At 32.8% G+C, this 62520-nt stretch overlaps 5 protein-coding genes and 1 pseudogene across 6 annotated transcripts in view; 4 read left to right on the top strand and 2 right to left on the bottom strand.

The window, feature by feature from the left end:
• The first annotated feature begins 340 nt into the window (after window positions 1–340).
• Window positions 341–3899, top strand: LOC100783034 (pentatricopeptide repeat-containing protein At3g02330, mitochondrial). The gene has a single exon (XM_003530414.5). It carries the CDS (start codon window positions 615–617, stop codon window positions 3171–3173), a length of 2559 nt encoding a protein of 852 aa, XP_003530462.1. The 5' UTR covers window positions 341–614; the 3' UTR covers window positions 3174–3899.
• A 12347-nt stretch (window positions 3900–16246) lies between these two features.
• Window positions 16247–18071, bottom strand: LOC102664676 (WPP domain-interacting tail-anchored protein 1-like; annotated as a pseudogene).
• An 8351-nt stretch (window positions 18072–26422) lies between these two features.
• Window positions 26423–30103, top strand: LOC100795222 (amino acid transporter AVT6A). The gene is made up of 6 exons (XM_003531846.4): window positions 26423–26765; window positions 26895–27373; window positions 27515–27667; window positions 28247–28450; window positions 28608–29073; window positions 29608–30103. The coding sequence occupies exons 2-6, from the start codon at window positions 26935–26937 to the stop codon at window positions 29744–29746; spliced, it is 1401 nt and encodes a 466-aa protein (XP_003531894.1). The 5' UTR covers window positions 26423–26765; window positions 26895–26934; the 3' UTR covers window positions 29747–30103.
• Window positions 30104–40963: 10860 nt separating this feature from the next.
• LOC100781960 (pentatricopeptide repeat-containing protein At3g29290) lies at window positions 40964–44972 on the top strand. 2 transcript variants are annotated; one of them, XM_041018438.1, is made up of 2 exons: window positions 40964–43129; window positions 43933–44972. In XM_041018438.1, the coding sequence occupies exons 1-2, from the start codon at window positions 41174–41176 to the stop codon at window positions 44098–44100; spliced, it is 2124 nt and encodes a 707-aa protein (XP_040874372.1). In that variant the 5' UTR covers window positions 40964–41173; the 3' UTR covers window positions 44101–44972. The 2 variants fall into 2 exon arrangements, with proteins under 2 accessions (XP_040874372.1, XP_040874373.1); XM_041018439.1 differs by having other exon boundaries at window positions 40966–43129; window positions 43936–44972.
• Window positions 44973–45894: 922 nt separating this feature from the next.
• On the bottom strand, window positions 45895–50024 carry LOC100794695 (pentatricopeptide repeat-containing protein At2g31400, chloroplastic). The gene is made up of 4 exons (XM_003531845.5): window positions 47833–50024; window positions 46729–46945; window positions 46350–46534; window positions 45895–46266 (listed from the first exon to the last, which is right to left on the bottom strand). The coding sequence occupies exons 1-4, from the start codon at window positions 49797–49799 to the stop codon at window positions 45999–46001; spliced, it is 2637 nt and encodes an 878-aa protein (XP_003531893.1). The 5' UTR covers window positions 49800–50024; the 3' UTR covers window positions 45895–45998.
• Window positions 50025–60803: 10779 nt separating this feature from the next.
• Window positions 60804–62520, top strand: part of LOC113002318 (uncharacterized) — a 10000-nt gene continuing 8283 nt past the window's right edge. Inside the window, exons 1-2 of the mRNA XM_026129416.1 lie at window positions 60804–60818; window positions 61044–61298. Of these exons, the coding sequence (XP_025985201.1) occupies window positions 60804–60818; window positions 61044–61298 (270 nt within the window). The remainder of the gene's footprint in view (window positions 60819–61043; window positions 61299–62520) is intronic.

The raw sequence follows: 62520 nt of genomic DNA, 5'->3' as shown, positions 1-62520 counted from the left end.
TAGTTTAACTTTTCTATTTCCTTTGAAAGAGCACAACCTGCACAACTATCTTTAGTTTTGTTTGCTTTTAAAAAGTATTTCTATTTTATTTTTGAAATAATTGCAAAAATATTTTTTTACTGCTTTATGTTTTATTTTTTATTTTTATGTTTTTTTGGATAAATTTTTAAAATGAAAATAATGTAATAAGTTTTATAATTATTAAAAAATAGAAAATGCTTTTTAAATGAAAAAAAAAACGTTAATTTTCACCGTTTCCGTGCTCTTTGTATTTCAATATTCAAAGGAAAAAAAAAGTATGACGAAGTTGCATTATTTTGCTTAAGCTTGTTTGTTTTGTTATTTTTTCCTTTATTTATTTATTTTGGAACTATCTTCCCTTAGAACACTGGGAAAGCGAAAGAGAATCATAATTCATAACTGAGAGGAACAATTGTTTTGTTTAGAAGTATGAAAATCCCGCCAATTCATGCACAGTACTACAATAGTGCGTAGATGTTACGTCGTACTGTGTCTTGTGGCCTTTGTCTTGCAGGGCTAAACACTTCTCCGTCAAACTAACTCATCAAAACCCTGCCACTGCATGCATATTTTTTACTCTTTCCTCAACCCAAATGAACCCCACCAAGAAATTTACATTTTCCCACATTCTCCAAAAATGTTCCAACCTTAAAGCTCTGAATCCTGGCAAACAAGCCCATGCCCAGATGATTGTAACTAGTTTTGTGCCCACCATCTATGTTGCCAACTGCTTAGTTCAATTCTATTGCAAAAGTTCCAATATGAACTATGCATTCAAGGTGTTTGACAGAATGCCTCATAGGGACGTAATCTCTTGGAATACTATGATATTTGGGTATGCTGAGATTGGAAACATGGGGTTTGCACAATCTTTGTTTGACACAATGCCTGAGAGAGATGTGGTTTCATGGAATTCTTTGCTCTCTTGTTATTTACATAACGGTGTTAATCGAAAGTCAATTGAAATTTTTGTCAGGATGAGATCACTAAAAATCCCGCATGACTATGCTACATTTTCTGTTGTTCTGAAAGCTTGTTCGGGTATTGAAGACTATGGTTTAGGGCTTCAGGTGCATTGCCTTGCAATTCAGATGGGTTTTGAGAATGATGTGGTGACAGGTAGTGCTCTAGTAGATATGTACTCAAAATGTAAGAAACTAGATGGTGCTTTTAGGATTTTCCGTGAAATGCCTGAGAGAAATTTGGTATGCTGGAGTGCTGTAATTGCAGGCTATGTTCAGAATGACCGGTTTATTGAGGGATTAAAATTGTTTAAGGATATGCTGAAAGTAGGTATGGGGGTGAGTCAATCTACCTATGCTAGTGTATTCAGGTCTTGTGCAGGATTATCTGCATTTAAATTGGGCACACAGTTGCATGGTCATGCTCTAAAGTCTGATTTTGCATATGACAGTATAATTGGAACTGCCACATTGGACATGTATGCAAAATGTGACAGAATGTCTGATGCCTGGAAGGTATTTAACACATTGCCTAACCCCCCTCGGCAATCATATAATGCCATTATTGTTGGATATGCTCGGCAAGATCAAGGTCTTAAAGCTTTAGAGATTTTTCAGTCTTTACAGAGGACTTATCTTAGCTTTGACGAAATTAGTTTGTCTGGTGCTTTGACTGCTTGTTCAGTGATCAAAGGCCATTTGGAGGGGATCCAGTTACATGGATTGGCAGTCAAATGTGGTTTAGGGTTTAATATTTGTGTTGCGAATACAATTTTAGACATGTATGGCAAATGTGGAGCTCTGGTGGAAGCTTGTACAATATTTGATGACATGGAAAGAAGGGATGCTGTGTCTTGGAATGCAATCATTGCAGCTCATGAGCAAAATGAAGAAATAGTGAAAACTCTTTCACTCTTTGTTTCAATGTTGCGATCAACAATGGAACCTGATGATTTTACTTATGGCAGTGTTGTAAAGGCATGTGCTGGTCAGCAAGCCTTAAACTACGGTATGGAGATCCATGGAAGAATTGTTAAGTCTGGGATGGGGCTAGACTGGTTTGTTGGTAGTGCCCTTGTTGATATGTATGGCAAGTGTGGGATGCTAATGGAGGCAGAAAAGATCCATGACAGACTGGAAGAGAAAACAACTGTTTCCTGGAATTCGATAATTTCAGGATTCTCATCACAAAAGCAAAGTGAAAATGCTCAGAGGTATTTTTCTCAGATGCTGGAAATGGGTGTAATACCTGACAACTTCACATATGCTACAGTTCTCGATGTTTGTGCAAATATGGCTACCATAGAACTTGGAAAGCAGATTCATGCTCAAATTTTAAAGCTAAATTTGCATTCAGATGTGTATATTGCCAGCACACTTGTAGATATGTATTCAAAGTGTGGAAATATGCAGGATTCCAGGCTTATGTTTGAGAAGACACCAAAGCGGGATTATGTGACTTGGAGTGCCATGATTTGTGCATATGCATACCATGGTCATGGTGAACAAGCCATTAAATTATTTGAGGAGATGCAGCTTTTAAATGTGAAACCAAATCATACAATTTTTATTTCAGTCCTCAGAGCTTGTGCACATATGGGTTATGTGGACAAAGGGCTCCATTACTTCCAGATAATGCAAAGTCACTATGGTTTAGATCCCCATATGGAGCATTATTCGTGTATGGTAGATCTATTAGGGAGGTCAGACCAAGTAAATGAAGCTTTGAAGCTTATTGAAAGCATGCATTTTGAAGCTGATGATGTAATTTGGAGAACTTTGCTCAGTAATTGCAAGATGCAAGGGAATGTAGAAGTTGCAGAAAAGGCATTCAATTCGTTATTGCAGTTGGACCCTCAAGATTCTTCTGCTTACGTTCTTTTAGCAAACGTATATGCTAACGTAGGGATGTGGGGTGAGGTTGCAAAAATAAGAAGTATAATGAAGAACTGTAAGTTAAAGAAGGAGCCAGGTTGTAGCTGGATTGAGGTCAGAGATGAGGTACACACATTTCTTGTTGGTGACAAGGCACATCCAAGATCTGAAGAGATATATGAGCAAACTCATTTACTTGTGGATGAGATGAAGTGGGCTGGATATGTTCCAGATATTGATTCCATGCTTGATGAGGAGGTGGAAGAACAAGATCCGTATGAGGGGCTCAAAACTACCGTTTGTAGTGTGAGGTAATAATGTAGGAAAAATTTTAAACGCTGCTTGCAATGGCTTAATGGAGATTCCCCTACACTCAATGGTGCTTGAGTCATACTGTTTCACATGCTGAGATTGATCCATATTTCCCTGCGTTGAATAGTGGCTTGGGTTAATTAGACCCTCAACATGGCTCTGGCGGGCAATAGGGTCACAGAGAGTTTTGGCTTTTTGGGGGGTTTATTGAGCATTCTGATCACCTCCAATATATATTCATCATCCATGCAGATTCGTTGAGATAAATACACAATTGAATGTGATGTGGAGGAGAGCATCCAAGCATGTGATAATCTATATCCAAGGAAAAAAACATGTAATTAGATTCTCCAGATGTTCTTCACTCTATTCATAATAAACCAGATACAAATTTGCATACCTTGGGATCGTTATGAACTGATTCATGCAAACCATCAAATGAGACTGGTGGGTAGATCTAACTCATACTCGTTTTAAGTGGCGAGAACTTTTTACACTGATACTCTGGCTATATATGTAGCTTGACAGACGATACAGTATGTTCTCTAGCACAAAAATTTAATGAGTTTCAACTGGAGTAAAATCACAATTTTGATGTCAGTGTTCTCTTTTTTTCCTATATATAACGAAAAATTGTTATCAAGACTTGAACATGGGGCATGCATGTACTCAATTCCCCATCCTTCAACCAGAACGTTATCAGTGCTTATATTAGAAATTGGCAATGAATAACATTTATTTCGATTCTGTTCTTATTATCAGTCTAAGCTGAGCAACCCTATTCCTTTGTATTAATCATAAATTTAATATGATTAGTCTCTTTATTTTAAGCAGTTCAAATACTTGCACCGTTATTCTTTTGTGTTTGCATCTGCATATCATCCAAAGCAAAAAAGGTTGAACAATTTCATTCCTTGGAAGTTACTTTCAAGTGTTGTTAAGCCTGCTCCAAGTGTTGTACTGCCTCTCTTTCTCTTAACATGTTAAAATATGCTTTCGTTATCAAAGTGAAACTTCGCTGGGCTAGGATTGAAGGTTGGAATTTGGCTCCATCAAGGTGAAACTTTTTCCGACTAATCCACTGAATAGTAACACAGCGGGTCAGATTATGTTAAAAGTGAAAAAGTGTGAAAAAACTTAAAAAATATTATTTCTCACCTAAATACAGCGTTAAATGCCTTAAAATAAGTAATTTATTTGCTAAACACCATCTTAAAAAATCTTTCCATATTGCGGTAATTTTATGAAACAAAAAAAATATCTCCACGAATCATTCGCTGAGATATTTTAAAAAATGCATATTGGAAATTGGCATGTAGCAAGTCCACACGACAACGTGGATCATAAGTTCATAACCAATAATACCAATGTTACTTTACATAGATCATACATTAAACTTATCAACTATGCACCTTTACATGTGAGGCACCTGTAGAAGCAAAGCTTCATGGTGAATCAAAGGTGGTTCAAAGGTGTTTTGATGATAACAATGATAATGACAAAGGTGATGACAAAAAGCTAAAAGATCAATCAAAGAACAACTCAAGTGAATAAAGAACAATTCAAGAATTCAAGATAAGAATCAAGAATAATTCAAGAACTCAAGAAGAAAGTCTAGAGACAAGAATCAAGATCAAGATTCAAGACTCAAGATTCAAGAATAGAGAGAAGACTCAATCAAGATAAGTATTAAAAAAAATATTTCAAAACTTTGAATAGCACATGAATTTTTGACAAAACCTTTTACCAAAGAGTTTTTACTCTCTGGTAATCGATTACCAGATTGTTGTAATCAATTACCAGTAGCAAAATGAGCTGAAAAAGTTTTCAAACTGAATTTACAACGTTCCAATTATTTTCAAAAAGTTGTAATCGATTACAATATTTTGGTAATCGATTACCAATGTCCTTGAACGTTGAAATTCAAATTCAAATGTGAAGAGTCAATTCCTTTCACTTAAAAGCCTTGTGTAATCGATTACACTAATTTGGTAATCGATTACCAGTGACTGTTTCTAATAATCAAAAGATATAACTCTTCAAAAGGTTTTTGACTTTTTCAAATTGGTTTTAAGTTTTTCTAAAAGTTATAACTCTTCTAAATGGTCTTCTTGACCAGACATGAAGAGTCTATAAAAACAAGGCTTTGTTTTGCATTTCAAGGATCTTGAATACTTTTCCAATCATTTCATTACAATCCTTTACAAGCCTTGAATCTCTTTGAACTTCTTCTTCTTCTTTGTACCAAAAGCTTTCTGAAGTTTTCTGGTTTTCCAAACCTTGAAAACTTGTGTTATTCATCTTTTCATTCTCTTCTCCCTTTGCCAAAAAGAATTCGCCAAGGACTAACCGACTAAATTCTTTTTGTGTCTCTCTTCTCCCTTTTCCAAAAGAACAAAGGACTAACCGCCTGAATTCTTTTGTGTCTCCCTTCTCCCTTGTCAAAGAATTCAAAACGACACAGTCTGAGAATTCTTTTGATTATTCTCATTCCCTAATACAAAAGTGTTCAAAGGACTAACCGCCTGAGAATTCTTTTGTATCCCCATTCACAAAGTATCAAAGGTTTAACAGCCTGAGATCTTTGTCTCAACACATTGAAGGGTACATCTTTTGTGGTACAAGTAGAGGGTACATCTACTTGGGTTTGACTGAGAACAAGAGAGGGTACATCTCTTGTGGATCAGTTCTAGTGAAGGGTACATCCACTAGGTTCAAAGAGAACAAGGGAGGGTACATCCCTTGTGGATCTTTGCTTGTAAAAGGATTTTTACAAGGTTGAAAGAAATCTCAAGGACCGCAGGTCGCTTGGGGATTGGATGTAGGCACGGGTTTTTGCCGAACCAGTATAAAAACTCTTGTGTGTTTGTTTCATTCTTCCTTACTCTTTTACTTTCCGCTGTGCATTTAATTTCCGCTTTTACTTTCTGTTAAGTTTCTCTTCTACTCCTCATTCTCTTAACAATTTAGTAAAAGCCTTAGAAGAGTAATTTTTTTAATTAGTAAAGGTTTAGGAATAATTAATTCAACCCTCCCTTCTTAATTATTCTGAGGTCACTCGATCCAACAAGTGGTATCAGAGCAGGTTTCTTGTAGAAAGTCTAACAACTTCAAGATTAATGGCCTCTTTAGATTCTTTGTTTTTCAAAATTATTTTCAAGAACAGGTTATTCCAAGATCATGATGAAGACCAAGTAAACTTTTGTCTCATGACAAAATCTCATGATAACAACAAAGAAGTATCTGTAAGGAAGAAGTGGTACATCGACAGTGGATGTTCCAAGCATATGACAGGAGATGTATCCAAATTTATAATCATTTCCCCAAGTAAAGTGGACATGTTACATACGGCGACAACAATATTAGTAAAATCTCAAAAGATGTAACATCTAAGCCATCTCTATGAATTAAGGTATGATTAGTATTTTCAGTTAAGTTATTTTTGTGGATAATAAAAAATAATTGTTGAAATTGTTTGATTGTGTTTACAATGCTTAATTAACTTTATTTAGTTTTAAATTTTGAAAATATATGATTAATTGAATTTTGTTTAATGCTTGAATTGCTTATGTTTTGTTTGTTTTGACATGATAGGATAATTGAATTAAGTAAATAATTACAATGATATGTGTTGATAATTGTTATTTGATACTTAAATTTCAGTGTTTAATTATCTGGTAATCAATTATCACTATGTGTAATCGATTACAATAGAATAGACTTAGTTCTATAAATTAAAGATAAGTTCAAAATTATTTGATTATGTTAAAATTTATTATGATTAATTAACTATATTTAGTTTAAATAATTTCAATATACATGATTGATTTTTTGTCTTTGGTAATTGTGTCCAAGTAGTTGGAAGTTTCAAAATTAAAATTTGGAAGTTATTGGAAGTTTCAAAATTAAAATTTGGAAGTTATTGGAAGTTGAAAATTGAAAATGAAAGTGGAAGTTATTGGAAGTTGGAAGTTGAAAAAGGAAGTTACTGGAAGTTGAAATTTGAAATTTAAAATTTAAAATTTGAAATTTGAAATTGAAATTTAAATTTGAATTTTTTTTAAAAGTATTGTGCATAGTTAGTTGATTATTAATTAAATTTAATTAATTTGAAATGTTTGATGATTAATTATGCTTAAAAGTTATGTTTATTATTTTGATAATATATATTTTTAAAATGATTATGCATGATTTTTGATGTGATATGTGATTAGTCATTTATGAATGGTTATGTATGGTTTTATATCTCTTGTATGATTCTTGCATAATTTTTAATATGACCTGTGAATTACTTGCTTAAGGTTCATTCATAAAGTTTTTCAAAATCCATTATGTTATATTTATTTATTCTTATAAGAATTTTCATATATAAAGTATCTTTTTTATTCTGAAAAATGTGTTATCAAGCATGAGCATGATAAAGATATTGAGCATGCAGGTTTCAGAGAAAATAATGATTACATGATTGACTGAGTTCTTTGAACTTTCTAAGTTTTTAAATTATCCTTAACAAATCTGAATGTTTGATAATGCCCGTGATCTATATCCTTCAATCCTGGTATAATTCTTGTTTGATATGTTTGAATTACTTGATTGATTGTTCAAAATATTTTTTATGATTTTCAAAATTATTATATTGAATTTCAAATAAAATTATTTTGATATGATAGAACCTTCTATGTTAATAAAAACTCATCTTGGTAAGTGTTGGTAGTCAATTAGCACTTAGTCTTAAAAAAAAGTGACTGTATTTTTAATAATTTGTAGATATTAAAAATCAACTTGCTAACATCTTCACAAAACCACTAACCAAAGACTCTTTCTACACCATTAGAAGAGAATTAGGATTTCTAGATGCAAGTAACTTAGACAAATGATTTGTGTTTTGATGACTTATGACTTATTTGTTATTTATGCACATATGCTTCTATTATAATGTGAGGATAATTTATTATCGTGTTTGATTTCTATAAGCTTCTCTTTTCTTGTTTAATAATTATATTTTGTTTCTAATCCTTGTATTTGGGTATGTTTTTATGACATTTGAATACTTAGTATTTCTTTTATTATTTGATTAGTATGACTGAACATGATGATTATATTTACTTGCTCTTGGTTGTTTATGGTTATGAGTTTTAAACTCAATTATTTTGATGATATATGATTAGTGGTATGTACTTTTATTTGGTTATTATGAATGACTTTCTGGATTATATGACATTCTATGAAGTATTATATTTCTAGTGTGATGAATGGTTACGATATCTTGTTTGATTGTTTTCTATTCTCATGTATTTGGCTATATTATTATGACATTTGAACAATTTACTATTTCCTTATTTGCATGGTATGTTTGAACAAATATTAAGTATGTTATTTGACTATATGGGTTTTATAGATAATCTATTTATGATTGTTGCTTCATGATTCTTGGTTCATGGTTTGGTTGTTAGTTTCTCAATGAATGTTGTATGGATGTTTAGTTATGTTTGATTATTACAAATTTGTTACGCACTTTGGCTTTTTGTTGATGCCAAAGGGGGAGAGAAATGGGATTAAATCAAGAACTCACATGAGTAATTAATTTAATTTTAAGATAAGCATAAATTCAAAAACAAAGGGGAGAATTTATGAGAGTGATCGACTAGGAAAAAGTGTGTGTGTGTTTCTTGATTTCAGAAGTTGTCATCATCAAAAAGGGGGAGATTGTAGAAGCAAAGCTTCATGGTGAATCAAAGGTGGTTCAAAGGTGTTTTGATGATAACAATGATGATGACAAAGGTGATGACAAAAAGTTCAAAGATCAATCAAAGAACAATTCAAGTGAATCAAGAACAATTCAAGAGTTCAAGATAAGAATCAAGAAGGATTCAAGAACTCAAGAAGAAAGTCTAGAGACAAGAATCAAGATCAAGATTCAAGACTCAAGATTCAAGAATAAAGAGAAGACTCAATCAAGATAAGTATTAAAATTTTTTTTTCAAAACTTTGAATAGCACATGAATTTTTGACAAAACCTTTTACCAAAGTGTTTTTACTCTCTAGTAATCGATTACTAGATTGTTGTAATCGATTACCAGTAGCAAAATGAGTTTGAAAAAGTTTTCAAACTGAATTTACAACATTCCAATTATTTTCAAAAAGTTGTAATCAATTACAATGTTTTGGTAATCGATTACCAGTGTCCTTGAACGTTGAAATTCAAATTCAAATGTGAAGAGTCACATCCTTTCACTTAAAAGCCTTGTGTAATCGATTACACTAATTTGGTAATCGATTACCAGTGACTGTTTCTGATAAATCAAAAGATATAACTCTTCAAAAGGTTTTTGACTTTTTCAAATTGGTTTTAAGTTTTTCTAAAAGTTATAACTCTTCTAAATGGTCTTCTTGACCAGACATGAAGAATCTATAAAAGCAAGGCTTTGTTTTGCATTTCAAGGATCTTGAATACTTTTCCAATCATTTCATTACAATCCTTTACAAGCCTTGAATCTCTTTGAACTTCTTCTTCTTCTTTGTACCAAAAGCTTTCTGAAGTTTTCTGGTTTTCCAAACCTTGAAAACTTGTGTTATTCATCTTTTCATTCTCTTCTCCCTTTGCCAAAAAGAATTCGCCAAGGACTAACCGCCTGAATTCTTTTTCTATCTCTCTTCTCCCTTTTCCAAAAGAACAAAGGACTAACCGCCTGAATTCTTTTGTGTCTCCCTTCTCCCTTGTCAAAGAATTCAAAACGACACAGTCTGAGAATTCTTTTGATTCTTCCTATTTCCTAATACAAAAGTGTTCAAAGGACTAATCGCCTGAGAATTATTTTGTATCTCCATTCACAAAGTATCAAAGGTTTAACAGCCAGAGATCTTTGTCTCAACACATTGGAGGGTACATCCTTTGTGGTACAAGTAGAGGATACATCTACTTGGGTTTGACTGAGAACAAGAGAAGGTACATCTCTTGTGGATCAGTTCTAGTAGAGGGTACATCCACTAGGTTCAAAGAGAACAAGGGAGGGTACATCCCTTGTGAATTTTTGCTTGTAAAATGATTTTTACAAGGTTGAAAGAAATCTCAAGGACCGCAGGTCGCTTGGGGACTGGATGCAGGCACGGGTTGTTGCTGAACCAGTATAAAAACTTTTGTGTGTTTGTTTCCTTCTTCCCTACTCTTTTACTTTTCGTTGTGCATTTAATTTCCGCTTTTACTTTCTGTTAAGTTTCTCTTCTACTCCTCATTCTCTTAACAATTTAGTAAAAGCCTTAGAAGAGTAATTTTTTTAATTAGTAAAGGTTTAGGAATAATTAATTCAACCCCCCTTCTTAATTATTCTGAGGCCACTCGATCCAACAACACCAATGCTATTCATGTCGCATTAGAATTTCTCTTAACCAGACCTTAAATTAGGACTGACTTCTTATCTTGTTTCCTAATAATACAATTCACAACGTTTAGCATATCCCTCTAGCCATAAACAAAAATGATAGCACCATAAAATATTTTTAAAAAAAATCCATCATATGGCAATAAAGAAAACTATAGCCTCAAAACTTGTTACATGGATCATATCTACCACAATCATATGCTCCATTAGTACAAAATTTGATTGCTATTGCTACACAATGACTTGCATTGAAACCTATAATGTCAATGGCTTGTAACCTATACTACCCGACATTGTGGTATTTAAGGTTGGGGGGTTCCATCCCTCCACACCCCATTCCCTAATTCTTCACGTTGATCCCAAAAAACAAGGAAAAAATTCTGACTATTCATTCAAAGATTGACATCAACATTCAGATAAGTCACGGCTGAAAACAATAAAACAAGCACGGGTAACATGAATAAGTGCTTAATATTAAGAACTCCTGCATCTATTCTCCTCACAGTACCAGCATCTGGCATAGTATCTGCAAACTTTACTTCATTATCATTTGTAGATGAACTTTTCCAAGTCTTGTCCACCTGGGAAAGGAAAATAGGAACAACGATTAGAACTTTGATCTGTTGACATTTTTCTTCCATGTGCTTTCATTTGTTTTAAATATTTTAGACCCTCTTTGATCTAAGTGCTCATATCTGTGAACTTGTCATTAACATCAAAAAGTGGGTGGACAAAAACGATAAAATGTTATAGTTACTATTTTAGTGTATATTATATAAATCATAAAATAATAATACTTCCCCTAAAGTAAATACAGTATAGGTCTATAGGGGTAAATGGCAACACTAGAAGGGAACTACTCAGCAGATCTAATAACATTTCAGTGTCAAGTCTATCTCTTTGGATCAGAATTCTACTAAGAATCAGGTGCTAACATGAAATAATATCATAACGTGTACTTAAGTTTATTTTCTATTCGCATTTTTTGTAGAGGAAGAAAAGGCCTATATAACCAAAAATTAAGGTCAAAACTTAACAATTAAATTTATGACAGAAAACATAGCATGCAGCACAGCTTGTTATCCATGAAACTGTGCATTTCATACCAACATAAGTGGTGTTTCGCATTTGCTAAAACTTTTAGCTACATCTAAGTACCTAACTGATAGCAATAAGTGACACTTTTTCATCTTAGAGAAACTAGATTCCCTACAAAAGGCACTAGTAATGATTTAAAAAAAATCAACTTCACATATGGCACCGACACATCTTAAAACCAAATACCAGACTAGCATTAAAAGGATGTTTACCATAGGCGGGGAGCGTCATCAAGTGATCATCATCGAGGAGGGGGCAAGCGACGACGGGAGGCACAATTTCTCGAGTCGAAGACCATCAGACTCATTAGAAGAGCTATATTCTGATGGTATCGACGGAGAGTCATTGATATCTCCGTACTCGCCTCCGTACGAGCTTCGGCGTCAACCAAACAACCAACACAGTGACCCAAAAGTTGTCGCCGATAGCGATGGTGGTCCCCCCACAGGCACCGGTATACTCATCAGAAGAGCAACAGACCCATTGGAAGCGAACCACTCCGACGACCCCAGTAGCGACCCTCTAAACACGGCTCAGGTGTAGACGATCTCGCGCCGGGGGAAGAAAGCCACCCGTGACGGAGACACGGTTGTTGTTGCTGCCAACAAACCCAGGCTCCCTTTACCCAAAGGACCTAAAGCAATCGAAAACACAGCGGATAACTCCCCACCCTCGAAACTAGTGAGCGTATATCGCCCGAAAAGGTTATAGAGCAGGAAGACAAAGGCAAGGGAGCAGAGGCAGTAATCAACAATGGGGAAATAAGTGTACATGAGCCACAAAAAAGGAAACACCAAGCGGAAAGTGAATCACTGACAGGGACAGCTGTTCACCCAGAAGATACACAAAAGGAAATAGTTGTTGAGGATACCCTTTTTCAAACGACAGTTGACCATGTAACTCTCACTGGGCTCCCCCACTCATAGCTGCCACCCCCAAGCAGAAGGAAATGTAGAAGCAAGGCTTCATGATGAATGTGATTCAAAGGTGTTTTGATGATAACAATGATGACAACAAAAGATGATGACAAAGGTGATGAACAAAAAGCTCAAAGATCAAAGAACAACTCAAGTGAATCAAAGAACAATTCAAGAGTTCAAGAATCAAGAAGAATTCAAGACTCAAGAAGAAAGCCTACAATTAAGAATCAAGATTCAAGATTCAAGATCTCAAGAATCAAGATCAAGATTCAAGACTCAAGATTCAAGAATGAAGAAAAGACTCAATCAAGATAAGTATTAAAAAGCAGTAAAATGAAAAGACTCTGGTAATCGATTACCATATTGTTGTACTCGATTACCAGTAGTAAAATGAGTTTGAAAAAGTTTTCAAACTGAATTTACAACGTTCCAAATATTTTCAAAAGGCTATAATCGATTAAAATGTTTTGGTAATCGATTACCAGTGTCCTTGAACGTTGAAATTCAAATTTAAAAGTGAAGAGTCACATGATTTCACTCAAAGCTTTGTGTAATCGATTACACTTATTTGGTAATCGATTACCAGTGTTTGTTTCTGAAAAATCTAAAGATGTAACTCTTCAAAAAGGTTTTGACTTTTTCAAATGGGTTTTAAGTTTTTCTAAAAGTTATAACTCTTCTGAATGACCTTCTTGACCAGGCATGAAGAGTCTATAAAAGCAAGGCTTTGTTTTGCATTTTAATCATTCTTTCCAACAACAATCTTGAATACTTTTGCTTTTCCAATCAATCCTTTACAAGCCTTGAAATCTCTTTGAAGTTCTTCTTCTTCTTCTTTTGTACCAAAAGCTTTCTGAAGTTTTCTGGTTTTCTAAACCTTGAAAACTTGTATTATTCATCTTTTCATTCTCTTCTCCCTTTTGCCAAAAAGAATTCGTTAAGGACTAACCGCCTGAATTCTTTTTGTGTCTCTCTTCTCTCTTTTCCAAAAAGAACAAGGGACTAACCGCCTGAATTCTTTTGTGTCTCCCTTCTCCCTTGTCAAAGAATTCAAAACGACACAGTTTGAGAATTCTTTTGATTCTTCCCATCATCTTTTCATTTTCTTCTCCCTTTTGCCAAAAAGAATTCGCCAAGGACTAACCGCCTGAATTCTTTTTGTGTCTCTCTTCTCTCTTTTCCAAAAAGAACAAGGGACTAACCGCCTGAATTCTTTTGTGTCTCCCTTCTCCCTTGTCAAAGAATTCAAAACGACATAGTCTGAGAATTCTTTTGATTCTTCCCATTCCCTAATACAAAAGCGTTCAAAGGTTTAACCGCTTGAGAATTCTTTTGTATCCCCATTCACAAAGTATCAAAGGTTTAACAGCCCGAGATCTTTGTCTTAACACATTGGAGGGTACATCCTTTGTGGTACAAGTAGAGGGTACATCTACTTGGGTTTGACTGAGAACAAGAGAGGGTACATCTCTTGTGGATCAGTTCTAGTGGAGGATACATCCACTAGGTTCAAAGAGAACAAGGGAGGGTACATCCCTTGTGGATCTTTGCTTGTAAAAGGTTTTTTACAAGGTTGAAAGAAATCTCAAGGACCGCAGGTCGCTTGGGGACTGGAGGTAGGCACGGGTTGTTGTCGAACCAGTATAAAAACTCTTGTGTGTTTGTTTCCTTCTTCCCTACTCTTTTACTTTCTGTTGTGCATTTAATTTTCGCTTTTACTTTCTGTTAAGTTTCTCTTCTACTCCATATTCTCTTAACAACATAAGTAAAAGCCTTAAAAGAGTAATTTTTTAATTGGTAAAGTTTTAGGAATAATTAATTCAACCCCCCTTCTTAATTATTCTGAGGCCACTCGATCCAACAGGAAATATGGGCCACAGTGATCTACTCAAAGTATGGTGGGTGGAGGACATTGGAGGAAGGAAGAATAGGCACTCATGACTCAACATGGTGGAAGGATCTAGTCTCAATCCACAACCAGCAGTAGAACAGTGTAATTAAAAGGGAAACATTATGGAAGGTGGGCGACGGTCAGAAGTTTAGGTTTTGGGAAGATCCATGGACAGCTGATGAACTGCCACTAATGGAGAAATACCTTAGGATGTATCACATCTCATGCCAACAAAAGCAATTGATGACGCAGATGGGGAGTAGCATGAACAATGGGTGGGAATGGAAGCTCATTTGGAGGAGGTCTCTTTTTTATGCTGAAATAGCTATGGAAGACACTTTCTTAGGAGAGATTTCACAATAGTAAGTGGATTCACACAGGGAAGACACCTGGATTTGGAAACTTGACACATGCGGGGATTACTCAACAAAAAGTGGGTATAACTTGATATGGGGAGAAACAACGGGGGCAATTTTGAATTCTGATTTTCAGGAATTATGGAAACTCAAAATTCCAGCAAAAGCTGCAGTGTTTGCTTGGAGGCTCATCCGAGATAGACTACCAACAAAGAAAAATCTCAGTAGGAGATAGGTGATGATGAATGACGTGTTATGCCCTTTCTGCAGAAATAGAAAGGAGGAGGCTGCACATTTATTCTTCACTTGCAGCAATATCCTCCCTTTATGGTGGGAGACAATATCTTGGGTAAATTTATAAACAACAATGCCTCAAAACCCTAGGGATCACTACCTGCAGCACGGACACGGGGTTTCTGAAGGGAAAAAGTCGACAAGATGGAAGTGTTGCTGGATTGCCTTAACATCCACAATCTGGCGGCACAGAAATAAAATAGTCTTCCAAAATGCTACTTTTGATGGAAGCAAACTGATGGATGATGTGGTCCTTCTAATCTGGACATGGATCAAAACCATGGAGAAGGACTTTGTAATGCATTTTAATCAATGGTCATCCAATCTCAAGGAAGGGTTTAGAAGTTAGGAGGGAATGGGTGTGGGAGGATTATGTAACATATTTGTGTGTTTTCAACTTGGTCTAGCTTAAATGATGGAACCCTGCTGGATGCATAATCACCCTTATGTATCCATAGTACCACTGGTACTATTTCAATCTATAATATATCTATTTTTTCTAAGCAAAAAAAAATGTTTTTGAAAATAAAGCATCCCAATAGTCAAGTAAACACCTGCTAAATTTTCATCCTCTGAATTCTCCATTAAGTTGAGATGTTTAAATTACAAATAAATTGGAACAACTCTAATACGTGAAAAATATACAAGTCAAAATCTAAATAATCCCTTCCCATCACATCTAAAAAATTAATTAGTTGTTCAATTGTTATTCGCAAACTGACCCAACAAACAAAGCATCACATAATTCCATACATAGTTATATTCATACAACATTCGGTCATTATACTATGCAGACTAATTGATGCCATTGGAAGTCCTAGTTGTTTCTGTTGATTAATGAGCCAGAAACACTTAAACTTAACATCATGCAGACAGAGACCTAGCAGCCTACAAATAACCCCTCCATCATAGATCCAAATGGTTTTATTACTTTATGGCCAGAAATAATATTTCAGAAGCCTGATCTTCACCTGCTTATTGAGATGCTCTCTCTCAACAGCCAGCTACATCACCAATTTTTTTAATACTTTGGTCTGCTTTCCGATATCTTTTGCAGATGCCACTTTTGCTTCCTCCACTTGGTGTAATGATCCCTCCAAGCATTCCAATCTAGTCCTCAAGAAGATTAATTCCTCATTTAAATCACTGTTAGATTTAGTACCTGGCATTCAGATTCATTTAGCTGCTTCTCAAGTGAACACACCTTGACACTTAAAGCGACAACCTGAGAATTGGCAAGAATTAGTTTATCATTCAAATGTTCAATCTTGTCCACAGGAACATCCTTCTCTTTCAATTGTTCTATACAAGTTTCAAGCTTAGCTCAGAGTTCAGATTCACGCTGACTTAAACCATTCAAATTGAACTAAGAAAGTTGAAGTTTACCCAACAGTTGTTTTGAAATTCTCTTCAATATCTCGCGTGCATTATCTGCCTCAAGCCATCTTTCACAAGCATCAATTGCTTCTCCCTCCATGAGAATTAGCTCTTGTTCTAAAGAAGCCATCCTTTGTTTAATCTTTTCTTCAATTTGCCTTGAGTCAATGAATTCTTCTCAAGATCTATTTCATTTGCTAAAGATTTCTCTAGCATCCTCAGAACATGTGTTTGTTGCTCAGGTGTTTGCATGTTCATTACTGTGCTTACATTTAAAGATTCATCATCCTCTAAGATGATCTCACCCTCTTCAACATTACCTGTTGTCATTAAAAAAGGGTAATAAATATTAATCAAAAATAGATAATTATTTAGACAAAGATATTCTTATTGCTCACACATTCGTCAAGAATCAGCTATATTGAGCCAATCAGTCAGCCCAATTTTTTTTCTTCTAATAAAAGAAGCCCATTAATGCAAGAGAGGAGTTCCCACTTTATTCCACAAACAACTTCACGTGGAAATTGAAGTGGACCCCCCATAATATGATGGGACAGACATAAAAGATTTCTTAGAAATAGCCTTTTTCTAACAAAACTTAATGAAAACGACAAAATCATGAAATAAATAACACCAAGCAATCAATGTGCCACCAAAAAATAAAACCTACATAAATGAATCAATCAATGAGATCTTTCACATCCCATTTCCTCTCCTCTTATAAGAAGACAGAGTCCTCTCAAAACTAGCAGACTGTTTCTTGTCCACAACCTCAGAACCCAACACCCCACACAACAGATCAAACTCCAGAAACTTCCCAACACAATCCATGTTTGCAACTTTCAAAACCAAGCCCTCCAATTCCCAAAAGTTTCCAAATGCATCACAAAATTGCTAAAGTTTGCAACTTTCTCAGGTAAACATGCAACATTCAATTCCAGCCCGGTGAGCACTGTGGCCATGTCATCACCTAGATCCCCAATTGCTTCTCCAATGGATGAAACACCTCCAAGATCAATATCAACAGTGTCTTCAGCACTTTGAGTGTCCATTGTACTAATGCAACACTTCAACACTTGTAAAAGATTATATATTCAAGCCACAAAAGTGAATATAATTTATTGGAATCACCAGGGGGGGTTTAATTTTGCAAATTAAAAAGGGAAAAGAGAAATGAATGGAGAAAACTAAGTTTGAAGGCAAGATTAGAATTTTTCCAATAATTGAAGAAGGAAATGGAACCATATGAAAAGAGGGGAATTTGAACAAGAAGAAAAAAATAACGGGTCGGTTTGGATTTTGGAACACTGAATTGCTGATTTCCGATGACAGATACGGTTGCACCCTAACCCAAAACACACTTGCCCCTCACTGTCAAACGAAGCCTTTCGTCTCTTTCTTTTCACACACTTAAGTTTAATGGAAAAAAAAAAACCTAATGGGCATGTTTTCTTGTTTGGGGCCAATTTGGGTGACTTTTTTTTAGGGGGTATATGATGATTTACATGTGCCTCTTTATTTGTTTTTTTACCAGTGAAATTATTTCATAAACTTTCTTTGAGTTTAAGATGAATTGTAAAATAGTCCTAACTCTAATCTTTATTTTATAAGAAACAACTATATTTTATACCATAGCTTATTTCTTTAAAAAAATCAGAAATAATATTTTATTACTCCTCCTTTTTTTTCTAAATGATTAATACTCCTACTTGTTAATTACTATAATTGATAATTGATGGACTATTAAATGTATTTAACATAACAATTAAAATTTTATATTTTTTTATAATTTATTCAATAAGTTATATTTTGTGTAAAAAAAATGTTATTTTTGTAAGTATTAAATGTGTTTGGATCAATTAAAATGTTATTTTGTGTAAAAAAATGTTATTTTAATTTATTCAATTAAAATATAACTATTAAATGTTATATTTTTTATAATTAATATATGGTCTCATTTATCCGATGAATCTAATGATTAGTTTTAATTGTCTTCAAACGTTTACATGTAAAGAATGACATGATATAAATATGTGTTTGGATCTGTGTTGAGATCTACATTTCCTTTTAAAAAAATCATCAAATATATCAAATAACACAAAAATAAATAGTAACTGTTTTATAGTTAATGCATGTATACAGCTCTATCACGTGATTCACGTCTAAATGGATTATTTATAGGCATTGCATCATAATTCTTAGTTCTTAAAGTTTCATCATCTTATATCAAAATACTAGCAATTCTCATTATTACACATGCGGGAAGAATAAACTCAAATTTTGACATTTTTTAAAAAAGAATTTTGACATAATAACAACAATTAAATTGAGAATAAAATTAGTAATAACAATTTAAAAAAGTTATATTATCAATTGAGACACGTATTTTTTTTTAAGTATTCAACTTCTAACTTGAGATACCTATATACTCATAAGAAAAAATTTGTGTAATAATTTATTATTAGACTTAAATCATTTATTGTAAAAGATATATATGGTCTTTAAAATGAAAATGGTTGAAAGAGAAACACTTAGTGATTTTATATGTATTTTTAACATAAAAAATAATTAAAGAAAGTAATATCAGCAGCTATATTTTTAAGGTTCATGAAAAAAATAAAAACAGTTATATATATTAAAGGGTAATTTAATAATAAAAAATGTGTAGACTTAAAATATTAATTATCTTTAATAATAGTCATAGGTTATATTTGATGAAACTAGTTGAAAGTTGAAATCTAAAAACTAAAAACTGAAAAATTAGTTTATTAAATTATAAATATTTGATAAAATTAGATGTTAAAATACCTCAAAAATATAAAATATAATAAAATTATGATTTATTTAAAAATAAAATAAAATAAAATAAAATAAATATATATATATATATAAAAAGTATAAATTAACATTTTAAAAATATTACTTTAAGTAATATTTAAAAAAACAAAAATTATTAAAAAAATTATTTACTAAATAACTAAATCAACTTTTTCTACTAATAAAAAAATTAAAAACTAACTAAAATTTGTTATCCAACCTAACCATAGATTACACCATTAGGGTTTGTCTCGTGTCAACAAAAGATAATTCGCCAAACAATATGTACAATTTCAAGTTATCAATACAGACCAATTCCAATTAGACATTTGTTAATCTAATAACTTTTTTTTAAGGAAATCAAGTAGCTGTTATGATTAAGTAAAATATTTTTAAAATATACTACAAGTGTCATATTTTCAATGCTCGATCTAACGGGTGCAAGTGCAACGTGCCACTACCAAATTATAGATTTCCTTGATTTATGTCTTAATTAAAGAATCAATGATAAAATTATTAAAAAATCACGTTATAAGTATAGTAAAAATATCATAAAGTATATTAATATTTTTTAATTGATATTCTAAATACACTAGTTATTGTCTTACATTGTCCAGTATATTACATATAATAAATTATCGTTATTCGCGAGCAAAGAAAGTTGCTTTTGGGCGAAAAGAATGCATGAACATGAGTTTGATTATGAAACGTGGAACGTTCTTCTCCATTAATTTTTTTCGTTGATATTTAGTACCAAATATACTTTTTTTATTCAGCTTAGAGTTTTTTTTTATTATTATTCAGATATACCAAATAAACTGTGTATTAAAAAATGGTGTAATTATTATTATTGTTGACAAAGATTATAAATAAAAGGAATGAATATTAAACGGACCTACAAAATTGACTACTCTCGAATATGTACCAGTTATGATAAAAGTAGGAAGAGTTGCGACGCCTTTGTATACCATTTTCTCCAATATTTAATTAAAAAAATTGCAATTGTAGTTTTTAATAAATAAGAATTAAATACAAGAGATTTACAATAATCCTGCATCATTCTATATAACCAACTGAATTAGACTCCTTAATAAAAATTACATTTGTATTAAAAAAATAAAACAAATGTATTAATATTTCTTCGACATGGATCTAACTTCTTCTTTTTTCTACTTATTCTAAGAAATTCTCAAAAATAGTGTTTGTCTCTAAATGCCTAGTATCATGTCAACACAGAAGACAATAATTCTTCCAACAATTACAAACGGTCCAATCTCTAGCGTGACCGAAGCACTAATTTGAATTAAGTAAACATTTACGAGTAATCGAGCAAAATAAAAGTAAATATAGTACTATAATGCATTTACAATGTCTAATTAAAGTACTTTAAAAATATGTTTATGTTAACTTCTTGTCGTAATGAGTACATTTATGACCTACATCACAAATTATATTGATTGATGTGTTGATACTCAAATACTTAGGAGAAATAAATGGTTTCAAAAAATGTTGTTTCATAAATAAATAAAAAATATTGGACTGTGAATATCCTTATTAATTAACGTTGTTATTTGAATTTATTAGATCAATTAGTCGGCATAATCAACTGTTTTGAAAAGATAAAAAATTTAAAACAATTTATTAAAAAATTATACATAATTATCCTGTGAAAAACTCTCAAATGACGAAGAACTTGTTAAACTGCAAACTCAAACATTATTTGTGGTCCTGCTAGATCGGAATTGCATATGAAAGATATTTTATAATTTAAATTTACCTAAGACGTCAAACTTCAAAATGATTTTCTAGTAAATATATCTTTAATGTTAATTATTGAATTCTTACTCAGCACACTGACATATGTCATTTCTAAATTATTATAGCGCCCTCCAATAACAGTCATTGTTTTTGTTAACCAGAAAAATTAGCCATAACAAAATGATTTGCTAAAACAGTGATACCAAAATATTTTATCATAAACTTGTGGTTGCAAATGCAAGGACTTAAAATATATGTTCATTAATTATTTTTAATTCGAAAGAACTTCCGTATCAAGTTTGTTTGTTTCCATTAAATAGAGAAGGATTCCATTACTTTAAAACAAATAGAAGTATATTTTAGAGAATAATAATAATTATTCTTATGAATTGGAAAAAATAATAATTAAGAGTGTAACAAAATACACACATACAAATAAATTATTATTATTATTATATTTTAGTTTTAAAATATACTCTTGAAATTTACAAGAGCCCTGTTTATTAATGAGATACTGAGAAATAAGAATAATAAGATGAACTATTACTCCATCAATATTGGTAAACACGAACAAAATAAAAGTATTAAAGGTGGTTTTTGGATGTGAACGAAGGGAAGAATTAGCAACTTATATTTAACAATATGCATAAAACACTATTTTCATTACTTCAACCAGGCATTATTTTTACTAAATTTCAGACTAACTTAATAAATAAAATACTGTGCTTAAGGGAAATAGTTATTTTTGCTAGAATACAAATGTGTTGATAAGTATTATGTTTGTGTGGAGAGTGAAGAGGTTAGAAAGACCGAAACGTTCACTGCATTGGTCGGTCATGTGGACCCATGACGACAGGTGTGGGACATTAGCTTAGCCCGTTGCGTTACAAAAAGTCATTTATGAAAGGGCCAATTCAGATGTTGATGGTTATGCTCCAAAATTCATTATCACACGTCACTGTTAATTACAGTAACTTTTTTTCTTTATTTCTTTGTCTCTTTCTTTAGAATTAAACTATTTGCCGCGACTCACACACACTTTCTCTCACTTGCTCAAAATATTTTGCAAGGATTCAGAAACTTCCAAATTCAAGTGACCATTTATTTGTCGCATCACTTAAAAGTGCTGTAGCTGTATACAGGTGAATTTACGGTAATTGGTTTCAAAATCAATTTCATTAGATATATTTATTTATGCTCTTATTGATTCTTCAATAGTTTGATATTGTTTTGTGGGAAGAAATTAATCACAAGAATTAATTTTTCAAATATTTTTCTTGATAATAATAAAATTATTATTTATTTTTAAAATTAATTTAAGTGTAGTATTTATTTAGGGTACGCTGAAAGTACATAGATGTCTTTTGCAGACACGTATGTATATAAATGTCAAGCTTGTCGGTGATGGGATCCAACTTTCGCCACAATACTTATCTTTATTATATTTTGGACAGGGACAGAAAATGGATGCTATGCCCTTTTGCTAAACGTAATTTTAAATAATAATAATAATAATATAAAAAGTTACATATTACATTTTATATAAATCGTATTCCAATAAACTTGTTTCCAAATTTTAAGAGAAACTTACTTAAGGGATTTAGAGCATTATTTCGATGATAATCTTTATATGAGTTATTTAATTTTTTTTCTTATTGAAACATGTGACATGGCATTATTTATATAAACAATCGTTATTTAATAAATTTATATTATAAATAAAATATTTTTCAAACATAATAACTCATAAAATTAAGTTAATTAATTATTTGAGCCATTTTAACATCAGAATAAATTTCATACAAAATATTTAAATTTATGCAAAATTAAAAGACCCTAAAAAAATATGATAAACAATTCATTAAAACAATTGTTGTAAATGCTATTGGAAAAATTATAGAGAAATTAACTCGTCATTCAATCAATAACTTATAAGAGAGGAGTATGACAATAGCTATTATTTTCAACTAAAATCTTATCTAAAAAAACAAACTAGAATCTCAATTTTTTTATTAAGGAAAAAAAAAGGCCCTTATCATCTAAACTTTAATTACAATTTATACTATTTTTCACACACATATATCAGAATTCATATTGAAAATCATCATAAAAACATATTAATGGCACTTTTTAATAAAATAATTCTATTTTAAAGCTGTTAGCCAGTGATAGCAGTTAACATTTGCCTATATCATATACATTTAAACAAATAATCTGGGATTATCTTATGTTGCTCATGTTATAAGTGGGTATCATTTATTTTTATTTTTAATAGTGGGTGCCACTGATTGCTTTTTGGATACCAACCATTTTTGTAGTGAGAACAAAACTTCACGAGTTGCACCAGTCACCTCCGTGATGATGTTTTTGAAGAATTAAGAATCTATTTAAGAAACGTAACTGTTTCAATTATCATTTTATACAAGTTATTGGACTTGTCAATATTATAGCAAATTATTTTTCCTACATAAGATTATTGATTTGCGACTTGGACTGAGGACCAGAAAATATCTGTACTTTGTTCTCTTTTATATATACACGTTTGGCCACTTGCCTTTATTTTGTTCTGCACAAGTTGGCAAATCGAATCATTTTCTATTTTGAAATCCTATAATATATATATATATATATATATATATATATATATATGACAACTGAATCAACCTAGTAAGCTGAACCTCGAATCCCACGTGGTGTCATCGCAATCCCACGACCCTTCCTTTTTTAGTTTTTCTGTGTTGGAAATAAATCTGAAAAATATAAATAGGAATTTCATTTCCAGCTTGCATAAATTGGTAAACACCTAAATTCCAAACTTTCACCATCTTTCTTAGAAATAGATCATTTTAGGGGAAGGAGAAATCAAGTTTTTTACTTGTAAAATAAAACTTATATGCATTTTTAATTTGAATAAATAAATATTTAAAACTTTTATTATTTTATTTTGTTTATAAAAATTAAATAACTTTTTAATCTTGATAAATTAGTTAATTACAGTAAATTTTATAATAAAGACAGGAAGGGGTGGTGTTTTTGGTGTATAATGAATTATTCTTTTCCTGCATTACACATTCTTTCTTCTCATTTTATACTTGTTTTGAGTTTGCAAAGAGAAGTAGGGGTTGGGGAACCGACTTCTCTTTGGTCCCGGCTTTTTTTTAAAATTAAAACAAAAATCTATTTATTTAATTATTATTTTTAAAAAAATAATTCCCTTGTTGTTTTAAATATTATTTTCACATTAAAAAAATAAATAAAATTTTTAATGTTATTATTTTATTTTTTAAATAATGAAAATATTTTTTTGTTTAATTATTTATTAACACTTTTATAAAAAAAAAAAGATAAAGTGATTAAAAAACAGATAGATTGATTAAAAATACAAATATATATAGTTATCATATCTTAATTGTATTAGATGAAGAAATTAAATAAGATAAAATAGAGAGACAAAAAATAGATTGATTAAAAACACAATCAATATATAATTTTTTTCTAATAGTTGGATTACTTGTTTGTTAAAAATAACTAAAAATTTTTATTAGATAAAAATGCTTATAGTTGGACTCTATGACCACTTTTAACATGTCTCCATTATATTTCAATTTTATTATTTGATATTTGATTACTTTTTTTTAATATTTTACATGATCTCATCGAAAGAACAATTATCTGATCACGTGTGATTTATAAATTTTATGAGGAGAAATTCCTAGAAACACAACTTACTTGATTACATCCTTGAGTTTTTAATCAATCTATTTTTTTAATTACTTTGTCTTTTTATTTATTTATTTTAAGACTATTAATTAATTATTTTAAAACTGTTAATAAATAAGTAAATAAAAATTATTCTCATTATTTAAAAAATAAAATAAAAATATTAAAATTTTATTTATTTTTTAAATGTGAAAAAAATATTTAGAAAAACAAGTGAATTAAATTTTAAAAAAAGAATTTAATAAACAAACTCAAAACGAGGGTAGTTTAGGAAATATTTTTGATGTATGTGTATTTTGAAAAAAAAATGAAGAGAGAGAAAGTGTGGTGTAGGAAAAAAAACCAATTCCTTAAGAAAAATAATTAAATTAGTTGATCACATTAAATCTGTGAATTAATTGTATTATTATTTTAAAATCATACTTTTCTTAACTTTTTATTTACTCAATTGTTTATTATTAATGTTTATAGAAAAAATAATTAAATAAGAGTATATAAAAAATAATTAATGTATTTAAAAATAGAAAATAATTTTATAAAGAAAGACAAATATTTTATTTTAAAAAAATATTATTAAGAACGGAGAGAATATTTGATATTGAAATTTGAAATAGTGAAACGAACATATAGTCCAAACTGTTAAACTTGTATGCATCAAACGTGTCAGCAGCTTGCTTTCCCCACACCATTATTATTTCAAGTTGCATACATAATTCGGTCAGTTGGCAATTTGGCATGCTTTACCAATATTAATATCAATTAGTGTTTATAATCTTATTACAGGACTCCCTTAGTATCTAAATATAAGTAAAAAAATATATATTTTAGAATTAAATACTATAAAAAAATTTCCACTGACTGTATTTCTTTTGTTATATATAAATAGTAAAAATATAACATTTTTTGTCTTATTTAGAAACATAAGCCTGTTTTATTTGCTAAAAAAAATTATCCCTAATTAAATGTGATGTCTATTAATAATTATTCATTTTTTTATGAAAATTGATATATTTATTAAACTATCAACAAAATTAAGTATGTATATTGATTGAATGAATTTAAAGAAGGGTCTCGTGTCTTAGAACATTGACTAATAAACTAAAAAAAAATATTTTAGTGTAAAAATCATAAAAAAACACACAAAAAAAAGATTATGAATAATATAATTTTTTAGTTACCCAATAAAAAAATTTACTTTAAATTCTTTAAATAGTCTAAGAGTACCGATTAATATTTACATTTCTAATATATCAATATCTTAAACTATTTAATGTATGATTGGTCTACGAATGAAATTAAAATTTACAACGAAATAACCAATCTAATTATTTTTATTGATCTCAATTAATTAGGTAACTATTATAAGAAAATAGTAATAATATTATTTTTAAAGTTCTATTCAATTAATTGTTATTTTAGTTCCAATACTTTTTTATTTTTTTATTAAATTCTAATGAAGGATAATTTTAAAAAAAATTAAAAATAAGTAGTACAATTGAATAGCATTAATCAAATTTCTTAATCAATATAAAATTAATTATTTTTATTTCTATATTATGTTAATATTATTTTAATCATAATATGATTGCGTGTATTTTTCTGTCTTTGATTCGTCTATAAGATGAAGCCTATTAACCACCAACCTCTAATTGGTTTTCCAAATTGGTTTGTTTGGGGTCCTGTGGCTGCACATATCCAACCTTAACTTCGGCCGTCGAATCTTTCTGGTCATTGGTTGTTTTTAATTCTTTCAAAAATTCAAACACAACCCAAAATCTCTTGGGAATTGCTAGATTCACTGCTTCTCCTAGCAGCAGATTTTGGGTTCTTCTGACCCAATTATTCATTTTCCCCAACTTGGTCTTGTTGAATTTTTATTGGGGTTGTAAATTCCTTGTTGTTGAGTTTGAAAGTTATTTCCTTTTTCCCCTTCTGGATTCAAGTCCCAAGTATTTGCTTAAATTGGGGTATTTTTTTTATATCAGGTATTTAATTGAGATTACCTGAACTAATAATTGCTAAAAAAGTTTGCATCTTTGCTTCAATTTTATAACTGGGTATGTTTTTGTTTTTTGTTGTTGTTGTTGATGTTGATGTTGTGTTTTTGTTTTCAGAATTGTTGCTTTGAGGTTTTCCAAGGCTTGAAATCTGAAAATGACGATTGGTAGTCTAGCACCTAAGGCAGAGAAGAAGAAATCAAGGAAGAACAAGACTGTTGTTGTTAATGAGAATGCACCCTTGTTGCCAAAAAGTCATGTTCAGGAGAGTGATGCTGGTTTTGATGATTTCAATGGAGCTTCATTTTCTGGGGCTGTTTTTAACTTATCCACCACAATTATTGGTGCTGGTATCATGGCCTTGCCTGCAACCTTGAAACAGTTGGGAATGATACCTGGTCTTCTTGCCATCATCATCATGGCTTTGTTGACAGAGAAGTCAATTGAGCTTTTGATTCGGTTTACCCGGGCTGGGAAGTCTGCTTCTTATGCTGGTCTCATGGGGGATTCCTTTGGGAATTATGGAAAAGCTCTGGTGCAGATATGTGTTATAATCAATAACATCGGTGTTCTGATTGTTTACATGATTATAATTGGTATGACCTTTATTATTGAGTTTAGTAGTACTTCAATTAATTTGGGTCGATGTTTATTGTTATCATAGGTTTAGGTTTCAACCATCAACCCCTAGAAGCAAGATCTGTATTTGATTTAGTTTTGTGTTGTTCATCTTGCAGGTGATGTGCTCTCTGGAACATCTTCAAGTGGAGATCATCACTATGGTATCCTTGAAGGATGGTTTGGTGTGCAATGGTGGACAGGCCGGACATTTGTTGTACTTTTTACTACACTTGCCATATTTGTACCTCTTGCGAGCTTTAAGCGAATTGGTGAGTCTTATTCATTTAATTGAAATAACAAAAAAAATGGTTAGTTGTGTGATTGTGTCATTTAGTGTTGGGAAGATGATTGAGATCACTCGGATACATGCTTAGAACTTATGGACCATGGTGCATAAGTTCTAGTTTTGACTACCCCTGGTTGCATAATTGATGACAAGGGATTGCTACAAGGATTGTTGTCACGCAACTACTCATCTCAGTATTTGTAGGAAGTGTTAAAGCTAATTTAAAATACCATTAAAGCTTAAGATGGTAATCATGGTATTGGGTAGAATTTTACCAATAATTGCTTGTAAAAAAGAATTTTGGAAACATTTATGTTGTTTGCTGCCTTATATTCTATATCATCAGTTTGAACCCTGATGACTTGACTTGGTGGACATATATGGTTATTCTGTTTTGAACCCTGATTGATCTTTAGTTTCAGTTGCAACATATTAAATTCCTTAAGCAGTAAATTTTGAATGTTCAATTCATGTGATGGGGGGAAGTCTTATGTCGATCTATTTAGCTTCATCTTTTACAATGAATGCATGGAGGATTTACTTGCCTGCTCCGTGGTTGCAGATTCATTGAGATTCACGTCCGCCCTTTCAGTCGCACTTGCAGTTGTTTTTCTAGTCATTGCCGTGGGAATTGCTGTTGTCAAGATATTTAGTGGAGGCATTGTGATGCCCAGACTCTTCCCTGTCACGACTGATGTGGCATCATTCTTCAGACTATTCACTGTAGTTCCTGTGTTTGTGACTGCGTATATCTGCCACTACAATGGTATGCAAGTTATTCAACCTTTGTGCCAAGCTTACTTTTTCTCTTGCTATACTTGTTTTCATGTTTTTGTATGCTAGTTTTTTATTTCTTCGAAAGTCAGATGGTTGCGTTATGTGAATTTAGAAGTACTGATAGTTGTGCACTTTTTCTTCTGCAGTTCACAGCATAGACAATGAACTTGAGGACTCCTCACAGATGCAAGGGGTTGTACAAACCGCCCTTGTTCTATGCTCTTCAGTGTATGTAATGATAAGCTTCTTTGGGTTCCTCCTATTTGGCGAAGGAACTCTTGATGATGTACTGGCCAATTTCGATACCGATCTTGGAATTCCTTTCGGTTCTGTGCTCAATGATGCTGTTCGTATAAGCTATGCTGCGCACCTGATGCTTGTATTTCCAGTTGTCTTCTTTCCGTTGCGTCTTAACATAGATGGTCTCCTCTTCTCAAAATCAAGGCCTCTGGTTCTGGATAACGTCAGATTTGCATCACTCACTGTTGCCCTTATTGGTGTTATCTTCCTGGGAGCAAATTTCATACCTAGCATTTGGGATGCCTTCCAGTTTACTGGAGCAACTGCCGCAGTCTGTATAGGATTCATTTTTCCAGCTGCCATCACTCTTAAGTGAGTTTGATCACTGTTTTTTATTCTTCCAGGATTCTGATGATTGTTGGATCCCTGACATAGTTAACTGAAAATGCACTTATGTCCTGTTTGGATAAACTTTTTCTATAAACACTTATTTATAAGAGAAGAAATCAAGAAGGTAAAATGAATTACACTTCTCCCATTAGTTAAAATCAACTTATGTACTTCAACTTTTAGAGAAGTTAGACGAGGAGACTTCTATAAAAGTTAAATGTATAAGTTGATTTTAACTCATGAAAGAAACTCAACTCCTTTTACTTTCTTCTCTTTTTTATTTATTATTATAAATGTTTATAGAGAAATTTATCCAAACAAGGCCTTACTTGTAGAATGTATAGTACCATACAAAGAAATTACGTGGACTTGTTAAAGCATAACAAAAGAATAGGGAAAATAATCTTTGAAATTTGAGATGATTATTTTCCACTTAAGCAGTTGTGCTGTATATTACAATTGTTGTTGTGTTTATGCTTTTGGCGATACCTAATTAATGTATTTTCAACCATGCAGGGACCGCTACAACATTGCTACTAAATCAGACAAGATTTTGTCTGTCATTATGATAGTCCTTGCAGTCTTCTCAAACGTTGTGGCTATATACAGTGATGCATATGCCTTGATCAAGCAGAACAAAACTTCACGCGAATGATGGCCATGATTTTAGATGAGAGGAACTGAATTGACAGGGTTATTGGTCAATTAGAAAATCGGGGTTTTCTGAGAGGATCTGATGGGTTGATTTGAATAAACAGAGAAGCTACCCTGTGTACAAATGTGCTTCAGAAGTGTTGAGGCCAGCAACATGCGTTCAGCCTCCTTTGTAATTTTTTGCCATTCTGTTGTTATAGTTAAAGTTTTTATTGAATATTACTCTCTTTCCCTGATTTATTCTTCCCCAAATGTAATAATAGAAACCTTTGTTGGCATTTGTATGTATTTATTGTATTGGAGAAGGAATGAATTACTTAAAGAATGATATATAGTTCAAGAATTGGACGAGAGAAAATTGTAGCTTTCATCTATTCTCCCTCCCCTTCTCTTTTTTCTTGTTCTATTTGTTAAAGAAATTGAATTGCAGATTTGAAAATTACTTCGTATTCTCATTTTCGCTGAAAGCAGTATTTTTTTCAAATTGAATATTGTGGCAACTAACATGATTGTGACTATCGCTTGGAAATCTTGTTAGTAACTCATTTTGCACAACAGTTGTGTTTTGTTAATAATATTTATTGTTATTATTTCTCTAAAAAGCATAGAACACTAAAATTGAGCAAGGCAAAAATAATAACTCCTCAAATGATTCATCTAGTCACACTGGCACGACATCTGTGATTGCATTTATAGAAAGAGCAGAACACTTTCAAGGACATCAAGAACAAGAGGAAGATGGCAGCAAGGAATGTCAGAAATTTCCATGAAGCAAATACATAAAGCTTCATGAATTTCCTAACTTTGATATTCATCCTACCATTATAATGCTGGTTAACATCTTCAATGACTTTATCCAAGAATGGCACCCTTGTCAATTTAATGGACTTGCTCATCCTGTTCCACAAGTTAGCCACCTCTTTATCACTCTTCAAACGGTTCAAAATAACCCCTTTTTCTCTAAGAATCTTAGCATCCTCCTCAGAGTCTATAATCCCGTTCATTAATTCAGTGTAACGGGTGAAAACCAATTATAATCCCGTTCATTAATTCAGTGTAACGGGTGAAAACCAATGACCCTAATGCAGTAGATGCTTCATAAGCAACTAAGTTTCTCAACAACACTTCACTGTTCAAGTCTAAACCAATTGTTGGAAGGTTCAGTGTTACTGTTTTTACATCAAATCCAATAGTTGATATGTCTCCATTGGTGGCGATGAAACAAAGGCCGGACTTTTAGAGTTCTTTGACTGAAGGAATAACAATTTCCTCCATTAAGGGTGGTTTGTTGATGACATTATCTGAGCTCAAATTCCCATCATCTGCTTTGGTTGCTTCTTTATCCTGAGAGAAAAATAAGTATTCAACAGGTTGTTTTATAATTCCTGTTCCAGGAAACCAAATGATAACTTTCAAGGCTCTACATTGTAGGACTTTCATAATTAAGCTTATTAATGTTGTAACCAATTTTGAAAGTACCCTCCAAACCTCACTGAGAAATTGCTTGGCATAGTTCACAATTGATTTTTCATTGTCCTCCTTATCTCTATGTTGATCCTCTAATTGAACTAGATCTGATTGTTCTTCCAATTTAGGCGCAATCATGGCATACAAAAAATCTAGCAAATGTGTACACTCTGAGACAATGATCTCTGGATAGTCCTTCTCTATCACCTTGAAAGGAGAAAGTTCTTTGAACAATCATATCAACATTGAAAGCAACATGTCATCTGCTAATTCTAGTGATGAGAATTTGAACTCCAACATCTTTCTCAACACAAATAGTGGAAGTTGGTTTTCAGGCATTACTATGTCCTTCAAGATTTCATTGTGAGCAATTTTCCTCCCTGCATAATCCATCAAGTGAGACATTCTTGATGAAACTCTTGGTATCATTGCTCCATCTTGAATGCTATAAACTTGAAGGAACTCAAGCAAAAATGAGGCATCAATTACCTATTAGAATTAATGTCTCATGTGAGAGACATGTGACTTATGTAAGAACTAGTAAATAAATAATTAAAAATTAAGGGCTAAATTGTAATTGGGTTTAATAAGAGAAGTTTCTAGAGCTAACTGGAGAAAGGTACAAGTCTTCTTATGGAGAAAGGCACACATCATACATCATTATCTATTATTTATTGATTGTTTGTGAAAATCATAGGTTTCAAGATCCTGTTGTTTCCCATAATTGATAGTCTAGAAAACCCCTTAAATCTTTTACATGTGATATCAGAGCCAGATTATGAAATTTATGATTCTACAAGAATGATTTAATTTCTCCCAATTATGCATCAATCCTAATTATGAAATTTAGGGATTTTTTTTTCCGTTTCAAGTATGAAATCTTATATTGAAAAGGGTATCAATTGAGTTAATGAATGCGCAAAATTATTCGTGTTCAATGAAGAAAAACCTATATTTGTATGTAATTGATACTTTGAATTGTATGTATTAAATTTGGAGGAAGATTTTAAATTTATATTTTTTTGTAAAATTTAATTTGATGATAATGAATGGTGTTTGACTTTTCCTTAAACATATATTGAATAGAGAAAGAAAGCCATGAAAGCTGCAGAGTTTTTTTTATTTTATTTGTGATGGAGAAAACACAGCCGCGCATGTATGTTACGTTTATGATTGGGGTGAAGGAATTTTGGAAATTACGTTTTGGAGAAAGGGAATGAAAAGCAAAAAATTTTCTGCCACCGTCCGTGAATTGTTTTATTTTGCTGCAGTACGTACCTACGTTGTAGGAAGAATATTGAAATTTTGAAAATTTCTATTTGCAACCTTATTTTTGATATTTCCAATCCCACTTGCTTATTTTTCCCCAAAAATGATCATTAAACGTGATTAAAGGATTGAAAGTTTATATTCTTTAATTAAATTAACGTGAATGTTTTGCAATTATTGGTAGCAGTAAATATATGTATATGCTACATATTTGCTTGAACGTGTTTGAATGCAAAAATACAAATAAATGTAAATATTATTTTATGGTCTGGAATGAAATTAATAGAATGACTATGAATTGCTAATAGCAATAAGTATGTGCAGGTCATATATATATTTTGTTGGAATTAAATGTATGTTGAATTTGTTAGTCACCAAAGTGGCCAAATTTGTAAGGTTATTTAATTCCAAATTAATGATTATTTCAATTATATTTGGTTGGAATTAAATGTATGTTGAATTTGCTAATCACCAAAGTGACCAAATTTGTAAGGTTATTTAATTCCAAATTAATGATTATTTCAATTATATTTGGTTGGAATTAAATGTATGTTGAATTTGCTAATCACCAAAGTGACCAAATTTGTAAGGTTATTTAATTCCAAATTAATGATTATTTTGATTACTCATAGAATAATGAATGCTAAATTATATGGTTATTGGTTTATGGATAATTGAAATTCATTGTTATAAGGCATCTATGGATCGCCCAAAGGTTGATTAGTTGTTCTTATAATTAATGAATATAATTGTAGGTGATTTGTGTGTATCATTAGTTTTATTTATATGCCCAAAGGAAATAGATACTACTAATTGATGCATATTTAATTGCCGAATAATGTTAAGAATTTTTATTAACATCATTATGTTTGTATGTTGTGTGTTGGTGTATCACCCAAAAGAGAACATCAATATACATTGACCGTTATCTCAATTAATCATATGTATGACATGTATTTTATGTCTTAAAACACTTATGTGAATTTTATTATGTAATACATGTTTTGAATTCATTGGATTCTTATGTATCATCTGTGCCAATTTTAATGGGCTTAACTTCTCTGACTGAGCAAGTCCAATTTCACCTCGGTGTTTTGGATCATGATCTTGCTATGTTGGAAGAAAAGTTTTTTACTATTATTGATGCTAGACAGTATTAAGACAACTCTCCCTAAAATTGAAAGTGTTAAAAAGTTTATGGGATTAGTGGAAGAGTGCTCTCAAACAGCTGATAAGTCTGTTGTTGAGACATTAATGAGTACATTGACCACCATGAAGTTTGATGGTTCACGTATTATGTATGAACATGTCATTGAGATGACAAACATTGCAGCAAGACTTAAGACCTTGGGAATGGATGTGAATGAAAACTTTCTTGTTTAGTTTATTATAAACTCATTATCGTCTGAGTATGGCCCGTTTCAAATGAACTATAATACTATGAAAGATAAATGGAATGTGCATGAATTGCACAGTATGTTAGTTCAGGAAGAAACGAGACTTAAGAATCAAGGAAGTCACTCAGTTCATTATGTAAGCCGCCAAGGAAATCAAGGAGCTTGAAAAGAAATTTATGAAGAAGCATGATAGAGGCAAAGGGTCATTAAAGAACAATGACGACTCTTTGCAAATCCAAAGAAAGATATCAAAGGGAAATAATTGTCAATTTTGTAGGAAATCCGAACATTTCCAGAAGGATTACCTAAAGTGTAAGTCTTGGTTCGAAAAGAAAAGTGAGCTTAATGCTCATGTATGTTTTGAATCAAACTTAACTGAAGTTCCCCATAATACATGGTGGATTAATTTTGGATGTATGACTTATGTTTCTAACATTATGCAGAGATTCCTTACAATCCAAAACCATAAGCCCAAATGAGAAGTTCATTTTCATGGGGAATGGAGTGAAAGTTCCAGTGAAAACAATTGAGACTTATTGTTTAAAACTCGACATCGTTTAGATTTACTGAAAACTCCTTATGTACCTAGTTTATCTAGGAATTTAGTTTCATTATCTAAACTTGATGTTACTGGATACTCTTTTAATCTTGGTAATGGATGTTTCAATTTATTTAAGTATAATCATTTCATTGGTACTAGTATTATTTGTAATGGTTTATATAAGTTGAAAATAGACAATTTGTATGTCGAAACTGTTTTAACTCTGCATCATAATGTTGGCACTAAACGTAGTTTAGAGAATGAACGATCTGCTTTCTTGTGGCATAAATGTTTAGGTCACATTTCTAGAGAAAGGATGGAAAGATTAATAAAGAATGAAATTCTTCCTTATCTAGATTTTATGGATCTAAATATTTGTGTGGGTTGTATTAAGGGAAAACAAGCAAAACATACAAAGAAAGGAGCTACAAGAAGCACTCAGCTTCTTGAAATCGTGCATACTGATATTTGTGGACCTTTTGATGTTAGTTCTTTCGGAAAAGAAGGATACTTTATCACCATTATTGATGATTATTCACGTTACGATTATGTCTACTTACTTCCTGAGATTTCTTAGGCAATGGATGCCTTAGAAATTTACTACAATGAAGTAAAAAGGTAATTAGACATAAATGTGAAAATTATTAGATATGATAGAGGTGGTGAGTATTACAGAAGATATGATGAAACTGGGCAACACCCAGGTCCATTTGTTAAGCTTCTTCAGAAACATGGCATTTGTGCGCAATACACAATGCCTGGTACACTACAACAAAATGGTGTATCAGAAAGGCATAACAGAACTTTGATGGATATGGTTAGGAATATGTTAATCAATTAGACTTTACCCGTACCTTTGTGGATGTATGCCTTGAAAACTGTCATGTATTTGTTGAACAAGGTTCCTAGTAAGGCAGTTCCAAAGACACCTTTTGAATTGTGGACAAATAGGATACCTAGTATAAGGCACTTGCATGTTTGGGGTTGTCAGACAGAAATAAGGATTTATAATCCGCAAGAAAGAAAATTGGATGCAAGAACAATCAATGGATATTTCATTGGTTATCCAGAAAACTCAAAGGGGTATATGTTTTATTGTTCTAATCATAGTATGAGAATTGTCGAAACTGAAAATGCAAGGTTCATTGAAAATGATGAAATCAGTGGGAGTACAGTTCCACGAGAAGTGGAAATTAAAGAAGTTAGAGTGTAAGTCCTTTTAGCTTATGCCTCTAACAATAAGGTGATTGCTCCTTTAGTTATTGCTACAAAATTAATGAAGAGGAGCAACACAATAATGAACCCATGATGCATAATGAACCTATTATGGAAGAACTACAAGAAGTAGCATTAAGGAGGTCTCAAAGAGAAATGAGACCAGCTATTTCGAATGATTATGTGGTATACCTACATGAAACAGAAACAAACTTAAGCATTAATGATAATGATCCAGTTTCATTTTCACAAGCTATAAGTTGTGATAATTCTGAGAAGTGGTTAAATGTCATGAAAGAAGAGATAAATTCCATGGAACGTAATGGAGTTTGGGACCTTGTAGAATTACCAAAGGGTTGTAAGAGAGTTGGTTGTAAGTGGGTCTTCAAGACTAAACGTGACTCTCATGGCAACCTTGAACGTTACAAGGCTAGAATTGTTGCTAAGGGATTTACTCAGAAAGATGACATTGATTATAAAGAGATGTTTTCACTGGTCTCACGAAAGGATTCTTTCAGGATTATCATGGCATTAATAGCCCATTATGACTTGGAGCTACATCAAATGGATGTGAAAACTGTCTTTCTTAATGGAGATTTAGAGGAGAATGTTTGTATGGACTAACCAATGAGGTTCTTAGTTGAGGGAAAGGAACACATAGTGTGCAAACTAAAGAAATCAATATATAGTCTTAAAGTAAGCTTCCCGCCAATGGTATTTGAGGTTTAATGATATCATTGTTTCCTTTAAATTTAAGGAAAAATATTGTTTATCACTGTATGTATCTAAAGGTCAGTGGGAGTAAGATTATTTTTCTAATTTTGTATATTGATGATATCTTGCTTGCAACTAACGATCTTGGTCTTCTTCATGAGACTAAGAAGTTTCTTTCTAGTAAATTTGAAATGAATGATATGGGTGAGGCAAGCTATGTGATAGGGATAGAAATATTCTACATAAATCACAAGAATTGTTAGGCTTACCTCAGAAAGCATATATCAATAAAGTACCAGAGAGATTCAAGATGAAAAGGTGTTTAACATCACTTATTCTAATTTAGAAAGGAGACAAATTTAGTCTCACACAATGTCCTAGAAATGACATGGAACGAAAACAAATGAAAGTTGTTTTATATGCATCAGCTGTTGTTGCATCTAAAAGCTGAATTTGTAGCATGTTTTGATACTACAATTCAGGTTCATTGGCTGCGGAACTTTATTTCGGGGCTTGGAATTTTCGACGGTATTGCTAGGCCGCTGAAAATGTATTGTGATAACTCCGCAACAATATTTTTGTAAGAATGACAAGTACTCTAAGGGTGCCAAGCATATGGAATTAAAGTACTTTGTCGTGAATGAAGAAGTTCAGAAACAAAGAGTGTCAATAAAATAAATTAGCACAAACCTTATGATAGTTGACCCTTTGAATAAGGAATTACCGTCCAAGACATTATAGAACATGTTGAAAGTATGGACATTATTGTTATTGATGATTATTAAGTGTAATTTATCTTATGCATTTTAGTGACACTCTGAGCTCAATTATGCTATGTTTCTGATTAACTGTTCTCTATGTTTGCATGCATGTTTGTGTTAGAGTAATGTTAACAGGTTTTGTCTTGAAAAGAAGACATTATGTTGGACCAATTATGTACTCCTAACTAATGGTCATATTAAGGAGAAGACTAATTTGTAGTACATGGAAGGGACTATGTCGATTAGATGATGTACAACCGTCATGACTCGAATTAGTTCCTATTCTTAATCATGAAATTATGATGTACCCAATGTATAGAACAATTTAGTCAATTTTTAATGCGTATTATGTTAGTTAATTTATTTATTTATTTAGTCCATAATGTTTATTAATGTCACATGAGTCAAGTGGGAGAATGTTAGAATTAATGTCTCATGTGAGAGACATATGACTTATGTAAGGACTAATAAATAAATAATTAGCGATTAAGGAATAAATTATAATTGGGCTTAATAGGAGAAGTTTCTAGAGCTAACTGCTACTTGAAGGGAGTAGTGGTTATAAAAGAGGCTTAATACCCACTAACGTGAAATAAGGTCCCCTTCCTGACCAGAAAAGTGTTCTCTCTCACTCATAGTCATCACGAACGGAGAAAGACAGAAAAAAAAGGCATAAGGAAGTGAAATCTTATTTATCTCCTCTTTCAAGGAAATCAAAGTGCACCAGAGAGAAGTTCCTATGAAAAAAAGTACAAATCTTCTTATGGAGAAAGGTACACATCATACATCATTATCTATTGTTTATTGATTGTTTGTGAGAATCATAGGTTTCAAGATCTTGTTGTTTCCTAAATTGATAGTCTAGGAAACTCCTTAAATCTTTTACATTACCATCATCCACATCAACGTTCCCCCATTAAAATATAAGTACCTGTGGTAGCATGCTCTTATCCTATGTTCTAACCTTATCAATTGGTCAACCATGTGTTCTAACTTGCGGTTTTGTAGCTTTTCTTGGAATGTTTTTGCTGATGCAATTTTATATCTCTCCATCTCATAGAGTTCTTGACGCCAATAATGATAAGGTCCTATAGCAACTTGTTGAGGGGTATAAGAATCTGGATCAGGGAATTGATCATCTTCTATCACTTCATTAAGAGTCTCACGTATTTGAATCACCTACCGAAACTCATCAAAGTTAGTTTTGGAAGCATTTGCTGTGGTGGGTCTGAAATAAGACATGTTTTGTAGAAATTAGTCTCACAAGGAATGAATGAGTTGTTTTGGTTCTATGCTTAATGAGAAGAGAAGGGAGTTTAAACTATAAATTATGCTTTGAATATCATTAATTAATGGCCATTATGTTATAGCTTTATGTTCAATAGTGAGAAATGCGTTAGCATAAAAAAATAGTAAGAAATGCGCTCCTTATGCTTTAAATGTAAATGAATTACAGTAAGTTATTACTTGCCAGCAAGATTGAGTTCGTTTTGTTTCAACTTTTTTTTCATGAAAAATCACTTTTATTTTAAAAAATAAGCAGTTTAATTTTTTTACCAGTATATTTAATTTTCAAATAAGCTTTTGAAAAACTGTTATAATTAATTTTCAAAATTAAAAGTATATTTAATATTTGTAATAAAAAATAACTTACCTTGATTTTATAAATTCTATAAAAATAAATAAATTATTGTTATATATATATATACACTTTTTTAAAAGTTTAAATAAATGCACTCTAAATTTCTAATTAGCCTTTAAAGTGAGCTGAGTATGAAAGTAAAATATTTTTCTTCTACCAATGAGGTTCAGTTTCCTTAAAGCTGTTGACAGTCTCATGATTTCCCCCGCTTTGAAGATATCTTTCTTTGGAAAAAAAAAATCTTCTTATAACAATTGGGGTATTTATGCATGTTTTTCATATAATACTACTATAATATTTTTCTTATAATAATTGGGATATAAATTTAGCATTCGAGCAACCGCAATGTGCACAACCTAAAATTTAGGATAAACAATTACTTTTGTGTTTCAATAGGTAATGTATCTCCTCACGATGAGAATACAAAATTAGTCTTTAAAGTGTAGGAAGTGCGATAAATATATCTCATTCGTTAACTTTCATCCGTCACCGTTAATAAAATACCCTATGTATGGAGAGACAAATTTTTCACTGAAATGATTGTCAACGTGGATTGTCAGTATATGGACATATTTGTCATGATATTGTTTTTTGACTTTTAGTCTTCTTATTCCACTGACAAATATGTCTTTGAAAAATGAAAATGGAAAATTTAGTCCTTGAAAGTATAAAAAGTACAACAAGTATATCCAAATGTTAATAAAGGGCTGTGACCAATTATTATTATTATTATTATTATTATTATTATTAATATTATTATTATTATTATTATTATTATTATTATTATTATTATTATTATTATTATTATTATTATTATTATTATTATTATCTGTTTGTAATTTATTGTTCATATTCGTCTAGTACTTATGCAATATATTTTTTAAATTTTCTTTTAATATATATATTTTTATTATTTTGACTTCCTTGTCAAACCTTAATCTTTGTTGTTAACAAATAAATTTATCTTATATCTTATAATTTTATCAAATTTCTACTAAATTTCTCGCTTTTAATCTTTAAAATTATTCCATATCTCAATTTCAACTTAAGTACCCTTATATTTAGATTGAAAATAATATGTTGAGAGTTTTGAGTAGAAAAATGCAACCGTCCGCAAGATCAAATTTATTTTTAAAAAAGAATTTAATCAACTATTTTTTTAAAGAAAAGTCTCACAAAATTTAAATTAGATAAAATTGAAGTGGAAATAAAGTATTTTTCCTTAATCAATAAAATGCATATATATATATATATATATATATATATATATATATATATATATATATATATATATATATATATATATATATATATATATATATATATATATCAAATATGAAATAATCCATTGGATAAACCTTATATACTTCCACTTAAGATAACACTTATTAACTTTAAAACAAAAAAATATTAATACAAAGGTTTATTCTTTGTCTTTGGAACGTAGAGTTGTATTTCTTGCTGATTCAGGAGTTGCAACGACCTTGTATTCCATTTGATATATTGTGACAGAGTATATAATAAAGATTAATAGTTAATTGAAGAAACAAAAAATTTCAAGAAATAAAAGACTTTTATTTTTTTTAAATGGTATCTCAAATTTTTTATATCATAAAACTAAAGAAATTTATTTTATTTTGGAAAATAAGTAGTCATATTGATTAATTAAAAAACTAATTAACAATTTGATAGATGGCTAAATAAATAGATAATCAAAGTATAAGAGTTCAAATCTTAAGCTATATTTTACTGTTTTTAATCATGTTTTCCCTAGCTTCTCTCGTGTACAATTCATTATTCACGTTTGGATATACTTGTCGTATTTTTTATACTTTTGGGAACTAAAATGAGAAGACGAAAAGTTAAAAAAATATTATGACAAATATGCCCATATGCTAGCAATTCACGTTGGCAATCATTTCAGTGATAAATTTGTCCTTCCGTACCACGTAGGTTATTTTATTAACGGAAGTTAACGATCGAATATATTTGTCGTACTTTACACTTTTAGGAACTAAATGTTGTATGTTCGTCTTTTAGAGTACATTTATAAGCAAATTATATAGACAGAGACAAAAATGACTATTTATCCTAAAATTTATTTGGTTGCTATCTATCATAGGTGGCAGAAATGAAAGGCAGAAAACTGAGGAGAATTTATGAACATTTTTTGTATATAGACCAAATTCAATCCTCACCGTTCAACTAACCTGGCACACATCGAACGGCTCAGATAAAAGGGGTTAAACCACGCCTCTATCCAAAGCTTCTTCTCATCTCTGCCAGAGACACAGCTTCTGGTGATTTCTGCTTTCTCCATTTCTCAAAGTTTCCATTTTTTTTTTCTTTCTCTTTTAATTCTTAACGTTTCATATATTGGGTCATGCTTTGTTGGGTGGTTCCTTGGTAATAGTATATTGATATGCCCCTTTTGTTGAGTTTCCCGTTTCAGTTCCACACTTGTCTTCACAAGCTTTGTTATTGTCCCTTTCCTCGTACCAATGCTTATGTGAGCACACGCGATAACTACCTTGGCATTGTTTTCTTGTCACAATCGAAATACTCAATTGGGTCAACAGGGTTTCATGAGGCCACTCCACTGTCCAGGGACACGGTCGCTGCTGTTGTTGACTTTGGTCTGTGTGAAGAAGAATGTGATGGTAGTGTTGTTTTTGAAGGAAGTGAAACGGTTGATACCAACCCTTTTGTGTCCAAGGAGGAATTGCCTCCTTGGGGAGAAGTAGAGCTGGAAGATGGTGATGTTGAAATAAGAGAAGAATTTGATACATCTTTAGTGTCCGAGGAGCAGTTGCATTCTTGGGGAGAAGTAGAACTGGATGATGATGATGATAGAGGTGTAGAAGGTGTTAATGCATATTTTGTGTCCAAGAAAGAACTGACTCCTTGGGGAGAAGCAGAAGAAATTGATGGTGGTGTAGATGACAACGCCGAGGACAATGTTGAAAGAAGAGTGAACGGGGAAGCATATTTTGGGGCCAAGAAGGAATTGCCTCCCTGGGGAGAAGTGGAAGATGCGGCTACTGATGATTTTGACAACAGTGTTGAAAGAAGAGCAAATGGGGTTGTATATTTTGGGGCCAAGGAGGAATTGCCTCCCTGGGGAGAAGTAGAAGTGGAAGAAGATGGACACCGTGATTCTAGACCTGTTGAAACTACTCCATCGGCTATAGAGGGGATAGGACTAATGAATGAGCACGGGGCGCTTTTTCTTGAGGAGTTGGATGAGAATGTGCTGTCTAGTAGGATTTTGGTGCTTAGTAGAACTAACAAGATTAGAAGTGCAATGGAGTATTTTAGGTCTATGGAATTATCGGCTATTTCTCCAAATATCCATGCCTGTAATTCTCTTATTTCTAGCCTTATGAGAAATGGGTGGTTTGATGATTCAATCAAAGTTTTCAATTTTACTAGAGCAAAAGGGATAACTACAGGGCATACTTATAGCTTGATTCTTATGGCACATGCAAAAGCTCACGGTTGTGATTCAGCTCTTAGATTCTTCAGAGAACTAGAAAGTGAATGTGATGTGGAGAAGGATTTTGATGCAATTGTGTACAACACCATGATATCTACCTGCAGAAATGTTGAAAATTGGAGTGAAATAGAAAGGTTGTGGAGGAGTATGAAGGCAAACGGCTGTGCTGGTACGCGTGTCACGTATCACCTATTAATCAATAGTTTTGTACAATGTGACCAAAGTGACCTTTCTCTTTATGCTTACCGTGAAATGGTTCAAAATGGATTTGAACCCGACGGCAATACATTGAATGCTATCATTAGTGTATGTGCCAAGGAGGGAAAATGGGATGCTTCATTAAGTGTCTTTAACAAAATGTTGAAGGATGAGCTTAAGCCGAACTTAGTTGCGTGCAATGCATTAATCAACTCACTTGGAAGAGCAGGGGAACTCAAGCAAGCATTTCAGGTCTACAACACCATGAAATCTTTTGAACTTAAACCAGATGCATATACATTCAATGCTCTACTAAGTTCTCTTAACAAGGCTGATAGGCATCACAAAGCTCTTGAGCTTTTTGAGATGATTGAAAGAGATCAAACATCTCAATTCAATATACATTTATACAATACTGTTTTAATGTCTTGCTCAAAGCTTAGGTTGTGGGATAAGGCTATAGAAATTTTGTGGCAGATGGAAGCTTATGGACTGTCTGATTTGACAATGTCTTATAATCTTGTCATCAGGACCTGTGAGCTTGCAAGGAAGCTAACAATTGCACTGCAGGTGTACAAGCACATGGTTCACCAGAAGTGCAGTCCAAACATATTTACTTATCTGTCCGTGATTAGATGCTGTGTTCGTGGAAATCTCTGGGAAGAGTTAGAAGAAATCCTAAATGTGAGTAAAAAGCATTTTCAAATTTCTAAGCAATATTTGTCTAGTTTGTTATGAGAATTACAGATGATAGAGTGATAGTTGCTCAGTTGAAAATGTCTTTTCGAAGAGATCGTACTTTAACCAGTCAATTTATAGATTTGTTTATGCTAGCACTACTTTCACACAAGACAAATATTTCATCAAAATAATTTATGAATCTTATGCCTTTAATTTATGAATTGTAAATGATATCAGTAATGAAAAAGGTTATCATTTGATGCAAAGTGATATTGTAAACATTTTAAAAAATCCCTGAGATGATAAAAATTTATGAATTGTCTGCCTTTAATCTTTGCACTGTAAATGATATCAGCTAAGAAAATGATTATCATTTGGTTCTAAGTGCTATTGTAAACATTTCCAAAATCCCAATGAGATGATAATAGTTTATGAATTTTCTTCATTTAATTTGTGTACTGTAAATGATATGAATTATGAAAAAGGTTATCATTTAGTACTAAGTGCTATTGTAAACATTCTAAAAAATCCATATGAGATGATAGTAATTCTTTCAAAAAACCTTGCCTTCAGAAAGTTGCTAGACAGTTAAATTTAGTACTTCTTGGTCTTGATATGATAAATAGAAGCCACTCACAGCAACATTTGCAAACCATCTTTGTATTATATATATGAATACTTTGGATCCAAATTGTCTTTTTTGAGGCAAATAATTATAAATTTTAATTAGGATAATAATTAATTTACCTTATTTTCTGGCCTGACATATATATATTTGACCTCCCTGTTATCTGTTCTTTATGCAGCAGACCATGCCAAATGCCACTCTTTATAACGCAGCTGTTCAAGGGCTGTGCTTACGTAAAAATGATGACTTGGCAAATAAGGTCTACGCAAAAATGCTAGAAAGTGGTTTTCAACCTGACGTCAAAACACAAGTACTTATGCTTCGTATGATAAGGAAAAGGAAGTAGCCAGTAGTCTATTAATTGTTATAACTAACACAACAGTTTTGAAACGATAACCAAAAGGAGTGTAATATCCCTGATTTTTTACTTCTTGGCGGCTTTCACACTACGGTACTTCACGTAGTGACACTTTACGGTCAGAACTCTCTACCGGTAAGAACCTTCCGTAAGTAGTCATTTCTGAGATCTCAAAAATCAATTTTGTCTGTTTCTAGGATCAACAACTGAACCCACAGATCAACAACACAACAATTTTCAGTATGCTTTGTTTTTGCTCAAACGTTTTTCGGAAAATTTCCCAAAAGGTATTCATTTCATAACTACTCCAAGCCGCTTAACTATGAAGTTCTTAAGTGATGGGTTATCGAAAAGTAGATGCATCTTGTTAGTATAGATAGTACCAATTAATTCTTTTAAGGCATCTTCAGTTGTGCAATTTCATGCTTGCACAATCTCTAGATCTCTTTCATTCTAGTGTGATTCGATCGAGGTGTTACAAGAAGATATCAGAGTCAATTGAATCAGGGAACAAATTCAATAGTAAATATTTTTTTGGGTCTTGGGAGAGAGAATAACAGACATGTTACTGTAAGTTTGTAACAACTATATAGTTATCATCCGCACACTCTTTTCTTTCTTTCTTTTTCCTTTGGTATTGAGGGTTGTAAAGAAGCTTCTTGTTTGATATGTATGTAAATGATGTAAATGCCCAAGTCTTGTACTTATTTTCCTGTTAAATTCAAGATTTCTAGTAAAGTGTTTGGACTTAGCAGTTGTCTCTCTTACTACTAGTTTGTGAGTATTCTTCCTTAGTGTTGATTCTTTATAACTTCTTGTGCTCTTAAATACAAGTTATGATATTATTATACTTGGAAGTAGTTCATGATTATGCACTCTTCTTGTTGATTTTTCTTGTGATACATGAAGAATCATACTTTTTCTTTTCTCTCTTTTCTCTGCCTAGAAATAACGAATATCAAGTATCAATACTTTAGTCTTCCAGAAAAAAAAAATAGCATTATAATAACAGAAATTATCATTTTCATCCATTTCTGAGCTTCATATTAATCTTATTCTGAGTCTAGGTACAATTTTTCTGAGGCTGAAGTATGAAATTGATATAGCCTCGTTTCATAGCGAAGACGATAAAAAAAACCTAATTGTTGGGTTGGTTTACACAAATCCTGTTGCATGTGCACTGGTTGAAGGCACTGTTGAGTTGCAAGATGATGACAAGTATCCAATCATCTGTAATTGATTCGTTTTTTTCAGTTTCCCCCCGTTACACTGGTTTTCAAGATCAATCCCGGCTGTAAAGCACGATAGGACTTTTCACTAACATGATATTTGTCTCTACCGGTTATTAGAATCTTATGATTCACAATTTGATATAATTGAACTAACTATTAACTTGTTTCATAAGATGAAGATTAATATCGATTGACTTTAAATCTTATAATATAACTCATACAATTCAACAATATTAATTTTTCTTTTACTTTTTCATTCACAAGAAATTTAAAAAGTCAAGTATGTTTAAACGGTTAAATGAAAAAGAATGAGTGAGCACTTCTAGACTTATGATATCATATTTGATTATTCCACTGGTCTATTTGTTTCATTCATTGCATGCACTCTATTTGATAATTTCATCTTGTTTCCATTCTTTTCAAGATACAGGTTTTACTCACTCAGATATAACTAATAATTTTGTTTTTATCAGACTTCATTGTCAAGTTATTTTATCTATTTCTAGTTTAAAATTATTACATTGAACACTGATATATCATCTATATGATATATTTGAAGTTATTTTTCATTATCTCAACCTTACAATTTAATACAAATTATGATTCACGATTCAAAAATTGGCTTTCCAATTCATAATTTGAATCTCAATTTCTCTACAATGCACCAAGAGATGGTATATTGAATGTTTGGTTTCTCTCAACTGGTTGAGAATAAACAATGCAATCATGGAGAAGCAGCACATTCAATGTGCTAGGTTGTCTCAACCAAGCAGCTACTTCAGGTCCTTCTGATTTAAACCTCCCCAAATTACACTCAGAAATCTGAAAGGGTGCACCAATGCCATTTAGGAGTGCCTCGACAGCCTTTCTTAAAGTGCCATTGCCGACTACTTTGCTATGCTTGCCCCATCCAGTTAATATACTGCAAAAAGGTTATGATTAAAACTTTAATCCTCATTAATCCAATTAAGGATAACAATAATCTTAAGAGGGAAAGATGCAAACCTCAATATTGGAGGCAGCTTCTGGCCTCCAAAAACAGTGGTACGCAATTCAAGCAACCATGTATGCACCATTGCACAAGCTGCTCCACAGGACGTTAGATGTAGATCCAAGGATTCAGTAGACCAACCCCCTTTCCACACATTTCGGTTTCTTCCTTCAATCACAACCATTTGAGCCCCTAGTTTCTGATGTCAAAATCAATTTATTATAAAAACAGAAAAAAAATGGAAAAGTTAGATCAATGTAAAGAAAGAGTGCATCTCCTACAAACTCCCAATGCTAATCATTTCACTAATGAGATATCAATACAACACATGCAGTAGCAAATTACAAAATTAACAGATGCAAAAGTAGCAAGTTTCTAATCACTCAATTCTACCTGACCAAAATGCCACAACATATCAGTCAGAGCATTATAAAATGCAGATGCTGTTGAAGAATCCAAGTGCTCTAGTTCATCAAATAGTGTCTGAGTCTGATCCCATATGCCTTGCCTGTGACCCATAAGTAGCCCATGAGCTACGCCATAGACCTGACTATCAAACACTCGGAGTGCATCTAACAACTTTGAAGCATCTTGAAATGTCTCACAACAACTGCATACAACACATTGAATTATACACTTAGTAATTGGTTGTATATTTATTTGAGAATTTATCAAAGTACATCCTACAAAAAATAAAGGAAAACAAAAAGAGTAATAGGTGGTAACAAAAAGTAAAGAACATTGAATACATCACCCATGACTAGGTAATGGTTTGAACAAAAGGATAGGAAGTAATTGCAACTTAGGATGAAATCCCAAGGATTGAAGATGTAGCACTCAACATAATTAGGGGATAAAAAGGGATGGATAAAGTGAAATAAATCACAACAAAATACGGGTGGTTTTTTAATTAATAATTAGAGAAATAGAAGAAAAGTTTTAGTTGAGAAAATTGGACCTATTCTTTGAATAAAAAATAAGACATATTACAGCAATAAAACCCTAGCTTAAAAGAAATCTGAAACCTTAGAGTAGATCTAATCAAAGCCATCTAAAGTAACTTTAATTGGAATAAAAAGAAACTAAAAGAAAGCTGTAAAATATAAAATAACACTGGCACAGAACCTATAAGTGTGAACGATATTGATCTGTGAATGTTACATTCCTGGGGGGAATAAATAATACCTTATGCCTTTCCATTTCAAGCTGATGGAAATCCATTTCCATTTGTGAGATTAGATCTTGATATTGTATTTATGATTAGAGAGTAATTAGGGATTTGTTCATTATCACTCAAATTAGATTGATTCTATGTAATTAATGTAGATCCTATTTGCTCATTACAAATAAAGGATTAGTGTGGTCATCCTTAACACACAACATTAGAGTAAATAATTCTTATACCATTTACCTCTTCTATTCTGGGGTAACATGTAAGTGACTATATAAAATAGAATGGTGTAAGACAAAAACAAATATCGGATAGTTATTTGCTACCTGCAAGCATTCAAGATGGCTGAAAATGTGACAACATTTGGTTTGATTTCCATTTCGTGCATTTTTTGAAAGATCTGCACTATGAAGAAATTGTCTTGTCTGCTCCTCTTATCCTTCTTCGTAAGACCTGCTTTTTCAGCAGCAAGTTGCTCCAACATCTTCATGATTTCATCATTGTTCCCAATGTCAGTCTTCTGATCTTGAAAGTTACCTACAATAAGCCTAGAAGATGAAGGTTTAATTTGATGCTCATTGGCTTGAAAAGGAGTATCAACAGCACATTCCAGAGCTGGCAGCTGCTGTCCTATTTTGAAGGCATCAATAATGGAGTTGTAAGTCACAACATTTGGCCTACTTCCTTTCTCTGTCATCACATCCAGCAGCCTCAGAGAAGATTCAATCAAACCATTTTTGCATAAAGCATCAATTAGAGCACTGTAAAATACAACATCTGTCTTCATGCCTTCCTGCTTTAGCTCTCTATAAACATCCATCGCCTCAGCATACATTCTACCTTTAGTGTATATTTTAATCAATGTTGAGTAAGTTAGATCATTAGGATAAATGCGTCTTGCTTTCATCTCATCAAATAATTTTTGGACCTCAACATACTTGTTATGTCTGCCATATCCCTCGATCAGTGCATTATAAGTTACTACGTCATTTTTTATCCCACAACACTCCATCTCTTTGAATTTACCCACTGCCTCCTCAAACCAACCAAGATTTGCATATAGTCCAACCAGTGTATTGTAAGACACCCTGTCCAACCTAATCAGCAGGTGCTTCATTTCATCATATATATTTAGGGCATCTTCAAAGCGCTCAGCCTTAGAATATCCAGCCATCAATGTACTATAAGTCACCACATTGGGCCAAATGTTCTTAGCAGGCATCTCCACATCAATAGCATGCCTGGCAAGATCCATCCGTCCACCTTTACACAGCGCATCCACATATGTATTATAAGTATACACATCACGCCCAATCCCTTTCCATTCCATTTCAGCTAACAAATCCCTACACAGTTTCCACCTACCCTTCGCAACACAAGTTTTGAGAAGTGAATTGTAAGTAAGCCGATCCGGCATACAGCCAGCAGCTATCATCTCCTCCAAAAACTTAACAACTATTTCAAAGGTAAGTTCCCCTTTAGCCCCTGCATCAATAATGGCATTGTAGGTAACCAAATTGGGTTCCAAGCCAAACTTTCCCATGCTCCTCAACAAACTCACCGCCTCTGAAAAGCGATTGTTCCTGCCAAGTGCACTAATCATGGCAGAAAAGGAATAGACAGTGTTTCCATACCCTCTAGTCCTAGACTCTTCAAACAAATCCAAGGCAAGCTCAATCTTCTTTAACCTGCCAAGGGTCCTAATCATGTTGCTGGTCAACTTCCCCATGAAAGTATTATCAGTAGCCCTACTCATAGCAAAATCATAGGTCCTAGTGGCTAGCAATAGGTCACCAGTATTGGCAAACTCCTTAAGCAAATAAACATAATCCTCAGCAACATAAAGCCTATAATGAAGCAACACACTATCTATGGCAGAAACATCATTACCAGCATTGGTGAGGCTATGCAGGACCTCCTCGGCAGCCTTCGAGTGCTGCTGATTGTTGGGGACGGCCCTGGGGCCGCCGGAGTTCATCTTCCCCGGGTTCCGGTTGGACCGCCGGCCGGAAAACTCGGGCGCCAGCCGGGTTTTCTGGGCGCCAAGCCACGGACTCAGGGAGGATGAAAATGCAGCAGAGGCAGTGGCAGCAGCAGAGGGAACACCTGCACCTGCACCAGCACTTGATGCAGGTGAGGAATAGAACCTGGTGGAAGAAGAAGACCACCGGTTCCGGTTGTTGTTGCGGCGGTGATGGCTCCTGTTTTGGTTATGGTGGTGGCGCTGGTTGTTGTTGGAGGGTATTGGGGGAACGGAGGAAAAGTGGGGTCGGGGTGTTGGGGTTGACGCCATTGCACTGTTGAGGCAAAAGGGTATACGAAATGAGGAAAAAGATGAGAGCTTTGAGGGTTTGTGATTGAGTGATAGCTGCAGCTGAAGCTTAATGGAGTGAGAGAACAGAGTGTGGTGGTGGTGGATTCAGTCCACGCACGGCTTTCAATTTAATCTCTTTTTTTTTTTCTTTCTTTTCCAGACATTATCCCTCCTTCATCCCCCTTAGCTTTAATCATTTCACACCTTTTCAGCTACTCTTATTACTATTATTATAATTATGATAATAATAAAATAATTGGATAAGAATAAGTAAGACTTAAGAGGATTCCCTATCATTCTTAACCTTACCAGTTACCATAATCTACACTCAACTCTTTAACTGTTTCTTAAAAACTCGTGACTTTAGTGCTTTTACCGATTTTTAGTTGTTAAACTATAACTTGTGTTTTTAATGAGTAAATTTTATGCTGTGATTGATTTAGAGGAGATGAAAATAGAAGGCATATAATATGAAAAAGGAAAAGTAGAGTAGAATTAAATGACATGCTGTGCTGTTTGTTTTAAGTGAAATAATTGAAAAATAGAATAGAAATAATATTGTAAAATTATTTGTTATAAATGGAATAGGAAGAACAGAATTAAATTGAGACACAAAAGTATCTTTGTGTCATTATGTGAGTAGATCTAATACCAAAAAAATAATTATAAATCACAAAAAATTGATTACTTTGGTTGAATAGTCGATTTTTACTTATCAAGATTATTTGTATGAAGACGAAAATTTACTGTGCAGGCTACCCAGCTTCAAAGTTAACTTTCTTCCAAGTAAGTCATTTGTACCAAACTCTGGCACCTCATTTCTGTCTTTTGGTATTTTATTTCTCTCTGCTGAATCGAGCACATCCATAATGTGTCTATGAGTATTTTTTTTATAATTAATGACTTTTGTTTTTGTATATTTAAGTGAATTTTATCTTTTTTTAATACAGTAATAATAAGAGGTCACACATAAAATACAAGCGGCCAAATAACTTAAATAGAGAAAACACATGGGAGTTATTTATTACCAAACTCAAATACAAATTTTATCATGCAACTATAGGTCAAATTATATTATATGGTAGTAAACATTTGAGCTTTAAAGGAATAATATGAGAGAAAAATAAAAGTGTCAAGTATGAGAATATTAAAATGAATATGCAATCATATAAAAAAATATAGAATACAAAATCACACCATATAAGAAAAGATTGGTGTAACACTCATTGAAAAAAATATGGTAAAAAATCGGTCACAAGAGACGCTAATTAAAAAAGTAGATTGTATAATTTTTAGTGAGAGAAAAAGAATAGAGGGATACTAAAATTGGCGTTGGAGGAAATCATCGTAAACTTAATAATATTAAATTTTGATTTTTTAATTATATCAAATGATGATATGTAATCCATGCACTCAACCTCACCTCACCTAGTAGGATAAACAAAGACTAATCTAGAAGGGGATAGAGCATATGCTCCCTTGAAACTTGGAACTTTTAATGTGTGTATATATAAATATATTAAATTAATTAGTATAAAACTATATAAATTTAATTTTTATGTTATTATTATAATAATGGTCAAAATTAATTAGTACAAAATTATATAAAATTAGTCATATTTGTTGGTTTTTTTAATATTTAAAGTGATAACTAGTATAAAATTATGTAAAATTAGTTAGGTATTTTTTGTTATTATCATTTAATATAAGTATTAGTTTCAATTTTATGTGTAAAAATAATAATTTGTTTAAAAATTAGTATTTATTAAAAGTTAGATATTTCAACAATTATAAAAGAAAAAAAATCAACTTCCCCTTTATAAGGGTTCTGGATCTCAATCTGTCACTAAAAATAAGATTTTATTGTTATTGTTATAATAAAGTATTTTCCATACATAACTTAAAGAATGATGTGTTTAAATATATTATTATTATTATTATTAGAGATATAATTTTTTTCATGACATTCATGTAGAGTATTTCCTAGCTCAGTTTTATTTATGACATATTGATAATATATATGCTGGTTTAATTTATAAGAAAACTTCTTAATTAAATTCAAATTTAGTATAATGAATAAGAATTTGGTTTATATACATTATGACAATAAAATATGTGTATATAGACATTTAATAGTATTTTGCTTTATCATCACTTCATATTAATGGGTAAGATAATTTGATAAAATAGTTAAACCTTTATATTTATGTCAAAAAATTTATATTTATGTCAAAAAAGTATTTTATATTTAAATAATTAATTTTTTTACCATGTCTAAACATATTTTAGAATTTCAGATTAACTATAAATTGCCAAAAGTTGTTATACTCCTAATTCAATTATTTTGTTTAATATTTATCAAATGCTTCAATTCAAACAAACATATTTAACAATTTTGAAACTACCAAAAAAATATAATAAAATTAATGTTACATCATCATGAATAAAAATATTTTTTTAAAAAAAATTAATAAAAATTTTAAAACATAAAAGACTAACCGTAAAAAAAATAAAAGATAAAAAAATGAAATTATCATGGACCAAAATGATATTTAAAATATGAATATTAAAAAACAATTAATTACAAAGAATGTAAAAAGTGGACTTCAAATATCAAATATATATTCATGTTTTTTTAACGTGTAATTATTTAAATTGTCTTTTAAATTATTAATACGAGTCGATTAATTTTATAACATTTTCGGTCATGTTTATTTGTATAGTTGATTGCAGTTTCTAAAATAAATTCATTTAGCAGAAGTAAAATAATATGAGATTGTTAGATGTCTATTGTATAAAATCTATCTAAGGAATTCAATGACATGTAAAATAGGATCATTTAGGTATAAAATTAATTTGAAAATCTAAAATATGTTTATATATCCTAAAACAATTAATTATCAAAGCATAACATAAAATTTGACTTCAAATCTCACGTACCATAAATGTTATAATCTTGTGGTATTAAAAATTTGAACTTATTGGAGGAGGGTCACACCCTCTTCAAGGAGCTACTTTTCAATCACACCAAATGAGTGATATAATATTTTAAGGTAAACAATATGTCCCATGTGTAGTAAAAAAAGACAAATATATATATATATATATATATATATATATATATATATATATATATATATCATATGTCGAACTTTTGCAAAAAATTTATAAGAAATTGCATAATGCATGGCAACAAAAACATATGGTTCGACTAGTTACATCAATCTTTAATCAAAAGTCAAGTCATCCAAAATAAATAAAAATAAATGACAAGTATTAATAAAAAATAAAATCTAGAGCCACACAAACATGAATAAGTATGTCTGTCAGGCACACAATTGAACTATAAAACAAATCATCGAATATCTAAGCTTACAATATACTATAAATACGCTTAGAATCACCAGGAAAAAAAAATTAATTGAACTCCGAAAATTCTTGAAAGAATTCAATAACAAAAAATCGTTACCCACCCAGAGAAAAAAAGGTAAAAAAAAATGAAGAGAATTTAACATATATACCACCTTATAGCTACCTCCGTTGTACCAAAAAAAAAAAAAAATAGTAACATCCTTTCCTCATTGTGCATTAACAAAAAAAAAGTCGGAATAAAACTAATTAATTTATTGAAATCCAAATTAAATGAGACATTCATCCTTAGATAGCTTGGCATGCCCATATTTTATCAAAAGATATAAATTAAATCAAATTATCTTCTTCTAAAAATAATTATCTCAGCTTACATTACCCTCGTATTTCTTTTATGATAAACAAAAAGAAGAAATGTTTTTTTATTTTTTATTATTATAAATAGAAGGTGTGAGTATTGTAAAAAAAAATAGAAATGTGAAATTATTGATATAGTTCACACACATGGAAAACAATGGTGTTACTATAGATGTTTCTGTGTAGAATATAATCAGTATCTTTTGGAAGCAAAGTGGCATTGGCTCTCATTCAGGTTTTTTAAAAAAAAAATCAAGGCTTGCTTCAACCTTCTGTAATTTTCTAACACCTTGAATTTGCCTTTTAATAAGAAATTTAAGCAAAAAGTATTCAATAACAATGGACATTCCAATAAAAGGATATCTAACGAGAAATTGAAGGTCAAGCATTTTGGCAAAGCTATTTATTAAAGCAGGTACTTGTTTCTAAACAGTCTGACAAACTAATTATTAAACTATGTACTTGTAATAAATCCTACTAGTATACGATCGTTGATAATTTCAAAAGCAAAATATAAACTCCTTTTCATATCCAAACCACACTGAAAAAAGATAAAAAGATAAAAGATGTCCTAATGCTATTGAACTATAAGCTATCAATAAGAGAATCAACACTTGTAGTAATCTAGGAAGCTGAAAGCAAATACAAAGTGGTAGGTATTTTCTTGTTAATATTCATAAATATCAATTCCAAGACTTTGACCTATAACTTTTTTATTCAATATATAAAAAAACAATATTATATATACTATAAGAATCAACTGCCAATGGAATTATATATGCAATTGGCGAAAGGAAAACTTCAAAAACTTAAATTTTTCATTCATTTAATTTGTTGTTTACAATCGTTCAACTGATTGGGAATTGATAATGCAGATATATAGTAGAAGCACATTCAATGTTCTAGGTTGTCTCAACCAGATAGTCTCATCAAGTTCTTCTGATATAAACCTCCCCAAATTACAACCAACAGTATGAAAGGTTGAATCCATGCCATTTATTAGTGCCTCAACAACTTTTTTTAAGACTCCATTGTCCACTACTTTGCTATGCTTGCCCCATCCAATTAATATAAAAAAGATTATGAGTAGAACTTCATTCCTCACTAATATAATTAAAGGATAACAATAATAATATTAAGAGGAAAAGATGCAAACCTTTGAGACAACTTTTGACCCAAAAAAATAAGTGTTATGCAATTTTAGCAACCAGTGACAGTCCAACATAGATTGAGAAGTAAAGTAATTTTTAAGAGATTTTTATTTTATTTTAAATGAGAGAGTTATATATTAGATCTTTTGTTAATATATATTGTATTTTTACCCTTGGATTAATGTTACTCGCAAATCACTAAGGTGCATCTGCCACACCATATACTTTTTTGTTTTTCTTTGCTCTACCATTAGACCCGATTGTGATGGTTAATTGTTGCTCTTGGTCTTAACCCATGACCCAGACTCATACCATTGGGCCAAATCTGCATGGGACTTGGGAGTGGGAAAGAGACAAACATCCAAGGGAAGCCAAGAGAGATAGAAGGCGTAATGAGGAAAGGAAAACATATCTAAGTCGGCGGTACCATTGAAGTTAGTGAGAGAGTTGGGGGAGGAGTGATACAGTGTGGAAAGTGTAAGATAAAATTTGGTCTAATTCCTTTCTCTATCATCACATCAAGTAGCCTCAAAGAAAATTTGATCGAACCATTTTTGCATGAATCGAAGCATCAATGGTAGCACAATGCATTCTTAAACTCTCCCAAAACAACCTTCATGCATAGCTTTCTCAACAAAACAACATGCATTATATCTTTTGTGTATATTTTAATAAATGTTGATCATTACTTTGCAAGCTTGTTTACAAAGTTCAAACAAGAAGGCATGTTGCTCTCATTGTTGCTTTATGCAAAAAAATTATTTAATCAAATCTTCTTTGAGGTTGCTTAGTTTGGCTTTGCAAAACCCACAACCCACATAACCCGCTTTGCAAAGCCTGCAATTTAAACATGTTATCCTTTAGTGATCCTACAATTGCATCGTTCAGACCCTAGGCTAAACAGGCTAGCCAGCGTCCCTAAGAAAATAAAATTTTAAAAAAATTCTAAAAAACAAATTAAAAACCCTTTTGTTATCATTTTATAATCCAATTAATCACTGGATGTCTGAGAATTATCCTTTATGGGTTTTGGTTGTTGTTGGTTATTTTGAAATGTATCTAATTTCAAGTAGAATGACCATAATTTTTATTTTATTTTATTTTACTAAACTACAAAAAATATTTTTTAATCAAGGCATAAAAAGTCCATTAATCATCTACAAAGTTCATGATCAAACATGTTTAAATGAATTGGGCTAAAAAATCCACAATTTAAATAGTTAAAAAATTGAAGTCCATACATATGGATTGTGGTTATGCAGGTCGTCCATAAGCCCAAACCCAAATATCCAACATATGTGAATTACATTCATATTTAGTATATATTGTAATTTTTTACTTCTAAATTTCTTACAAGCTACAGTTTGTAAAATATTAATTCAATAACTGAAAAGTTAGTTGCAAAAAAAAACCAAAAATGGTTATATTATATATAAAACACCTAATTATTAAAATATAAGTATATAAATAATGTATTAATTGCATTAAATGCTATATTATTTTTTATTTTAAAGTCAAATTTCCTTATTTAAATAGATTATAATATATATGCACACATTTACTTATTAATTTCTATATTTTAAATAACATTTCAAACACACATATATTTATATAAATATTATAATAATAGCATTAATTGCTACACTAGTTTTTTTTCTAAAGTTAAATTTACTTATTTATGTATATATGCATGCTTTATGCAAATGCAAAGGCACGAAAGTTAATAGCAAAAAACGTATACCAATGGCAATGAACATGTATATTCCAACAAAGTTGATTGAAGAAATGTTGGTGAAGTTGCATATGAAGTCTCTTTTAGGGTTGAAGTGTGTGAAAAAAGAGTGGAATTATCTCATTTCTCACCTTGAATTCGCAAAGAGACATTTCAAGTTTGGGCAATGGATAGAGAAATTGATGATCATAGCGTATGATGTTAACCACTTCAAAATCATTAACTTCATCAAGTCCTTACATGATGAATCTACCTACCAATCATTGTCCGTTAGATTTTTGGGCCAACATTGATAGCAATTCCAACCAAGGGAATAACAGGCCCAAGAGAGACATGAGAAGGCCCACTTACCTTGAGGATTACGCATGACAATTGTTGGTTGTTGCTCTGCAAAAATCTGTTAGAATCATTAGTGGAATTAATAATGGAATTATGTTATAGCAATTTAGTGATTCTGTTATACATGTTTTTGTCGTTATGTATTAGGCTGGGTGCCTTATTCTGGCTCTTGTATCAACCTATATAAACCAAAAAGATCTATGAAATAAGATGAGAATGATCTTGCAGAAATTAGCTTTGGTAAAGTAGATTAGCTATTACTACCAATTTGGTCTAACCTGCTCCTTTTTGCCCAGCCACCATGTCAGACCATAACATGCATCAAGCAACCATTGAACGCTTGGAGGAAGCCATAGCCAGGCTTTCCCAGGGTCACACCACCCTCACCCAAAGCCACACAGCTATTGACAACAAGTTCACCCAAAGCCACACAGTTATGGACAGCAAGTTCAAGTCCATTCTGGATTGACTTGTTGCCCTCACCGTTGATCCTCCGCCACCCAAGCCACCTCCTAATTCCCCATCACCACCTGTACCTCAGCGCCCACACATGAAACTCGACGTTCCCAAATTCGATGGTCAGGATCCACTCGGGTGGATTTTCAAAATAACACAATTCTTTAACTACCAATGCTTACCTGAAGTTGAACGTCTCACAGTTGTCGGATTCTACATGGAGGGTCCTGCACTATCTTGGTACCAATGGATGTACCGCAACAGATTTCTCACCTCTTGACCCACCATGCTTCAAGCACTAGAATCACGATTTTCACCATCCTTCTTTGACGACCCACAAGGGGTTCTCTTCAAATTACACCAACGCTGCTCTGTCACAGAGTATCTGACGGAATTCGAGAAATTGGCAAATCGAATTGTCGGCCTGGTCCCTTCGTTACTCCTCAGCTGTTTCATTTCAGGTTTAACCCCAGATCTTTGATGCGAGGTCCAGACTTTCTAACCTTTGTCTTTAACCCACGTCGTGGCCTTCACCCGATTACAGGAGGACAAGTTAATGGACCGCAGGCAACACTTTCGCCACTATCATCCCCCTCAACCTTCAGCGTTGTTGTCAGCTGCCCTTTCCACCAAGATCCCCTTCAAACGATTGTTGGCCGAGGAAATGGAGATACATAGGGACAAAGGCCTCTACTACTATGCAAGGACAAATGGGTCTTGGGGCACCATCCCGGATGCATCTCTTTGTGGCTGACGAGACCATTGACTTTTTCCCCCAATTTTCAGACTCTGATTCGACAACCCCAACCTTCAACACCTCACTCGAACCACCAGACGACCCTCAATTAAGCCTCAATGCTATGATGGGTATGTCAGCGCCATAAACATTTTGCATCTTTGGCACCGTCAATAAGCACCGCCTAGCAATCCTTGTAGATGGCGGTAGCACCCACAACTTCATTCAAGCTAGGGTTGCTTGATTCCTCACCCTCCCGCACTACGCTATCACTCTTTTGCACGTGATGGTTGGTAATAGAGGAGTCATGGACTGCAATCAATATTACCCTCAGGTTTCGTTACTCATCCAAGGTTACTCCTTCACCACAGACCTTTATGCCTTGCCGTTAAGCGGCGCTGATGTCGTTCTTAGAGTGCAATGACTTAAGCAACTGGGCCCTGTTACTAGTGACTACACCACTCTTTCGATGTCCTTCACCTACTTAGGCCAACCAGTCCAACTTCTTGCGGACATCCCTCTTCGCCCAGGCCCAGCTTTAGCTCACCAATTGAAGCGCATGATCTAGACCCAAGCCCTTTCAGCCTTGTTCTAATTGACAGCCTTACCCACCCAATCTCGTGAAAGTCCTTCTTCTCCTTCCCTAACCTTTGATACACAACCAGTTCCCCCTGAAGTCACCAACCTCCTCTCCAAATACACCCACCTTTTTTATGAAATTTCCCAATTACCTCCATCGCGAACCATCTCCCACCACATCCACCTTACACCCAATACCAAACCCATCAATGTTCAACCATATCGTTATCCCTATAATCATAAAACCAAATTAGAAAATTAGGGCCAATCAATGCTTGATGTAGGTTTCATTCAGCTCATCCATAGCCTTTTTTCCTCGCCTGTCCTGTTAGTGAAGAAAAAGGACGGCATCTGGCCCTGTTACATCGACTATCAAGCTATGAATGTCGTTACTGTGAAAGAGATTTTCGATGCCAACCATAGATGAACTCCTTGATGAATTGGGTTCCACTTCGTGGTTTTCTAAGTTAGACCTCCACCAAGGGTTCCATCAAATTCGCATGGAGGAGGAGGACATCCCAAAAACCGCATTCAGAACACACCAAGGACACTACGAATACCGCGTAATGCCTTCGGCCTCTGCAATGCTCTGGTGACATTTTAGGCAACCATGAATGAGCTGCTCAAACCATCCTTGCGCAAATTTGTGGTCGTCTTTTTCTACGACATCCTCGTCTACAACTCTTCTTTGCCTCAGCATGTGCACCAACTGGAAGAAGTATTGTCGGTTCTGACAAAGGGATCATTCTTTCTTCGCCAATCCAAGTGCTTATTGGCCTGCCAAACACTTCTGTATTTGGGCCACATAGTCTTCGCCACTAGAGTAGCCCCAGATCCTTCAAAGATTAGTGCCATGGTTGAATTGTCTTTACCCTGCTTTACGTGATTTTCAGGGCCTCACTGGATTTTACAGACGCTTTATCCAAAATTACGCTTTAATCGCGATCCCCATCACCAACCTCCTTCAGAAGGATCAATTCCTATGGCCCCCTGAATCTCAAGAAGCTTTTGACCAACTAGTATGCTATGACCCACGCTCTTGTTTTGCTTCCACCTCTTCACTATTCACCATTGAAACTGACACTTCATGTTATGCAATGAGCACGATTTTAAGCCAACACCACCACCCAATCTACTTCTTCAGTAAGTTTTTCTGTCCCAGATTGTAACATAGTTCCACATATGTTTAGGAATTACATGCCATTACCGCGACGGTGCACAAATGGCGACACTATCTATTGGGGCATCCGTTCATTATACGTACTAACCATCAAAGCCTAAAAGAGCTTATGACACAGGTTATTCAAACTCCCGAATAGCAAGCTTATTTGTCAAAATTAGTCGGGTATGATTATAACATTCAATACCGTGCAAGTTCAGGAAATATTGCGACGGATGCTTTGTCTCGCTTACCACAACAGGGATAATGCCTTTTACTCACCATTCCAAATTTTGTCTTCCTCAACAACTTGAGCCACTCCCTTAACCATTCCCCTGCCTTTCTAGACAAGTTGCGTAATGTCAGGATCTACCCCAGGGACAACCTTGAATACTCAATTCAACAAGAGCTTCTCTTTTATCAGGGTAAATTTTGGCTCCCCCCTAATTGTTCTTTTATTCCCCTGTTACTAGAGGAATTTCATTCTACCCCTCTAGGAGGCCACGTGGGTATCGCAAAGGCACTACGTCATGTCCAAGAGAACTTTGTATGGGACGGAATGCATCATGATGTCCAATGTTTCGTATCTCAATGTCTTATTTGCCAACAGACGAAATACAAATCTAAGAAAATGGTTGGTCTTCTCCAACCTTTGCCTATTTTGTTGGGAATATGAGAAGACATTTCCATGGACTTCATCATAGGCCTACTCCTTTCTCGCGGGTTTACTTACATCTATGTCATCATCGACCATTACTCCAAGGGAGCTCACTTTAGTGTACTACCTCCAAGGTATTCCGCATACAGGGTGGCCACCCTGTTCATGGACATCTTTTGCAAGCTGCATGGGTTTTCTCGAAGAATTGTCTTGGAGCATGACCCAATTTTTCTCAATACCTTCTGGCGGGAGCTGTTTCGCATCAGTGGCACTAAACTCCGCTTCAGTACAACCTACCACCCATAAACAGATGGACAAATAGAGGTTCTTAATCGGACTCTAGAACAATACCTTCGCATTTTTGTACATAATTGTCCATCTACTTAATCAAATTTCTTAACCCTGGCCAAATAAAGCTATAATATAGCCACTCATTCCAGCATAGGGATGTCACTGTTCAAGGTAACATATGGCAAACCTCCCCCTTCGATTCCTTCCTACTTGCACGAATCTTCCCTGATAGAAGTTGTGGACTCTTTTATTGCAGACTGACAGGCAATGCATACCCAGTTAAAACGATGTATGCAAAAGGCACAATCGACATCAAAGCAATATGCCGACACTCATCGTCGCCATGTCACTTTCAATATGGGAGACTTAGTTTATGTTTGTCTTTGTCCTTACTAGCCAATTTCCGTTACACCTCGTTATTCTAAGCTCTCCAAGAAATTTTACGGTCCATTTGCTATCACCGCCGCCATCAGACCCATCGCCTATTGCTTGCAACTCCCGGTTGACTCAAAAATCCATCCAATATTCTACATGTCACTCCTCAAATCGCATAAGGGACCACCTCCTTTTAATATTTCCACCCTTCCCCAAGCCAACACCGACAACCATCCTGATGTAGCTCCATGTGTAACGACCTGCCTCGTTGCTACGGTATCCACACTCTAATATTCGATAATTTCAATTTTTATAAAAAGAACTCCCTTAATTTTTTATTTTGAAAATAGAAGTGATTTTGTCACAACATAAATTCATCCAACAACACGCCATTACTTAAGTGAATATGCATAATTACATAGAAACAATAATTCGGTACATGTCATACACATAACGAAAATTAATATATGTTCATATATATATATAATTAAAATTCCAGTTTTACATCTTTAACTCAACAAAATAAAACTTAAAAACCAACTATGGATGAGTTGATTACAAAATACAACTCTCTCCCAAAGTAACCCCAACGTCATTACGTCGGCTCGGTGGCTCCTCACCAGAATCTTACTCCCTACACCCTGCCACTGTCATTCTGCTCCCACGAACAAGGTTCGTGATCATCACAGGTATCAACCACACGATACAAAATTGCAAGGGTGAGTTTATTATAAAAGAACCAATACCAATTCCAAATAACCACAATTAGCAAGGAACATATGCAAACATGATAAGCATACACAACAATCATTATTCAACACTCATATCCAACAAATATTCATCATTCACATCCAACAATTACTCATCATTCATCCATGGACCCAATCAAGACTGCACAGAATGATGCATGCACCTAACTCAACACTCAGATGCAATGTGGTACGTACCAACAACAACCAAACCTCAGGAAATAGCCTAAGCGTGTCCACATGACACTCTCACTTAGGGAACTGTGCTGAGTTTGTTGAGACCACCCGGTTGTGCACGTAACAGCTCCCCTCCCATAGGTGATCAGCCTGGGAGCCCAAAGGTGTTCCCTACCAGGTGACAAGCCCCCAAGTACAAAGTACATTTGGCCACAGTTACTCTATTTCCTGTGTCGTATGAGCTATGATCACGGCCAAAAGTAAGTGCCAAAGACCATGGACCAATTAAAGCGCCTAAGCATCCCCTCAGAAATGTTTAGATTCTCTAACCATGCTAGTTACCCACGTCTAGGCCATCCGACAAGGTCAATGCACTCTACCCCCCATGACATACACTCCATACGACGTATGATCATGGCCAAAAGCTAGTGCCAAAGACCCTGGAAGGTCAGTGCACAGTGCCCCCCACGAACATACATAACATGCACATGCCAATGCATTTCCAACATCAATCAACATTCCATTTCCATGTCATTCACAACATAAATATCATCTCATCTCAATGACGTTAT

The sequence above is a fragment of the Glycine max genome, chromosome 8 (genome assembly GCF_000004515.6).
Source record: "Glycine max cultivar Williams 82 chromosome 8, Glycine_max_v4.0, whole genome shotgun sequence".
Classification (NCBI taxonomy): Eukaryota; Viridiplantae; Streptophyta; class Magnoliopsida; order Fabales; family Fabaceae; genus Glycine; species Glycine max.
Note: the sequence above shows the minus strand (reverse complement) of the source record. Positions and strands in the feature narration are given on the sequence as shown.

What these genes read in the sequence shown, in the direction of transcription:
- LOC100783034 (XM_003530414.5), top strand. Translation starts at nt 615, where the DNA reads ATGAACCCCACCAAGAAATTTACATTTTCCCACATTCTCCAAAAATGT.
- LOC100795222 (XM_003531846.4), top strand. Translation starts at nt 26,935, where the DNA reads ATGACGATTGGTAGTCTAGCACCTAAGGCAGAGAAGAAGAAATCAAGG. An exon ending in TGCGAGCTTTAAGCGAATTG is followed by an intron (nt 27,668 to 28,246) that starts GTGAGTCTTATT and finishes CCGTGGTTGCAG; the next exon opens with ATTCATTGAGATTCACGTCC. An exon ending in CCAGCTGCCATCACTCTTAA is followed by an intron (nt 29,074 to 29,607) that starts GTGAGTTTGATC and finishes TCAACCATGCAG; the next exon opens with GGACCGCTACAACATTGCTA.
- LOC100781960 (XM_041018438.1), top strand. Translation starts at nt 41,174, where the DNA reads ATGCCCCTTTTGTTGAGTTTCCCGTTTCAGTTCCACACTTGTCTTCAC. An exon ending in AGTTAGAAGAAATCCTAAAT is followed by an intron (nt 43,130 to 43,932) that starts GTGAGTAAAAAG and finishes TTCTTTATGCAG; the next exon opens with CAGACCATGCCAAATGCCAC.
- LOC100794695 (XM_003531845.5), bottom strand. Translation starts at nt 49,799, where the DNA reads ATGGCGTCAACCCCAACACCCCGACCCCACTTTTCCTCCGTTCCCCCA. An exon ending in GCCATCTTGAATGCTTGCAG is followed by an intron (nt 46,946 to 47,832) that starts GTAGCAAATAAC and finishes TGTTGTATGCAG; the next exon opens with TTGTTGTGAGACATTTCAAG. An exon ending in TGTTGTGGCATTTTGGTCAG is followed by an intron (nt 46,535 to 46,728) that starts GTAGAATTGAGT and finishes TTTTGACATCAG; the next exon opens with AAACTAGGGGCTCAAATGGT.